This window comes from Ascidiella aspersa, chromosome 6 (genome assembly GCF_963924565.1).
Source record: "Ascidiella aspersa chromosome 6, kaAscAspe10.2, whole genome shotgun sequence".
NCBI classification, from domain to species: Eukaryota; Metazoa; Chordata; class Ascidiacea; order Phlebobranchia; family Ascidiidae; genus Ascidiella; species Ascidiella aspersa.
This window is the reverse complement of record NC_139452.1, coordinates 14088884-14150986: the sequence shown is the minus strand read 5'-3', so window position 1 is coordinate 14150986 and position 62103 is coordinate 14088884. Positions and strand designations below refer to the sequence as shown.

The 62103-nt window shown below is 36.8% G+C and overlaps 7 protein-coding genes across 7 annotated transcripts in view; 4 read left to right on the top strand and 3 right to left on the bottom strand.

Moving 5' to 3' along the window:
* LOC146140027 (uncharacterized) overlaps positions 1-2821 on the top strand; it is a 3511-nt gene extending 690 nt beyond the window's left edge. Inside the window, exons 3-5 of the mRNA XM_083391646.1 lie at positions 197-219; positions 936-1128; positions 1905-2821. Coding sequence (XP_083247772.1) covers positions 197-219; positions 936-1128; positions 1905-2029 — 341 coding nt within the window. The 3' untranslated portion in view covers positions 2030-2821. The remainder of the gene's footprint in view (positions 1-196; positions 220-935; positions 1129-1904) is intronic.
* Positions 2822-6761: 3940 nt separating this feature from the next.
* On the top strand, positions 6762-9410 carry LOC146140026 (uncharacterized). The gene is made up of 5 exons (XM_083391636.1): positions 6762-6873; positions 7123-7299; positions 7796-7818; positions 8031-8229; positions 8866-9410. The coding sequence occupies exons 1-5, from the start codon at positions 6813-6815 to the stop codon at positions 8943-8945; spliced, it is 540 nt and encodes a 179-aa protein (XP_083247762.1). The 5' UTR covers positions 6762-6812; the 3' UTR covers positions 8946-9410.
* A 1033-nt stretch (positions 9411-10443) lies between these two features.
* LOC146140025 (beta-1,4-galactosyltransferase 4-like) lies at positions 10444-16118 on the bottom strand. The gene is made up of 6 exons (XM_083392592.1): positions 15791-16118; positions 13861-14001; positions 12717-12955; positions 11886-12073; positions 11075-11302; positions 10444-10806 (listed from the first exon to the last, which is right to left on the bottom strand). Exons 1-6 carry the CDS (start codon positions 16116-16118, stop codon positions 10551-10553), a joined length of 1380 nt encoding a protein of 459 aa, XP_083248718.1. The 3' UTR covers positions 10444-10550.
* A 4751-nt stretch (positions 16119-20869) lies between these two features.
* On the bottom strand, positions 20870-29038 carry LOC146140024 (beta-1,4-galactosyltransferase 4-like). The gene is made up of 7 exons (XM_083392591.1): positions 29034-29038; positions 27951-28186; positions 26569-26712; positions 25849-26087; positions 24590-24777; positions 22291-22518; positions 20870-21128 (listed from the first exon to the last, which is right to left on the bottom strand). The coding sequence occupies exons 1-7, from the start codon at positions 29036-29038 to the stop codon at positions 20870-20872; spliced, it is 1299 nt and encodes a 432-aa protein (XP_083248717.1).
* Positions 29039-33755: 4717 nt separating this feature from the next.
* Positions 33756-34883, top strand: LOC146140023 (choline/ethanolamine transporter FLVCR1-like). The gene has a single exon (XM_083392590.1). The coding sequence runs from the start codon at positions 33756-33758 to the stop codon at positions 34881-34883; it is 1128 nt and encodes a 375-aa protein (XP_083248716.1).
* Positions 34884-42209: 7326 nt separating this feature from the next.
* LOC146140022 (soluble guanylate cyclase 88E-like) lies at positions 42210-51906 on the top strand. The gene is made up of 14 exons (XM_083392290.1): positions 42210-42329; positions 43321-43442; positions 44601-44711; positions 45031-45219; positions 45411-45551; positions 46727-46847; positions 47421-47496; positions 47917-48022; positions 48348-48483; positions 49839-49979; positions 50153-50254; positions 51065-51266; positions 51524-51633; positions 51775-51906. The coding sequence occupies exons 1-14, from the start codon at positions 42210-42212 to the stop codon at positions 51904-51906; spliced, it is 1809 nt and encodes a 602-aa protein (XP_083248416.1).
* Positions 51907-55924: 4018 nt separating this feature from the next.
* On the bottom strand, positions 55925-59021 carry LOC146140021 (uncharacterized). The gene is made up of 3 exons (XM_083393027.1): positions 58921-59021; positions 56710-56869; positions 55925-56322 (listed from the first exon to the last, which is right to left on the bottom strand). Exons 2-3 carry the CDS (start codon positions 56856-56858, stop codon positions 55998-56000), a joined length of 474 nt encoding a protein of 157 aa, XP_083249153.1. The 5' UTR covers positions 56859-56869; positions 58921-59021; the 3' UTR covers positions 55925-55997.
* Positions 59022-62103: the final 3082 nt, after the last annotated feature.

The following is a 62103-nucleotide window of genomic DNA, read 5'->3' as shown; positions in this document are numbered from 1 at the left end:
AGCAGGGTAATTGTTGCTTAGAAACGACGTGTTACACCAGTTTAAAGGCAAAAAAATTAGCACACAGCAACACCCACAGAGATAGACTTTTCAGGTTAAATTTTACATGCACATCTATCTTTTTGAGGTTATTAAATTATTTTAAGCTTTAGCTTAAAATTTATATAATAAAACATAACGTGTTTTTTGTGTTTAGCTAACCTCACAAAGTGCGTCAAAGTAAGTCATTTTATTTTTTAACATTATATTTAAGACTTATTTTATTTTTATACCCGAGTCATTTGTTCCACAATATTATTAAAGGTCTGGGTGCGTTTATTAATAGAAACGTAGACGAAATTGCTCATTTACCGTTTAGTACAAAAATAGGCTTACAATCGACACCGTTAAACATATTTAAGTTAATATGAAAAAAACTTGTCTTTAATACGATTTTTTGGTTTTTCGTTCCATATATTGTTTGGTAAGAACTTGTAAATTGAAACACACAAAAAGTCGAACAAGGAAAAAGTGTTTCATACTTTATTAAATATTCAACTCAGGGCAACGGAAAGGCCCACGAAATTTTAGACCAATCTGAAATAAGTTGACCATCTCTTTGATTTTGCAAATGTAAAACTAATGTAATAAAAAAATACCAAAATGAAATACCGGCACCCTTTTGTCATTTGCGCTTTTCCAGGTGCGTATTACTTTTCTGTTCTCTCTTGGGCTCACTGTGGCTTCGCAAACCAAAGCCTATGCTGTTTGAGATATTTATATTTGGAATAAATTCATTCTGTTTTCAATAATAATATCATTTATTGTTACTAAAGTATAGCCAACACTTGTGTTTTCTTAAACATAGCCAACACGGTTGCAGGTTACAAATATGCCAACAATATTACAAGTTTTTCTCTAAAATAAATTATTCCTTTTACCCTAAAATTAATTAGATGAAGAACGTCAAGTGTCCAAAGATGGATCACGACGAATTTGCTGTGGGGCAGGAATTACGCAATCGAATATCAGAAAGTGAGCTCGAAATACTCAGAGAGGTCGAAGATATGCTTACGTGGATGAAGGCCACTCGCAGCAAACAAAAGTGTTTTCAGCAGATGTGTGCTGTTAAATGCGAGGCACTTAGATGTGAGTACATATATTCATTGACATATACAATTAAGGCGGTGCACACGGTATGGGGTACCTGGAAACAGTATTTTTTCGGCGAAGTTGTTCAACACTATGCCGACATTTGTGGCATGTCTATCGTAACAGTTGTTGCGAAATTATAAGTGGCAACTCAAAAACATGGGTCTCTAAGGTTAGGTTGTGCAATAGGGTGGCTCAAATCTGCTAAAATATCATGTTGTTTTTAGAAAGGGTGTCAATCTCAAATTGTCCTGGGGGCCAAGTAACAAAACATCCAAATTAAAGGTTAAAGCGTATCGTTGAAATTTACTATGAACCTAAAAGTATAGAAACACGTGAGACACACAAAACTAAAGGTAGGTATATATGAAAATATTTGCACGGGTCTCGTGCTTGTGACCCTGGGATTATGTGAATTAAAAGTTATGTAAACACGCATACGTATTAAACAGAAAGCGTAGCTTCGCTTGGAAGAATAATTTTTTTTTTAAAAAGATGAATAAACGGTAGCGAGAACAAGTATAGACTTTTCGCTTTTCCCACATTTTCCCATTTATGTATTTCAACAACAGTCGTTAAAAATGAACTATCTTGTTGTTGATCACATGAGAATAAATATGGCAATTTTAATTATAACAAAATTGTAACTTTATTTTATAAGTTTAGGTTCCAATAGATGAAAAACACAAAATGCCTAAAAGATTATACAAAATAACTGTATTGTAAAAATTGGTATATTTCTTTTATTTCAACTGATTATAATATTTCTTCAGCTTTAAGGTTTTGTAGAGCTTGCAAAAGGTGTGTCAGAGAGGGACTAAAGAAGCATCCCAAAGGATATCCTCCAAGAGATTACGTCAGATGCCAAAATGGAGGTACTCTATTTGGTCGGAAGTAGAGGCGTATTTTGTTCAAGCGACATCGAAATTTGACTCAGTTTTGGTATATTTGTATACAAAAAAGGAACGCTTTTTTCTCAGTTTGTCAAATCGTGTAGTTGCGTTTTTCGCTGTAATTCGTATATATTTAAATAAACCGGTATACCGAACAAACTACGGAGATCCACAACTCTAAATTGGTCGTCCATGGTGTTTCTTTGTTTTGTATTTCTCAAAAACCACAATTTTAAAGGCTTAAGTTTCTTTAAAAACGATTAGTGAAAATAGGAGCGAGCGCCGAAACTTTAAATTTTACTGAACAGCAATTTGCGAATCAAACGGAAAACGAAACTTACGCACATGTTATGAGAAAAGAAAGATTTGGGTGGCGTATTTAAAATAGAACCAACAATGAGATGTGTATATAATAGAAAACCGGTCAACGAAATGTGTGTAGATGACTGTGTAAAAGAAAATAGCTGATGACGTTAAAAAAGCGTAATCAAACAAACACGCATTAAAATTATTCGAAACTGTTGTATTTACTTCTGTTAATTATGATTACTGTTATAACAAATAAAAAATATGAAATAAAAAATGAAACGCTATTTTTTTATTATTTTCAGAATAATTAAACGTTTACAAAAAACGTTTTGACACATAAAGTTTTACCAGCTGCTGGTGTTTGTAGCTGATTTCGCCTTTTTGTATTTTATTTTTCTATGTTTTATCAAGCAAAGCTTTGTTGTGAACCTTATACATAGCGCATCAAAAATTCAATGGTTTTGTATAAACTTTGCCCATAATACTGAGTAAGTTTTTGTTTTAAAAGTTGCAACTCAACAGAGTGTCTAATAAGTAATTATCCATTACATTTTGTACAAAGTTCCGGTTGTTTGTTAAAACTGAAACAATTTAGGCCAAATATTTTGTTAATTAGGAATGTTACAAGAAGAACATATTTGTATAAACTTTTTTTAAATGAACAACGTTCAGGACGCAAACGATAGCCAAAACGAAGGCCAATAAATGATTCAGCTGAGGAATTCCCAAAGGGAGGGGGGAAGGTTCTGAAGCTTCACGAGATCTATGAAACATATAACATAAATTGATCTATGTGACAGATTGTCTATAGTAAGTCACGTGTATAACGACTGGTCTAAATGTAAAAGTAAAATTTGCAAACCAATAGTTTAAATTTATTTTCTTTATAACAAAAAAAATAATTTAGTTATGAAGTCATATCGCTGGATGCATAAATAACACAGTGAGAATGGCTACACTAAATATGGAAGTGTTATTACGAAACGGTTATGAACTAATATCGAGATTGTATGATTTGTTCAGTGTGTTCCGGCTCGTAACACTCAATTATTCTGGCTGAAAAAAACCAAACTGTCATTAAGTTTGTGATTCACTCATGACCAAGTTTGATAACCAATTCCATAACGAGCACTTAACGAATTATTTGCAGACATTACTATTCACGTACTGACAACTTGAACTTTTGTCCAAAGGTTATACACTGTCGGTGATTAAAGCGTTTCACATATGACGTACGATTGTTCGTCATGGTCGAACGCTCTACACAAGGCTTATAACTCATGGCGAATTTTCCAATATACTTGCTCAACTTCGTTACATAATAGAGCCAAGAATTTGTCATCATAAAGATTAAAATGGTCGAACAGGGGTTAAAGCTGTTAGATGCAGAATTATTTTAATCGAAGCCTAGGGATGAAAATTGTCACCCTAAGAGTGGTCCACTCGAACATGGAAAATCCCATCCTACCATGGTAATAAGCAATCCTAAGAATGTGAACTCCAGGCATGCAATTTGCCATTCTATAGGTTTTCCATGTTAAGCAGTGGGTTTGACTACCCTCTTTTTTGATAATTGCCATGCATGGAATTTTCCATCATACAAACTTTCTTATTTTTAACAATGGGTTTCGGCCATCATCTTTGTTTGATACTATACCACGCGTATAAAGCCTCTGTTGTGTTTATTAAAAGAAGAAGCAATTTAAAAAAGTACAAAAAACTAACAACAATTTCAGTTGACAATAAATAGGTAGTAATCATAGGTTAAAATAAATGGATACATACTTCCAAAAATTAATATGTTTTATACTGCCAATTGTTTTTTTCAAATATATTAAGTAAGTTACTTAACTGCGACAAAGGAAACTGATAGCGAACAACAAATAGGTATTATTCAAACAAAGTATATAGCATCATAACTATGGTTGTGTAGTGTGCAGAGCCAACATCTTTGCTCGTAAAATATACTGGGTGTAGACACAAGGACAACCTTGATGCAGCTAATCCGATTAGCAAGTTACCAAGTCTAGGCGGCTGCCTATTACTTGTACGGTCACATTGCAGCGTAGACTTGGTTTCGTACAAACAAGTGTCGAGAATTTCCGTTGTCGAAACGTCTGATTGGTGCGAATGTCTGCGAAGCAAGTGTTGGTAGCCAAGTCAGCCGCTATTTATGGTGCGTATATAGGAGAATTTCGCCGTCATAAGCTCGCGATATTGTCACGATGATTGCTGTGTTTACCGAAAGTTTCGTGTCACTTTGGCCGACCTTCCGAAAACGGTAGCAACTGGAGTTAAATGAACAAATCACACGTCGCATGAAGTACGTGAGCACGCAGGTAATATATAGATTGTGACACGCTCCGCTATATTTGCCCAGCACGCATTGTTTTCATACAAAGTGTTTTGTTTGTTAACTGGTGGCAGCAGTTTATTTACTTCATTTGTTGCTTGTCGATGCAACGCCGAACACAAGTTTTTTTTCTTTCTTGTGTTTACTGTACAACGCAGCGAAAGAAGCCCGTTACCTGCCTTTCCGATACGAAAACTCAGGATATAATCGCTTTTGGAAATAGGATAAATAGCTATACAGAACCTTATTCGGTGCTTCGCTGGAGAAGACTCGTGTTGAAACGCCCCATTTGCATCTTGTGAAAACACGTTTGTACCTTGTAAAATAACTTCACTTACTACATAATATAACGTAAAAATCTTCCGTTTTCTAAATTTCTAAAAGCAGTAATGTCTTTATTAAGGTGTTGTTTTACACCTGACAAATACGGAAGTTTTTGTCGAGTCATCCGTATTGCATTGTTCGTAAGACAACAAAATTTTAACAAAGAGCCCAAAATCGTAGTATACCCGACCTCCGTTGATCATTGCTATCGCTTCGAATTAGTTAAAGACAACAGTAACATCCAAAGTAAATGATAAAATACAGGTTACAAAAAGTTGCGTTATCTGTTATAGTTAGGTGTAACACTTTATTACTAACAATCTAAATATAATTTGTGCAGAGTGCAATCACCTTACCCAAATCCAAACAAGGTTTTCGAGCATACAAAACAATTTAAAACATGGTTTTCAAGGGCCGGCTCATATGTTCTACATGCTTGTGGCGCACCTACTTTTGGTCAGGCCTCATAATAAGGTTGTGAATCAATAAGACACACACCTGCCCTGATAGTTACATACCATAGGAGAGTTTTGTTACCTTTAAAGGGAAAATGGTTTAGTTGTGTTTTTACTTCAAACATTTGGTGAATTTGTGGAAAACTATTTAACATCTAAGAGAGAAGTACCCTACATGTCATTTCTATGGGTCAACTTTTTGTTTGTTAGCATGCTGGAGTGTTTATGTTTAAAAGTGTTTAAATAAACGATTGTTACCATCATGAAAAACGATAACAAAGAAACAAATGCAAAAATATTTTAACGGCTACATTTAAAAAAAATCTGTAGACCTATAGTGTTGATCTGATGCCCTATATATTCTAAAATTGGATAGTTTTGAAAAGGGCTAAAAAAAACATTAAAAACTTAGCATTACCCATCTTAATGTTGAAGAATAGCTGCTTAAACTTTTTATTTCGTTGAACTTTAATAAGTTAGTAATGGCATATACAATCTGCCTTTGAATTAAACAGAAATTTGGATGTCAAATATTTAGTGTCAAAGCAAACAAAACTATTAATACTAACTAAACTAGTTTTTCGACACCTTTTTAAAACAACAGGTTTATACAATTTGCAATTTTTTACACAAATAGAACTAAGAGATTTCTTAGCATAAACCTGAAATGCAGTTTTAGATACGTGACTTAGGCTACATGTCGTAGAACAAATTGATCTGTTTCACTACATACAGAAACACAGTTTTTTAGAGTTAATAACTTTTTTCAATCGATGGGAATCTGTACTCCTGTAGTTATAATGTGATTAACGACATATATAAAAAACAAGCATAGTTATGGAAAAATATGCAAGGAGAAAATGTAGCCTGAATAATCTATGCAAAAATGTGACAGTGACAGCCAAACACGACTAATCAGTCATACCAAAAATTTCAGCGCACGGCACAACGGAATCCTCGTCAGACGATTACGTGGGAATTTCGAAGTTTCGACGGAAATCGGTCTATCGGTTGATTGAGCCTGCGGTGTCGCGGATTTGATACATCATCACGGTCGGGCGTCGGCGGTTTTATGACTGTAGCCGCCGCTCTGTGGAATGCCGTGCGCAACCGTTACACGAAGCGAAGACCGGCCTTGCAGTAAACAGCATATAAACCGCAACACGACAAGCCCGTTCTCCCTTTTCGGCTAGTGATGTGTGCTGAGGCAGTAGTGATGGTGAGTAAGGGATGTGCCTTTTTTTATCTCCTGTAACCATACAGAGTATAAAGGTTAGGACGGTGGCCTTGTCTATATCGAACTCTTGATTACTGGTCAACACGAAGAATAAAGACAATAAAAAAAGAATGTATTACGGATTTTGTTTCGTGGCGGCATTTCTACTATTTGCTTGTGCGGAAATTTCAGGTGAGAAAATAAGGAGCCTAGTTCGAATTCAAATTTCCATCGTTACTTTTTATTTTGGGTAAACCCTTTGAATAAGTAAATGCGGTTACTAATGCTGACGAACAAGCTTTGGCCAATTTTTGCATTTATTTCGCCTAACAATCCTTGAAAAAAGTAGGACTACTGTAATATATCACGCAGAACCTTTGTATTTTATACTTAGTCACCACAGTATACGGATCCACATAAACTTTTCATATCAATTTTCAGCTGAATGTCGGATTCCAACGGCACCTCGTTTCGGGAGGGTGCACTGTTCCACGAGGAGTTCTAACAAAATGACGTGTACCGTTAGATGTAAGACGTGGTCGATTCATATTGGTGCGAGGGAGATTACGTGTGACAACAAAACCGGGCAATTTGATTCAGTCCTTCCGATTTGTTACCGTAAGTTTTTATCTGTCCTAAACTTTCAAGTGAACCTAGACAATGTCGTTATATGTCTACCACTAAATATTCCGAAATTCTGCGTACATTTTAATTGATGGGCAGGATTTGTACGTCGTTCTATTTTATTGGGGTATTTTTGTATTCCCTTAAATCAGGGGTCTGCAAATTAATTTTCTCTGGGGGACAAATTAAACCATTTATATCAACACGCTGGCCACCATTACTAAATCAGTGTGGTCCAATATTGACATTACCTTGAGTCACAATATTGTTTGCGTATTTTCGTTGTTTATTTGTTAATTCATAACGTGACGTACTAAAACAAGTAAATGTTTTCACGGGCAGCATGCGGCACGCAGCCGCATGTTTTGAAACCTTGACATTCAACCGTTAGGGTCGAGGTATATATGGTATTTCTCAATAGTGCAAATAAAATTTTGTTGCTCATGCACTTTATGCAAACGCCTAATATAAGCTTATTTTCTCTTTACAGCGGATTACGCACGATGCTCAAAAGTAAGTAACTGATGTTATTTTACTTTGCAATAAAACGTTTCAACATGTAATTTTATTGTTTTTTTGCAACACTGTATGTTTTGGAGAACTTTGACTTCATGTAATTACTTTTTATTATAAGTTCTGTAAAATGTCATTTGCTTTTTATAGGCGTAAATCGGATTTATGTGATATTTGAATAAAAACCTAAACGTTAAATCATAAAATTATAGAGATACCCGGAGCGTTGCCCAAAACTCACGAAAGAAGACTTAGTTCGCTATCAAGAACAAAATCTGGAAATGAGTTCAGATGAAAAGGAGGCTATAGAGTTAATCGTCAACGAACATTTAAGTAGAAAAATGACAAGAAATTCCACTAAAGGACCCTGCACGAAGTCAATGTGCAAGCTGAAATGTGTTTCAATACCAAGTAAGTGATCTGATTCAGCTTAAAAAATAACATACCTTTTGATTCCTTTCGTTTTGAATTTGTTACCAACGACCTAAATTTTTGTTTTGAAACAAGTTCGCATTTCAGAAGAGGATTTTGACAGTGAATATATTGACCTTTTTATTAGTTTTCTAAATGTCCAATAATAATACATAGGGCTAGAACTACTTTTTTCAACTTTAACAATCGCCTGCAGTTTTGCGTTATGCGCTTTTCTGTGATAACTATTCAAAGAATAGGCTTTTATATTTGTGAATTGCAAAGGGGTCAAATAGCATTTTATCTGTTTTGAAACAATGTATAACACAAAGTTTATGTTTTAAAATTAAATATTTAATAAGAAAGCGTGGTATAATTAACGACATCACCGTACAGAAATTGCTCTAAAGTAAGGATAACTAAATGCAAAAATAGATGTTTAGGAAACAATAAAACAACAGCCGCCTAAAACTGCTTATAGCGCAAGTTTATAAAGAATAATGAATTATATAGCGTTGTTGAAAATTGCCATATTTGTACGTTTCTGTCGTTGTTTAATTCTCTTTGAATTGAACACGTTTCTGCTCAGCGTTAAACCTACATTTTCTGACATTTGCATTTCGGGACATTTTACAGTTGTGAAAGTGGCGAACATCTGTCGTCATTGCAGAAAGAAGAAACTGATAAGGTGTCCCCGTGGGGGATCATTGTTTTAACTTCGTGATCTTGAACGTATATTATTGCTTCTTTTGGACTTTTATGTGTTTTTTCTATACTGCCAATCAACTTATTGAATAGAACGATTTGTAAACTGTTCCTTTTATTAGTATTTTTTTTATATCGAAGTTTATTTATTTCATGTCGCGTTTTCGTTCTTGTTACGCCTTTGTCTACTACAGTGATCTGCTTTAAAATGATCACGTTTATTTATTAAAAAGACAAATACACTAACAAAAGTTGGTACCTGAATTATACGCAACTTTTTATTACTAATATGCATACATAATTGTTTTTACTGGAAAATTGTTTTCACCAATAATCAACCTAAACAAGCTTCGAATGAACCTTAATGTAATATTTAACAAAAAGCAGCATATTACGCAAATATTAATTCTACTTTTTTATACTGCAACAGTTTACACTGCTTTCTTAACCCAATAACATAATTTGGTTACTTTTGAGTTTGTATTTCTTTATTTCGCCAAATATATGAACAGTCATGTCTAGAACAAACGAGTGCAAGTTGTCTTGCACCTTATTAAGTGAATTAGGAAATGTGTTTTCCATAAAAACACGGCTTGGTTTAGGTTTATACCCATACAACACACGTATACGAAGACGTGATTATGACCTTAGGAGATATCATTCAAACGAAAATAAGCAGTGTTTTAAAACCGCTAAGGGTAATACCGAAATCATATTGGTTAATAAGGATTTGATTCCGAACAAGGACTTCAGAACAACACAGTTCAGTGAAATTTGTTACAACCGAAACATTTAGCGGCACGAACATTTAGCGGCCGTTGCTGTACGAATAGGGGAAAGCGATTGAGCCGCCGTTGGCCCGAAATAAATACCACGGTCGGTATAAAATACGAAGTGAGATGAGGCAAAAATTTATACTCAAACACACGTTGCCTGTAAATTAAATTAACTTTTCAAACTAGCATAAAAAACATAATAATTTGACTAGCATAAGAACACTAATAAAATACATTTTATAGGTATTTATTTATCAACTTGACACTGAAACAAAAATACTTTAGAAAGCAGGGTTAAACTGCTTCAAAAAAATATGAATTAGGCTTGTTTCGGTATTTAATGGATTTCCTAAAATTATAATGAGATTCATGCCTCGTCGATATGCAATTGCTTTTTACTAAATGTGGGATATTTGTTAGGTGATACCGCTTGGCTAAGGAACGAACTCTTGTTAACTTTTAGGATACAGTATATCCAATAATAATTTAGGTTGTAAAACGGAAAAGGTAAATATATTAACTCGAACAAAACTAGTCCAATATATATCATGTTTATAACCAATAATTGACGAAGGGCTACTGTAATAGAAATTCAAAAGTTAAAGCGCATACCATTTGGAGTGATACAAAATATAAGTACCGAAGGTGAAAGAAGAAGTAAAAAAAACTATTTGGCGACACAATCATAATAAGCATTTTTATCATGAAAAAAGGTACGAGATACAGTGAAATAAATTGGTGCGGTGTCGCATGTTTTATGCGTATCAATACAATAAAACAATTGATTTACTACGTCGAATCACATTATAGTACCGTATAGTCTTGCGCGTCGGCGTTGCGTCACAAAACAAGTGTACCCTCATCGGTGGAAAGCATTTCGATCATGGAACAAAATAGTCCGAGGTATCGGCATACCCACGTAATAAAAACACATCTCCAGCCAAAGGCAGAAGGTGCGCACTGCAGTACAGCGGTCCCGACATTCGCAGTGATGTTTGTGTACAGTGGACCTTGAGCGATATGGACTACCGAGTAGATCACGTTTTCGAGGCCATCGTTACGGTTCTTCTTGGTACGATTGGACAGCAAGAGCATTCTGATTAACATGGAATGTATGGCAGATAATTATTCACAGCAAAAACTTTCTAAAAGTAAGCGGAGTAGCCTGCTGTAAAACGCGACGCAAGATCAGACGGGAATAAATTTATCCATATACAAAAGCTAGTGGATGAATTTCTTGTACACTAGTTCACAAATAGGCAATGAAAATTATAGAATGTTGAATAACAACGAAGCACATGTAAAATATGACAAATCAGCGAGTCCCTTTTTGTCACAACAAATAGGGGTGAAAGGCAGTTTACCTCAGGGGATTATCGTCGTTCAGCTTGTCCCTCTGGTGGAAGATCATTCTGTATCTGCCCAGGTTCATTGGCGGCCGTTGTATGATGAAACCGTTCTCAACCAGACGGTAGTAGATGTCGTCGTCTTCCCCGCCCCAACCCCAGTACTTGTTCGAAAATCCGTGGACGTCACGAAACTGCCTGGGTGTCACCATGGTTACGCCGCCGAAGATTTTCTTGTATGGCAGTCTGCGAAGTTGAATTAGGTATAGCAAGTTTATTGCGACACAACTAAGAACTTCTGCAAAGCGAAACACAAACCCTAACAAAGATAAACAGTAAACAATCCCTTCTGAAGTAATACTGGCCAACGATATGGATACACTTTGTATATAATGCATAATGCGTATAGGTTCGATGACCATTAAATGATATTGTTTTCTTTGAACAAGATATATTGTTTTATTCATGATAGCTATAGGTAGTAGTTCAACGAAGAATAAATATCAAATCCAAAACAGAAGAAGATGGCATATTTTACACATGCTATAAACTATAAAGTATAAACTGTATATGGGCTTTGATATTCAATCTATATTCTGACTGCCTTATAGCGACTGCTACAGAATTCTACTGAACAAAGTCTTAAACTTTGCGTTATTGGGTATGTGATAATCATGGACCATGGCCACGATATGACGTAGGTATGTCACGTCTCGTTATGACGTAACTTTGTGACGTCATGTCTGAAAAAAATGTCATGCGCTCTACAAACTTTAACAATATCATACAAATTTTAAGCAAGGTAATCTGAAGTTAATAAGAAACTTACTTGTAGTTATACTTGTCGATGGCGACCGACATGTGCTTGGGCGTTGCAGTGCAAGTGTACAGAAGCTTGTCGTTCTCGGGCAGCAAGTCGACGTCATGGAAGACAACGCAATCGAAATCCGCCTCGCGAGTGGCCTCCAGAAACCCGAGGTTCATCAGTTTCGCCTTGTTGAACGCCTGGTCGCCAGCCTTTGGGATTACAGAGTTGCATTGTTAAGAGTACGTGCCAAAGCTTGTGTAGATATTTGCTTGACATTCCTATCAAACCCCCTTAGCTAAGTGTTGGTTCAAACTATATAAAAATCCTACAGTAAAAAAGTAAACTATTGTATAGGTATAACCGAGTGTTGCTCATCCAACAGTATTATATAATTAGCAACACACGGTTATATTTTATGCCTGGCAGCAACAGCTTGTTGTATAAGTATATCAGTTATTAAACGTAAATTAATTCATCTCTAAAAAGGAGTATTATTTTTCTATTGCAGTACTATTTTTCTATTGCATTTCAAATAAAATGCCATTTTTTTCCTATTTGTTTCATTATTTTTTTTTAATGTTTTATTGAAGTAAGCCTGAATAAGACGGAAAAAAGATGGGAGTAACCCTGCATTGAAGTGTGGCACACAAATTTTTTATTGCCTGAATTTCTACTTGCTTTTCTGTAAAGGTTCAGTAATGTGCTCCGAAGCCTAATATTAGACTGTACATAGGCGCCAACAAATGGAGGCTAACGTGTTAAACTGCGCATGGTCAAATGCGATATTTACAAAGGTGACACACACAAAAAGTTAAACATCAAAATCAAAAATAAATTTTAACAAATACTCACCTGGTGAACGACGTAGATCTTGTAGCGCAGTTGCTGACGCTGTAATACGGGAATAAGGTGCCACAGGAGGGCGCGCAAGTGTGGTTCCCTGCCTCGGTGAGGAATTATGACGGCCACGCGGTGGCGTGCTGTGCACTCTTGTGGCTCGTAGAAGCCTTGCATCAGTTTCGAAGGATTGTTCGCTGCAACTTCTTCGAGCGTTGGAAGATTGTCGAGCGAACGAAATGCCAGCTCTCCAACTGAATACAACGAACAGTTAAACGTAGGCTGTCTCTTTGTAGGAATATGGCATCGTTAGCAAACGCTAGATATTGCGAGCAAACGCTAAGACTATATCAATGAGATAACTCTGGCTTTTTTGAACTTTTAAGTCTATTCAAACCTTTGTAATTAACTAAAACAGCGGTTCCCAAACTGCATGGGGTTCGCGGACCAAATATGGTCCGCACGCAGTTTCAGAGGGTCCGCAAGGAGAATATAGTATTTTAGGTTTATCAACATTAGGCTTTAGCGAATGTTTTAAAACATTAGTCTATGTATTAAACATTATCTGTCAGCAATTTTTAGTTATGCTTTATTATTTGATCATATAGCGTGTTTCATCATGTCTCGTGACATCATAAAGCATCTATTATGCTGTACTACCTGCTATCAGCGAATCGTTCGCATTAATTACAAAGCTGTTACATTAGAATGAATCATGACTATACTAGTATACTACAAGAAACATGACACTTTTCTCGTAGAATAAATATCAAAGCCCATATAGAAGTTAGTAGCATATTTTGAACTTTCGAATAATTCCTAAGGCAATTTTAACATTACCATGTTTGTATCTACACGCATTTGTTAAAACAATGTGCAACTCTAATATTTCGTTGGCTACAGTTTAACATTTATATTTCAAAAGTCAATAAAAGTATACAAAACGCAGAGGAATAAACTAAATAAAAGTATACAAAACGCAGAGGAATTAACTAAATAAAAGTATACCAAAACGCAGAGAAATAAACTATACCAAAACGCAGAGGAATAAACTAAATAAAAGTATACCAAAACGCAGAGAAATAAACTATACCAAAACGCAGAGGAATAAACTAAATAAAAGTATACCAAAACGCAGAGAAATAAACTAAATTCCTACCGAGGTTTGGAGATTCAAGAGGACAGAGAGCTTTTGTCAAAATAACGTTTTTGTCGTTTTCTTTGCCAGAGGATTTTTGGGGGTAAGGGAAAGTTGGCCAAATTGAAAGGTTCGCAACTCCATCCTTTACGTAACGCTCACCTGAAAAGTAGATTAAACAAGTGGTCTCACGTAAAAAACTAAAAAAGCTCGACAAAGGAGATATTAGTTTAAAATTATCGTATATATATATTTAGATTTTTGCTTCAAGATTATACACGAAGTTGGATTTGTAGCACGCGACTCAAAGACTATAGTCTAAAAATACAAAAACAAGTGTTTCTCAACGGTTTTATGCCGTTTGGCGTCTATATACAAGCAAAAAAAGTTGCAGCCCACTGTAACACATTGTAAAAAAGTAATTAGACTCGCGCGTAGCCAGAATTTTTTTTGAATTTACTCAGTTGAAATAGGAAAACACTTAGATGAAACATTGAAGAAAAAACCAAAAAAAAAGTTCTTCTGCCCGCGTATTTCTTTTAGGACACTTTTTTCGTTTAATATATAATTTGGGCACTTTGCGCAAACTTTTTGGTACCTGGATGCGTACGTGGTAAAAAAATTGAGAGAACAGTGATACACTGTAACCATGAACACACTTTTCAGCAAAATTAAAAAAATATTAAATCTTATTAAATTTTAATTTCGCTTAAATGATTTTGTTAACGGTGATGAAAACAAAAGATAATAGACAACTATAGGCCTAGTAGAAATTAATCAAGAAGTATTTTTTACCTTTAAACAAACACGCCTTGGTCACAACATAGATCTTATTACAAAATGAAAAAAATGACGAGACATTAAATTTTACTTTTTCAGTAATGCGTCGATAAGCACAAAAGTGAAATTGCGAAATAGGCCAAATCTGAGAAACACTAGTTGATCATTTTTTCTCCCAGAAGTTTAAAATGAGGATACTATAATGATCTTTTTTAATTGAAAATTCTTTTTGAATGAAAACATCCCAATTGGTACATGTTATGTTTATTAACGGTGAGCAAAACATAATCAGCGGGATAATTAAATGTTTTTATATTATAAACTAGCTTTTCTTTAAAACTGATGTTTTTATCAATTTATACGCACTATACGTTATGTCAGCGCATCTCAACCGGTGCGCCATGTAAGGTTGACAGGTGCGCCGCGAGCAAAAGAAAAAAAATAAAACATATAAAAAACATGTTTTTTTACTTTCCTAATAACCTTAGCTCATTAATTCCACAATACTTTCAAGTTGGAAACACAATAAGACCTACAAAGCAACAATATCTAAATCAGATAATCTATAACACCATAGTAATAAAACCACCGACATAATGACGCCAAATTTGCAGGAATAACCACGCCAGAATAAGGTCTAAAATAGTCCAGATAAGACCTAAACAAGTCGAAAAAAGTCAGGAAAAGGTTATAGGATGATTTGGGGCCACCTGTCTGACATTGGCCGTTTGCTACCGACATTCGGACGCCGCTAATTGGCCACGGAGTTTTTGCACCTGTTTTGACTTATGGGTGACGTGAGCAATTGGGTTAGGGTTGAAAATATTAGGAGAGTTAGTGATAGTTATGGGTTGGATTTGGGATTAGACAAAAGGTTGTATAGGCCCTATTTGGGCCACTTAGGTCTGAGTCCGATTTCGTCATTATTACGATTTTCCAATTTTGGTCTCAAGGCTGGAGTCCCTTTAAAGATTTGCAACTAAAAAGTCTATATTATGAAAAATTGCAAGCAATTTAAAACAAATACCGGTACACCTAAAAAATTTCGCACTCGCTTCGCTCGCAAGGTGCGCCGCCAAGTTTTCATATGTCTCTAGGTGCGCCCCCAAGTAAAAAGGTTAAGAAACACTGCGTTATGTGAAGACGATTTTAAACGTATTAGCAACCTTACCTTCTACATTAACTTTGCGTCCGAGTTTAGCTCCATAGACTACTTGATTGGACGCCAATGAACGTTGGGTGGTGAGTTTTTTGCTTTCGTAGTATCGTATTGACGTGTTGTTTTCTTTAAACGGGGATGAGTTTTGTCTTGCCGCCTTGCGCCTAACAAAGCTCTGGAACTCGATGCTTTGCCACTGACCTCTGCTGCGTTCAAGGTCGCGAAAAACTAGCAAAGCACCAATAGAAACGAAGAACGACAAGCCAATAATAAGGTAGATATTCCTGGCGTTCAGCAGCTTTCCGTGCAACAATGGTTTCAACGCCTTTCTGGTGATCATTTTTAAGATTGTCCAATACTTGACATTTCATTCCGATACTCATACCCGATATTTTGTACACAAAGTTTCGCGAACCCTTCCGATACCAAATGACGCCATTACTATGCCTAAAACAAACAAAATATAGACAAAATTGAAACGTTGAAAAGCCTTTTTTTTTCATTTCTAGCCGAAAACCTGTATGTCCAGTTTTAAGAACCACAAGTCATGACTAAATATACCTCCCTATAGTATCGGACGACCGATACTTCCACTTGCCACCGATGTCATCGGACATCCATAATTATTTTAGAAACACTAACGTACGTCTACGTTTCCGACTGTTTCATTTTTACTATTTTTAGCCACATTTACATTTCTTCGCATATAAATGTGCTGGGTGGTAAAAGCGACTTTTGTCTGTAAAGACGCCCAAAAACACGTGGAACTTACAAGAAAGACAAAAAAATCGCGTGTAACGCGTAAACAATACCCGTTTTACTTTTTTAAAACAGGCTAAAAATGCTGTTTGGCATGGTCATAGATCCGTCCGTGGAAAGAGTGTATAAATGTATGTTTCTACCTAACATGTAGAAAGTCGTACCTGGTTCATATTTTAAGAAAAATGAGCCGGGACTGATTAAATTGCTTGGCGGACCGTATTTTGCCTAGGTCTGCTATACAACAAACAACAGTTGTAAACAGACTCTGATTCTTGGTATAACAACTTGAAACAGTAGAGAGGGGCGCAACTGAAACACTTTGATAAGCCACGATGTTGCAATTACATCGTGTTCTTTTTTTCAGAGCAAATAACATAACCTAATCTCTGTCAATCAAGACCCTTTTTATTTACCTTTAACCTATCAAAGTCAGCATAATTAAGGTTGATTGACTTATTGACTTGAAAATATTTTTGGTGAAACCACAAGCAATAGATTTTAGTTTACTATAAAACAAAAAAACATTTTAAGAATATCAAAGCCCATACAGAAGTAGGTATCATTTTGAACGTTTCGAATGACTCTGAATGAATAAAGAGTTTTTCGAAACGTTCAAAATGATACCTACTTCTGTATGAGCTTTGATATTCTTATTACGTCTTACTACAACCTCCAATCATTATGCTCCAAAAAAATTTTGTTGAACAATTCGGATTATAACTCTGTCCTCACTTTCAGTTCTTGTTTTCCAGACATTACGGTTTTGATACGTTGAAATCTAATCTAACAAACATACACTACATCTTTATTAGTCCAGGCACTGAAAAAACGAATGAACAGAGAACTACATTGTGCAGTAACAATACACTAAACGTTTGATTGTTTTGTTTATTATTTCAGCTACCATAGAACGGAAGATTCCGTATTACTACGTTTATTATTTAGAATTTATTGTTTTACTTTTCACCGGACAACACTAAATGTTTGCCGTGGAGCTTGTGATCAGCGGGCCGAAGGGCTGTGAATTTAGGCTCGCCATATGTCTGCGTATCAGTAATTGTGTTTTGCAGAGTTATACAATAACCACATGGTGTAAAAAATTAGCAAAAAAATCAGCCTGTTGAACGTTTAAAACTCGAAATTAACCCGATGAAGACTGCGCTGTGTAATTTTTAGGTTAGCCGGCCAGAATTAAATCCTAATCGATTTTAAGAGTCTATATAAAAACAAACCAAACAAAATAATAATTTAAGAAACTTAAAAAATAATTTAGTCATTTTTAATACGATGTTTGTAGAATGAGATTTTCTAAATAACCGTTTTGCAAACCTTAAAATGGACAAAGACTACAAACAGCAGCCCTATACAAAGAAACTTCCTTTGTCATGCTAAATATCTTTCTTTTTCTTTGTTTTGATTATATAAATCACGGGTCACGAACCTATTTGACCCTCAGAGCTGATTTATGGAAACAGAGTACTACGAAGGACATTAGTTTGGTGCAATCTTCTGAATTAACAAATTTACGATTCATGTTTCATGGTTGCTCTTTTGAAGCTCACTAATGGTGAGTTTGCTATTAATAACTTGCCTTCGGGCGCCTAGTAGCCTACTGTATTTGTATGGCTGACAAGGTGCCCGCAGACACTGCGTTGATCACCCCCGTTTTAAATGTACAGGACACAGGCTCACTCGGTTTTGTTAATCTCCATCTTGAATATTTCGAGTCACAATAAGATTCTTGACCTCGAAGTAACGTAAAAATTCCTCGCGTAATGCGTAAAGCATTGTATTTAATAAAGTACCAAATTATGTGTTTTCAATTGAGGGGCGCAATTTTTCCACTATTGCGATGGAATTAGGCTGCCATCTGGTAGGATAAAGTTTTTCTTTTCTCCGTTTTTATGTTAAACAATATTTACATATATTCGAGTCATTTTTAATCCAAGAAGTCAAGTTACTACAGCACTGAAGTAAAAAAACATCTTGATCTTGCAATCAAGATACAGGAATTTAAGGCTTGCCACATTTCACTTTTGAACGAGCTCAGTACAAAAACACTAACAAACACTGTGGGTTGAAACAATTTCGAGCGCATCTATAGCTAGCTAACAGGCAGAGCATTTCCTGGCGACAGCATTATTCTAAGCTATGTGGATCACCCCGCTTGACGTTTTTTTACTAAGGAAACAGAATATAACACCAAACAGATGTTTGGCTTCTGTATATAGCCATAACTGTTTATACTGCCATAACTGCAAAGCAAAATTAACTTATTTGCTATCCTAAACTCAAAGTGTGTAGACGAAAAAACGACCACGACTACACCAGCGTTCGCATGCAGTTTGTGGCCATATTCTACAGCGTAAGTTTCTTTATGTATAAATGTTTATGTAAAGCAAAACGGCGAATTCTATTTTGCAAATAATGCTACAATCAGATTTGAGCAAACCACGGCAATAATAAAATCAACGCCCGTACACGATTTGCATTAAACCTACTTATAGTTTTAAACATGTGCGTTCCACATCTTTTTGCGTCCTATGATTGCCTGTTTTAACTATTTGGGCAAATAGATATATGTGGCATGAAGTCTCAATTTAATTAGCTTCTGTGCTGACTGAATCAATATGCATGTCACAACTGGCACCCATTTTCCAAACCAAACAATCAGCATGTACACTACAGTTCGGCGTACTATAGCTCTATACTCAGTCAATATACGTCGCTAAAACGGAAGTGACCTGAATCGCATTACTAGCAGTTTGGACTTGAATCAATTATGTATCAGACATTTGTGGCTATTTTTTATCTAAATCATTAATGCGAGTAAAATCGCGTTCATGTCGAAATAGACAAGTTTGTGTCGATATTCCACTTGCTCTTTACATACGAGCGTCTGTTAGAAGTGCAGATCTGAAAACAAGAATGCAAAATAGGCGGTTAGGGCGAACACACATCGCACGCGCCTCTTACAAGCTGCAGGACCACGCTATGCTTATAGATATTAAACCCGGACAACGTGGCCAAAAATAGCTCTTGGTCCCTTACTACAGCTTTCGCTATAAATCATTTCAAGGGCATTTGGTAATATAAGAAAATATACAAACGTTGAAAGTGCAATGTCACCACATATAACTATACGAGAGAAGTTAGAAATCCCCACTTTATATTAAGTAAGGCAATCATTTTTATCTAACAGAAAAGCAAAATGCGTTGAATAACGACAACAGCATAACTTCATAAACCAAGTTATACACAGACAAGCGCTTTATTAGAGTCAAATTTTTACCTAATATAGGCGAGAAAAAGCTCTATACTTACATCAGCCATACGGATTTCATTTCAATAACAATGCGCCCCAGTAGCTTTATCAAATTAAAGCCAATGTATTTATGTGATAAATGAATGAAGTAACTTAAACTTGGCCCCATGAACTGCCAGGATTTAATACGAAACGTTTATTCACTAATTAAGTGTATGGGTAAGTAAGCTTTTTCTGATAAAATAGGTAAAACAACGCTGATTCAACGAATAAAGAAACAAAAAATGCATTCACGAAAAAAGAAAAATAGAGATGAACCTAATAACAGGTAAACTACTTATTAACAAATATTTTTAGTTTGCTTAGTTACATAAAAATTGTGTTAGGAGAAAAAAGGTCATGCTACTTTTGAACGGAACCAATTAACTTTTAAAGGTTTCGTAAATGACAGACAATTGAAAACTCGTACGATATTGTACAACCAACCATTTCGGCTCAATGTCTGATTAATTTAGTAAATTTTGGTCGTTTTCACGACACAGTCTATTGTGTACGTCAGACGCGCACGTCGGAAATCATCATCATCAGCTGCCAGACATATATGGCACGCTTTCTACGACATTACACGAGGATAAATCTAAATTATTCAATAAAAAAATCTGTTAGTAAAAAAATTTAGGAGTGTACAATTAAACTATATGGTTTGGGTCTGATCAATAACTCGCGCACTTGTATTTTTTGTTCGCAAAATTTTGAAGTAAGTTACATTCCTTCAGGCACGACTGCGTTGACGTGATTTTCGAAGAAAGGTTTCATCAAGTTTAAACCCTGTCCTTATGCGGGCAAACTAAGACAAAAACCGCACGTAACGGGTAAAAAGGATGAGGTAAAAAGGCATTGAGTTGACCTGCGCAAAAAATATCGCTTTCCACCCAGCGTTTGGTATAAGGCCATAGGGCGAAGTGAACCTTACAAACATACACCGTGATGCCCATAGACCATAGAGTATAGGCTGGAACAAGTAAGACGGCGACCACGTGCCATGGCGCCAAGAAACTGTGACGTCACAGCGCCAGCGTGCCGTCTTCGGTCGACAGTAGCTGGAGCCGGGAGCAGAAGTAGTTGTAGCGGTAGCAGAGCCACTTGATCCAGTCGCAGCGCCAGGCAGAGGCGCGGGCGCCGCTGCAGCGCAACACGGCCGAGCCTACTTGCGCTGTGATGTTGGCGTACAGCGGGCCCTGCGTGACATTTAGCACTGAGTAGACGATGTTGTCGAGGCCGTCGTTCCTGATGCGCTTCTCCGAAGTCGAGAGCAGCGCGAACCTGGCAGGTCGCAAAATAAATCAGATTTAGCAAAGTGTGTATGGTTTCAGTCGCGCGCGGAGCGTTGTACGCCTTTATTATTGAAATCCGACAACAGTCGAAACCTTGCGACATGGTGTCACCCGTATAAATGAAATGTTGTGAATGCATGAAGGTTCATGTACTTATTTCTTGTGAGGCACAGCAATTTTTGAACGCCACACATGTTAAGTGTCCTCATTAAAATCTGACAATTCGAAACCTCGCGACATGGTTTCCTCTTATACCTTCCTTGCAAAAGATATAGCCTGTTTTACAAGGGTTTCCCGGATATCTATTAAACCCTTTTGGGAACCATTAAAACAAAAACTTTAAAGTTGTTTGAACGACAAGTATTATGCCCGCTTCTATAATCAAAAGAATACAATCTGAAGCCTCGGTACGATGTAACTCCTTAATGTTTTAAACAAATAATAAACCCCATTTAAAATACAACTTTTTATTTCACTTAACGTAAAAAACATCACCATGAAATTACATTGAAAGAGCAAGTTTGACGATAAATGGGCTGGTGAAAGCGATTGACTGTAAGCCATAGCCATAATGTGCCTTAAAATACAATGAATGGTAGGTTTTAATCAAATTATATGTTTTTTTGCATTTCAGAAGAAAACGATAAAGGGTACGCAATTTTAGCAAAACGTAATTTTTGAACGCAACACATGTTAAGTGTTACATTAAAAGTCACCTATGTAGAATGTACATTTTCCGTTTAATTTGCGCATAAAGAGTTTTAAATAGGCATAAAGCAGTATGACATACCAGCTAAAATACCGCACAAAAATTTTGCGCCAAACGTACAGCGTAAACAAAAAAACGTACAGCGCAAACATATAACTATAATTTGGAACACAATACATGTTTTTTTAAGTAATTTCATTAAAATAATAAAGCCATAATATTCGATATATTGTCATTTCGCAATTTACAGACGTTTCAGCAATACCTCATGCCACCATCAGTGTAAAAATCCAAGCGAAGATAAAAGTCTGTAAACTGCGAAAAACACGATTTTATCGAATATTATGGCTTTAATATACCTCTGCTAAAATCACATTTATCAAATTAAATGTAGATTAATGCAGCGAACGTCCTAGTATTATTCAGCAATCACTTGACATACCTTAAAAGGTTATCGGCGTTTCCCTTGTCCCGCTCGTGAAATATCATCCTATACCTAGCCAACGAAATGGGCGGACGGTTAATGACGTAATTACTCGCCACAAGTCGGTCGTGCATGTCGTCATCCTCTCCACCCCAGCCCCAGTACTTGTTCGAGTAACCGTTGACATCACGAAACTGCTTGGGCGTCACCATAGTAACGCCGCCGAATATACTTTCGTACGGTAATCTGCGTGCGAAGAAACCAGTGTTGTAATGACTTAAGTCATTGACTTGACTTAAGTGCACTTGAGTAACTGTTTTTAAATGACTTGACTTGACTTAAGTCCTTTGACCAAAATCATTGTCTTGACTTAAGTATTTTGGACAAATGACTTGACTTTGATTTAAGTCATTTTGTCAAATAACTTAGAATTAAATTAAATGTTTTTGATTAAGTTTTGCACACTTTTATTGCTGTATATTGCGTTTGTGGTATTTTTTTAGTTGTTTGTTGCTTATAATCGGAATAATTTAACAGTTTACTTTTATGTCAATGGCATGACTTGAAATTGACTAGCTCCCATAATGACTTGACTTGTTTACTTGGGCAACCGATGACTTGGACTGGGACTTGACTTGTTATTTTTGCGAAAGCCTTGACTTGGACTTTAAGTCATTTCAAACTGACTTGTTCACAACACTGGGAGACACGTTTCATGTGTTTGAAACGTATAGGTTCTGAGAGCGGTTATCAAATAATACTTATAAAGGCTAGTATATCAATCTAAGATAGGCCAAGACGGGGTTTAACAAGGATTGTAACAATAAAAAAGATCACTGCGTATTGTGCAGTAAATCTAAAGTCAAAGCATTAACGGCACACAGCACACAGGGTGCTGTCGTACAGGCTATAGCCGGAATTAGTTGTAATTACAGAGATTTCAATGGAAGTAAGGCAAGAATGAAATCTGGCGTTAAGGTTTGATCCAGATTCCAGATCCTACAAAGTGGGGCCCAATTTACCGAGTGAACGGAACAGGCCGAATGTCAAACACAGTGTACAAAACCGGTTAGCGATTTGTTCCTAAATTAATAATTTTTTTTTAAAGAAAATCTAACCAGGGTCCATAACATTAACACATTTATCAAACATGCTGTCCTATGTAAAGGCGCGTTAAACAAAAATGATCATGTTTGCCAAAAATTAAGGTCTCTCACACACAAAATTTGCTTTTTCTCATGTTACGTCATAAATGTATGTGCCCGATTTGACTAAAACCTAATTTTAATTAATAAATGTATATTTTGATCTATTTTCGAGAAAGCTTAAAACGGAGTCAGAGAATAAAGGAAGTTAAATCAAGCTTACCGCAATAAATTTCATTCTATCAACTCTTCAATCAAACGCACACAGGCCTGAAAGCGTCAAACAGAGTTTCGTACGCCTCACCCAAGACCAGTGATAAAAGTATTTCAACAAAAAGGTCCTGGGTGTAACCAATGACGAAATTATTTAACAGTTCGATTAAAAGATGTATTGCGCGTAAGCCTAACGCACGTTTGCACCAAGCGCCGTGGCGAATCCGCTCAAAGTAGAGTCACGAATAAAAGCGCAAAGTGCGTCAACCGGCATATTGACTGATGGCGACTGGTTGCCTGACAACTTTTGCAAAACTGTACAACGCCGAAACGACCGGTCAGCCCTCACAAAAGTGCAAAATGCCGGTCGCTTCAACGAAACCCGACATCGTTAACTTCCCTTCACCCTGGTCATAGCTACGCTGTTGCGAGCTAATTAGTCAAGGATGTTACACGGAAAGAATATAACTTTGTTGGTGCTGTACACCACGTGTGACCTGTGTGTTGTCGAGGAGTAGGGGCACAACAGGCAAGTTGCGGTTAAATTAACATAATAGCGTAAAACATGGGTTGTGGCAATGTGTGATTTAGGGCTAGTGGAAATTTATCAGTTCAATATTATGTGGTTCTTCTGTTGAGGAACCTAATCAAAAAATATGGTTTCAGCCCCAAAATTCCCAACATATAAACACGAAAGGAACCACGAAAACAAAGTTTTAAGGTAGATTTCTAGCTCTAAAGCATATTTTAGCATCATAACGTGCAACGCAATAATTTTGTACTTTAATTTTATCGTGACTAATGACGTCTAAAATCGGGTTAGACGGCCAAATAAGTATTATTCCACAATGTCTAATTTTACCTTTAAAACGCGGGATAAAAGTTCAAAACGAACGAGAGATTGCATATTACTCAATGAAAATACTTTTGACCGATTCGCCCAAGGTTTGTTCACTTACTTGTAGTCGTACTTGTCGATGGCGACCGACATGTGCTTGGGCGTGTCAGTGCAAGTGTACAGAAGCTTGTCGTTCTCGGGCAGCAAGTCGACGTCATGGAAGACAACGCAATCGAAATCCGCCTCGCGCGTCGCCTCCAGAAACCCGAGGTTCATCAGTTTCGCCTTGTTGAACGCCTGGTCGCCAGCCTTTGGGATTACAGAGTTGCGTTGTTAACAGGACGTGCCAAAGTATAGTTTTCGCCGACGCGCAGGTTGCCGTAAAACCTTAAGTTAAATATTTCAACACTAAGCTTAACTATATGAAAATTAAAACCGAAGCGATCTAAATTCTAAAATATGCGCAGTGCCACTGCGGAGTATATAGTTTGCTTTACAGGACGGAGAAAATATTGCATAAACCGTAATAAAGCCTCTCACCACCCCTGTTTCTGTTAATAAATGCGACGCACATTCTGCTTAAACTGCGTTTTACGAACTAAAGTACATCGATATGGCCATATTTGGAAATTTGAGGATTTGTTTGTTGGGACATTTTTTATTTACTAAAAAAATTTACTACAAAAATGTGTTTTTCGTATTACCTTTCTGATAGTGTTGAAAAGCCATAATAATAATGAAATGCTTATATTTATTTACTCATTTGCTTGGTATATAATTATGCAATAAAATCATTTTTTTTTAAAACAAATAAAAATCAAACTATAACACATAAGAAATAGGGATCACTAAACCACATTTCCGAGTTGTCAAACGAAATGTGGTTAAAAAACAATAATAATAAAAAATTTAGGCTGTTTCTTCTAAATTTATATATTTATAGGTACTCTAATAATTATTTTAAAATTATTACAAAATCTAGTCCCATGATAAAGTTTATTATATTTATCAAAAAGCAAACGACTTATGCTGTAAATGACGCTTGTCAATTTCTTATTTCCTTTAACCTTTTTCGGAGTAAACTATATAAAAAAAACGAATTAGTGTCTTCTGTAGCTATTTTTAAAGTTACTGTTACTACGGGGGTATGGTATTCTAAATGTTACTGGACATCACGCCCAGGGTTTTTTCAAGGTTTCGTTTGGGTGACCGCTAAGTAGTTTTAAGAGACCGCAAGTGTTTCATTTAAATACCAAAAAGTTGCAAGTCCAAAATTTGGGAAACCGCTGGAGAAATTTGGGGGACGGTTTCGGTCCCCCCAAACGCCTAAAAAAACACTGATCACGCCTGTCAGGATTAAAGCGTTATTACAATACCCACTTGGTGAACGACGTAGATCTTGTAGCGCAGTTGCTGACGCTGTAATATGGGGATAAGGTGCCACAGGAGGGCGCGCAAGTGTGGTTCCCTGCCTCGGTGAGGAATTATGAAGGCCACGCGGTGGCGTGCTGTGCACTCTGTCGATTCGAAGAAGCCATGATCCAAAACCGCCGGGTTTTGCTCGGCAACTTCGTCCAGCGTTGGAAGGTCATCTAGAGACCTAAACTTCAGTTCGCCACCTGAACGGCAAAACAAATTATAAGTAATTGGCGTAAAATTTTCACTATAGCACGGATTGATCTATTGGTACGGAGGTCAACGGCAAACGATAGTGGCTCAAAAATCCTGATAACCATTTAGCTCAACCTCCGAATCTTAGTCGTTATAGTTGTAATCTCGCCATGGGCTAATGCTGGTTTTAAACAACTGTGACCATAAAGTCAATAAAAAAACTCAACAAATAATAAGGTCGATCATTGTCAAATTATTTTCATCGAAAGTCAAAGCCTGCCCAAACTGGACTGAGCAAACGCAATAGCGTATTAAAGCAACTATATGATTTGTGACTAAATCGTCACAAACCCATCGTCAATAATTCACTGATTAGAAATTTTTCCGGGCAAACCGTTAACTAATATTATTTAACACCAAAGTCAATTATTTGGCTAAATTTTTAACAACAAATTTTCGGCGTGCAAAACGGATTTTAATCCTGCTCACCAAGGTCCGGCGGTTCCAGAGAACAAAGCGCTTTTTCGAGAGACGACGGTTTGTCGCCGACCGTTGATACCGCAGACAGAAAAGGGGGTGGGAGAATAGTTGGCGAACTGATTTTTGTTCCATACGATCGCCTCACGAAGCTGCCTGCAAACGAACTTTAAGATAACGAAATACAGGGATGCGTTTTGACATAATTTTGCATAGGGTATAGTTAATTTCCCTCGAAGTTATTTTTGTTTAAGGCACTCACATATGCCGACGTGCCAATTTTTATCTTTTTTCTGTGCTAAAGTTTAGAAACTTAGCATTTTTGACAATTGGCTGTATTTTGGTGGGCTTGCGTGCCATTTTTTATTAGGTCGCCTGCCACATTTGGCACGCGTGCATCATGTTGGACACATCTGGTTAAGGGTATAGTTAATAGACCTGGGGGTTTCTTTTTGTTTTACATTGTTGTCCTAATACGTTGCTGAAAATATCGCAATAGTGCGTTCGTGCAATATGTTCTATTGAATTTAGTGGTTGCTGTAACGTCAATTTTGTCAGCAAGCCGAGCAATATAAATAGTTAGCAAGGCGATTTAAACGAAAAGCGCCGTTATTTTGGCGACAAACCCAAATATATAGGTTCGGCAGAATTTTAAGAGTTGATGTTCTTTATAGAAATAGCGTCGCGTTAGAGCGCGTTGCGCTTGTACGCACGTATCGTCTAAAATCACAAACATTCGGAAAGTTATTGTTGTCGAAGCTTCGAACCGACAGCAAGGCGCGATGTGCCCTTTAACACACGCTAAGAATTTAACAGATGTTTCAAACGAAATGCGATGTATCTTTCAAAGCACTTTTAATTCAACGGACTTCCTATTTCATATTTCACTGCTATTGCAGCTTTTATGAAACTAAAAGTAGAAGAGGGGCCTAAATACTTGATATTTAGTTGTAATAAGACGCGTTTAGTAGTATTATGTAAACAATTTAAGGATTTTTGTTGATTTGCAAAAAATCGCCATATTTGCTGATTCTATAGCATTAGGGTTGCAATAATGTTTTATTGTGCCATACCGTTTGTTTTTTTGTGGTACAATAATATGGACAACCAAAATAAATTTAGTCTCTGGGTCTGTAGGTTGTGATGAATAATGTGCTATTAACAAAGTAAGCCTATTTTTTTTTTTGTCATTTTTATCAAAGCCTTTGTGTTAAAAATGCGTCGACAGTTTTAAGTGTATACATTATTATCGTTTTAATAGGTGGACCACTGGAAATGCTTATAAATAATAAAACTAAGATTTATACGTAATGCTAATACAAGCAGTACAAAGCACGCAACCCTATTGTCGGATATGCCCAAATCATTTTTCATATCAGAAATATACGGCTTACCATGACTCTCAATAGTTTTCGCTGTTTTCTTTTCGTGCAAAATCGCCCTGTTAACAGCTTTTCGTTTTTTTGAATCATGTCCAACATCCAGTGAGGAGATTTTGCGTTCCGGGTAACCACGGTAACTGTTCTCTTTTACCTTTTCTTTTAGTCTTAGTTTAAGGTTTCTCGACGAATGTCCAGAGTAACTTTTTGAGTTACTGCTTTTGTTCAGTAACAATGAAACTTGAAGTAAACTAAATAAAACAATGATGCAAATGTAGAAAAATCTGGCCTTTGGTACTTTTCTCCGAAAAAAACGCAGAACAGACTTTCCATCCAGCGTTGCATTTCCAATAAAAGTTCTACTGACGTCAACCTCCAGAGAGTCGTTTCGTTTATTTTTGCAATTAAAAGAGGCAAAAATTGATGGAGTTCGGTAGAGACCATTATTCTTCTGTGGCATTTCTTTGTCATGTATCCATATGACAAAAAAATTAGCATTCAAAGTCAGGAATATTAGAATAAATTAACTGGGAAATACCCAATATGTATATTGTCAGCAAAGTTTTTCACATATTGATCACTGTCCACTAAAAAAAACTGACAAAGGTTAACAGACCACCTGCAAAGAAAATCCTTGCAAAAATTAAAATATACTTATCCTAACTCGAAGAAGACAAAAAACATGTAGACAAAAACAAGGCACTAAAAAAATTGTTCAGTCGTTTAAAGAGAATTACTGAACATTTGGTAAAAAACAGGCTTCAACTTTTTTACAGGGTATCCACATTCCAAAGTCTATACTATACTTTTCTCTAGACAGTATAACATTACAGTTCAGGGACAAGGTTAAAAATCTTGTTCCATGCTGTTTAATATCCCAACTAAAAAGCTGGCAAGCACTAATAGCTAATACAAAACAAACAACATTGCAATTACTATGAAGGTAACAGCTTTTAGAAAAACAATACGTAGTAGTCTGACGTAACAAACAGACAAAACTGGACTTATTTATTTATTTTGTTAACCTCTTGACGAAATAACAAAACAAGGTATCCATATCGTAGGCAAAATTCTCACCATAAATCTAAAGGCATTTACCTCATATTCAACTAAAATCGAATGGCGGCCGTTGAACATCTGCATTTAAAGGGTATATATCAGGACCGACCAGCTGTCGTTATAATATTTCTGCCTTGATTACACATTTTTTTTGTTCAAATAATAGTTGCTTCATTATAGCAAAATAAGTTTGCTTCATTATAGAGTTAACTTTATTTTGTTCCCAACTTTAACTGCGTAAATCAAAATATGTTAGCCCGTTTGGAAATTCGAAGTGATTAATGATTCATATTTGTTTTGCATGTTAAAATGAAGAAACAACCCAAATAACGTTTGTTTGAAAGTAAGACAGTGGGAAATCGAACGGTTATTTGGCCAAGCGTGGTGATTACATTGAAAGAAAACAAGCCGCTTAGCAGAATTTTTTAACAAAATAAAACCAACTATATAAGCAATGTGGGAAAAAAGTCGATCAGCTGCCAATAAAACAAGACCTCCAGAAAAATTGTTGAAAAATGAAAGCCTGTTTGCTGTGGCTAGCAGGTCAATGGGAGACAATAAAATGCCAAAAAACGTTCATTTTCAAAGAAAAATTAATATCTTTATTTCCAAATGACTTATTTGGCATTGTTTTAAATAACATTCTTGTATTCTCAGTCAACTGGTTTCAACAAATTGCAATCGACTTTTAAATGAAAAACTATAATATGTTAAACAGTTGAAATTAGTAAACTCATTCGACTACGTTTAATATTTCACACAGAACAGAATTGCCAAAAATCACTACTAAACAACAAATTCTTCTTCACCTGCTGATTTTCGAAACACTAGCTGCTGAAGAGTCAAACAGGACACATTACTCAGCGATTCTGATCAAAACACCATTTCTAGCTGTGTAATTTGGCTTATGTTATCCCTTTATACGCAGCTAGAATATTTTAGGGTGAAAACAACGTTGGGTTAATATACGCAATAGTTGCACCACAGCAAACATCGTGATTGTTTCCTGTCATAGAGTAAAATTAGCGACTAAATCACTGGCACACAACTACACGCGAAAGCGATCGACAATAAACATATGACGAGAAATATAGACCGACAATAACCGATGATGGTAGCGGTAGGCATACATGTTTATAATTTGCCGCCGCCGCCGCAATTTACTGATGGACGCGGAGGCTACAACTGCTCACACGTTAACGTGTTTTTCAAAAGTCCTTTATTTATAGTTTCCAGTCGTATTTGCGGTGCAATTGCACATATTTGGGAGCCATGCCTTTGACAGATGATTAGGACTTCAACACATAGTTTTGCAGTGAATAGGCTTCAATGAAAGGTTATCACTAAGAGAAAGTAAGGTGGTAGCAAAGTTTATTTTTAAAACTAATCATAAGTACTAATATTAATGTGATTAAATGATAGATTTCTAAGCAACCCAAACAGTAGGCAGGGACACAAGCGTAATACCGTAATATAAAATAAATATTTTCAAAAAACTAAAAAGAATAAAGAGGCAAAATTGATAATATTTAAAAGCAACGTTCTTCAACAGTATGTTGAACGTAAAACTAATACGACCGGCCGTCCTGTGACGGTGAGTGCCAAAGCCGGTAAACTACTATAAACCGGCAATGTGAAACTATAAGGTAAAGTGAGTCTAAATTGCGTTCCAACCTGCTTGATTCAATAATGTATGGTGTAAACTGCGTTTCTTCAGCACACTATGATTTGAAAAATGACTGTTTCCCATTTAGCAACGCACCGACCCAACAGTGAAAGAACAACAACTGTGGAGTAAATGAAGCTGCTTTGGAGTGAACTCATGGCGCATCTAGTGGTTTCTAAAAATGCCCCTTACTGGCTGCAACAGTGTATAGGGTTAGTGGTGCGGGTAGACGTCATATAGGGCAGGGTTTCCCAAACTTTTTTGGACCACGGACTACTATTTGTAAGTCTGTTTTTTCGCGGACCGCAATACAAAGCAAAAATAAATAAAACCAAATTTTATTTATTTACAAAACTGACAACATCAATGGGACGGATGGGATTGCTTCACTCTGCTTACATCATCAATTCATCATAAATTCCAAGCGCAACAAGTAAGATATACGACACTGGACAGCAAAAGCTTTCGAAATCAATAAGTTGTGAATAACTGCGGCATTTTAATTATCTTTGAAAGGGTACACATACTGTACAACAGGTGTCGGTAACATTTTTCTAGTCGCGGGCTAAAACCAAACTCAGAAAGGTCTCTGCGGGCCGCACAAAATGTTAAGTAAGAATTATGTTATTAAAAATTAGAACAACTGTAAATTAGACGGGTTTCGTATATGTTTTTGCACTTAAAAACGCGTTTAGTTACTTATAAGGAGGCAGTAGAGTAAAGTGTGTTGACGCTTAGCGGGGCAAAAAACATTTGTTTGGTTTAAAATTTGAGTCCGCACGTCGTTATTCATATTGAAAAGCGATTTTTTTTTTGGTATACCGGCATTTCTTTCAAATTTTTATTACAGTTCAAAATAAAAATTACAAATGTATTTCAAATATTTTTGAATATGTTTTCCGTTTGTACGCGAAGCACTTTGGCACTTGGCAGTTAGTCAGTCTTCCACAGCGGAAGAAGCGCTTATCTAGCTCAAATGACAGCATCATAACGTAAACAAACCTGACGTATAAAGATCGTCAACGCAAAGCGCGAACATTTTTCGCACTTACGTAGTTAAAATAGTCAAAAAGTATGAGAAATGGACTCGTGTCTAGTTTGTTAAAGAGGCTGCGGGATGGATAAATAACATTCGTGGACCGTAGGTTGTGGACCCCTGCTGCACAATGTATATGTGTAACTTTTTAATTTCTTGTCATATCGCCACGGACCACCTGTGCAGTCGTCGCGGACCACAGTTTGGGAAACCCTGATATATGAAATGCAAAATATCTGAAGATTTTTTTTCAATATTCGTTTATGTACTATAGTCAACAAATGGCATTTATCCTGACGCATGTTATGGTAACCAGGCTATATTCTTGGCACTTTGGTGTGTGGAAAATTAAACAGATTTACCAAATCAAGTTCAAGCCGAGGCTTTAGCAGAGGCTTTGGAGATTATGTGCATACTTTAGTTAAATAGTTAGCTTAATAATTACAAACTTACGGCGTCAAAACAAGCTTATTTCTGTAAACCTTAAAAGTATGGTGAAAGTGTACTGTATAATTGTTACGTGAACAGCTGCAAGTTTTTAGAATTTCATGCAGAGCCATATCTAACAACTTTGTCTGCTTTTCGTAAATTTAGCACATCCTATAAACAATAATATAAACTCTTAAAAGTTGTAACCGGGGTTATACAACTGATATACTGATTCTATTTGAAAAAAATGATATTGGTATTTTTGATTTTGCTCTAAAGCAGCGTGGTTCAACTAAAGTCCCTCAGACCAAATGTCACAATGATGCAAGTGCCCGCCAAACTTTATTTTTCGCCTTCTTCAAATATATGTAAACGCAAATTTTGTTTTGTATTTTGGCATTGCAATGTATAAAGGAGCCCTGGTATATTTTCTCTTTTTCTATGAGTCAACTGCCAAGCGCTATATGTTTTCTACATTTTTGCCGAATTGTTAGTGCAATTTTTTTACAGCTTGGCAATATATTCAATTTATATTGTAAGTAAAACCTATAGTCAATTCTTCAAACAAAATAAACGCAATATAGGCTTTCTGCGATTTGTCCGAACTTTTTACGTGATTTTGGTTCATTCATTTAGGTGTAGAGATAAAAAGAGCTAAGCTTTTATGTGCTTATTGCGTCAAGCAAACATCTAAAGTTAAAGTTTAGCCAACTGAAACTAAATAAACGCGTTTTTTCAGCTTCGCATAATAAACGTATAGCTGGGTTGCTTAATTGCACAGCAGGTGTTTGGAGGATAGGTCGTTGCCTAGAACTTCTTGAAATATGACGTAATTTGCTTGTTTAAGTCTCTATTTAATGACTTCAATAACTAATTTCATTGACAATTTTGATTAAATGTAAATATCAAGAGTTTTTTTGTGTAATTATAGTTGCAAGCTTAATTGCTTTGCAAACCTAAACCGGGGCGAAACTAACGCGGAAGTGTAATTAATCAACTTGAAAACTGCATTTAAAAAATGACTGCGTAAACGAGCAACTATAATGAAGTTAATTTTTTAGATTCCTGCTATACTATCAAAAAAAGTTAGTTTTATATTAGGTTTTTATTTAGCCTAGTTTTTTTGCATCAATGTTATATTTCGACGTTAAATGCAGCCTACCAATTTTCTGTGTTGTGCTGAATATTTCCAGCTAAAAGCTCCGGAAAACACGATAATTCAAATGCCTGCATCAGCTTTGCAAGACCCGTGCTATTTGGAATTAAAATTCGTTTTACAGATCAAAAAAGGATTAGCTTACGTAAAAAGTGAATTAAATGTTATACAAAAGATCTTTTTAAAATGTCAGTTCAAACAAATGTGTTGAGTTCGATCGACGAAGCACAGTTATACAACAGACGTTGGATCTTTCTTGCTCTTCTAGTACTAATTCAGTGTTTATCTGGATTTTCTTACACGTTTTTCGGACAGATAAGCAATGTTTTCGTCAGATATTTTCATGTTACCTACGAGGAAGTGATTTGGACTACAATAGCTAACGACGTGGCGCCAGTTTTTATTACATTGCCTTTGGCTTGGTTTGCTCATAAACGATTATTAGGCTTTAGATACATTATTGTAATTTGCGTGATGACGTTTATTGTCGGCTACGGGTGTTTTGCAATTTCTACAAGCAGTGACAACCTGTTCGCTTTCATAATTGTTGGTCAGATACTCAACGGCGTTGCCACGCAAATCTTGTTGACAATTCCATCAATATTTTCAGTTCTATGGTTCCCCGAAAACCAGATCGGGACTGCTATTGCAGTGAACCTAACAGGAATGTGTTTGGGCAATGTAGTTGCACTTTTACTACCAGCAAACATACTGTCCGTTAAATTTACTGTCGATGAGGCAACCAACAGATTGGCACTTAACAAAGACAGATCAATATTACTCTGGATGTATCTGACGTGCATGAGCGTCGCTTTTGTTGTTGCGGTGATTTTGCTTATGTTCGTTACCGACAAGCCGCCAAAGCCACCCACCTATGCACAATGCTTAAAGCGCCCGGAAAATTTAGCAAACAAACAGGTTGCATTTTGGCACAACACAAAAGCTATTTTCACCAACAAGAATTGCATTCTTGCTGGCATTATAATGGCCATTATAATTTACGCGCCAACTGTCGAATACACCACACTGCCGAGAGTTGTACAGTCATTTACCGGTCTCGCTCAACCATATGATGTCATGAGTGCGTACGTTGTGACCGCATTTGCGTCGCTTTCAGCTGCAGGTCTCCTTTTGGGTGGAAAATTGGTGGACGTTTACAAAAACTACAAGGTACTGGCTTGTGTCGGCGCTGCTTTAGTTTTTCTCTCGTCGTTTGGGGCGTTCGTTGCCGTCTTGTATACCAACTACGTTGCCCTTTTGGTGACCGTTGGTGCAATGGGCTTGGGTACGAAGATGACAGTAGTCACTTTGTACGAAATCGCCATGCAGCAAACCTACCCCATCGACGAGGTTTTTGTAAGCATCTGGTTTGTCGGTTGCCAAAAGCCCTTTGGCATAGTGTACGCAAACGTCGGCGACGTCATATTTAACTCGTGGGGCGGTGCAGCCCTGATGGCATTCCAATCGGCCAACATGTTTGTAGCCCTCATACTTTGCTGCTTTCTGACTACCAACAATCCCCGGCTCAATATCGATTCGAGTTTACGGACTAAACCGGACGAAACCGTGCCACTGATTAAAGTATCCAGCAAAGTTCAGTGATTGTTTTGTTTTATTTATTTTTTCTTGTTTTATTTTTTTAGCATCGCTGTTTTGAGTATCTTTACCCATTAGGAAATTTACTTCAGCAAGTGTTCGAAGAAGATCTTTAACATCTTTTGATGTATAATTACAAACTTATTACTAAATAATAGGCCCCGCAACATTGCAAATAAACTTTAAAAAAATAGCAAAATCATAAAAAAAAAGTTTTTTGCACTTTTATAAGTATATCTTACGTTGTTTTGAAGTATACTTCTATTGTGTAACGTTGAATATAAGAATGACTTTACATATTTGTTGATGCGCAATGTAATTCGACTATCCATTATATATACATTTTATAGTGCCATTTATACGTATTTATTACTCAAAAGTCAAAACCTATCTTATACGGGTCTATTAATTTACTATCATTTTCTATCGACGATGCGTTTGACTCTTGTTCTCCTCAGGCGGACTAGTAAAAAATTTTGAAAATTATATTCTCTCGTTTTGGCTTTTATTTCGATATTCAATATAATTTTACAACTTTAGTCTTCACGCTTTCACGACTGCTCACTTGACAAACAACTATGTAATTACAGTGTGAACGTTGCGAACGAACTTAAAAACTAAATGCTTTTGCAAAGTTTGAATTACTATGTCACTAACCCTGATGATCAGGGATGCGGAGTCGGTTACAAATAACCCAAGTTCTACTCCCGAGCTGGCACTACAGCCGATATTCCGCCAATTTATATTACTAAAATAACGTGGATATTCAGCAATCCACTTATGGGGGTGTCATATAACTCATTCACTCACCGTACATGGTTGACAAACATCCACCATATGCTATTCCGCCTTTACAATTTACAGTTGGCGGCAATATCAGGGCATGTCGGACTCGGGACTCGGGTAGTTTCACGTGGTCTTACTCGAGTACCGAGTCTGACTCCGACTTCGCAGCCCTGCTGATGATGGCCTAAATTGAATTCAATTATTAACCTGGTATACAAATAATCGTGTGTAGTAGGACTACTTAGATGAAATGAACTGAGACACTTTGTTGCCTGTTGAGCCATTAATACAAATGTTACGTATATGCACAAATATTACGAATACACACAATGAATTACTTGGTTCAACTATATACGAGATTATTTCCGTTGTTCTTGTGAGATTTTGAATTCATCATACAATTTTATGTTTTGTGCATGATGATTTTAAACTCACATAAGCGTACAATTTACCCCATAGTTGACTATAGACAGTGACGAATTACCGTGAGCAGACATGAATTCTCTTTGTCGTGTTTTTTTTTCGAAAAAGCGTCACGTACCATCGTTAGCAACTGTCTATGTGTAATGCGTGCCGTTCCGTGTATAGTTGAGTGCAGTGAAATCGCGATATTCATGACCAAAACATGAATGAATGCCTTTGTCCCATACCAAAGATGGCACTCACATGTGTACAAATTCGATTGCCCTGCATGCCAGCATATACGATTATACGTCAACGAAATAAAATAGATTGCTGACTGCCCTCACTGCTAATTGGTGCCTTTCATATGTCTTGATGTAAAGGCTCGGAAAGCTTAATGGTATCTTTAAATTACAATTGTCTACCGTTGGTTATTTTCCTGAATCAAGTGGCGGAAAAAAGAGTTTTGTTTAATTGAGAGGCATAAAACGTTTTCTCTTGTTTTATTCTATTGGTTGGCAAACAATGCAATTTGAATAGGGCCGTTTCACTTTCGATAAAAAAGTTATTGTAAAACACGAAAACATAAAATTTGTGCGCGGAGCTCTGAAGCAAAAAATATATCTTAAAACAGGGTAAAACGTTATGAAAATATATAAAAATGTGAGATAAGCGCTTTTAAAAAAAATAGAATTTGAAATTTGAAGTTAGCTAAATATATTGATACGTTCTTACTGTGGCCAATTATTTAAAAACCTTTTACTTAAGCTTAATTAACAATATATCAACAACAGATCCGCCACTGTTGCAAGATTGTTCTGACTTTCAATAGCGCAAATTGGTCGTAAAGATATAAAATGCTAAACAGAATTAAACGATACACAAAAAATTCGAAAACTGGTATAAATCGTACAATAGCCCGTTAACACAAAATAATGCACCATTTGTTTTCAGCGACTTAAATCATGTTGCAAAACAAAGCAGGCTTAACAGCAAGCGGGCAGTTTTTTACCAAAAATTAGTCATTTCCAATTAAAATAATATGTTATTTCCAACACATTTTTATAAAAATAGTCATTTCCATTTTAATTGACATGCCTTTTTATTAGAGGATTTTTCGGAAAGATCGAGCCACATGTAATGGTGTTTATGTAATACAAAATACCAACGATAATTGTATCACAATAAATCAGTGGACAAGCAAAAACGTTGCGTTTAACGTAATAATTATTAATTTAATTTAATTTTTTGGAAAATACATTTATGGAAAAACATTTACAAAAGTGCAAAACAAGAAACGGATTAATGTAAATTTGGTGCGCGTCTGCAATATATAAATATTTCTTTATTGCTACAAGAATATATTTGAGTTATGACATAACAAAAACAATAGAATAGTTAATTTATGTAGCACTATAGCACGTACACTACTCCTATATACACTCCAATTTAAAAATGAATCGCCACAGCAATAATTTTCTGGATAATTTGATTATTTCGTTTAGCGCTGAGGCAGCATAAAGTTAAGCAGAGATATAGTATAAAAATTTTTTTACGTGTATTCATCTCTTTGATTTGCATTTAGTAAGAGACTCGCTCTCGCTTGCTTCGTCAATAGACTTATTTGAGGTTTTGCTAATCGACAGACGTTTGTTTTCGTGCGTTATAAAAAAGCACATGACAAAAGCCAGTAGCATGTTTGCCGCTTGGTAGATCATAACGGCTTCTCCGCTGACAGATTTATATATCGCCCGGCTGGTTAAACCGTAGAAAATACCCAGCGGCGACTGGGCGCCGACAAACCAAACGCTGACAAAGGTCTCGTCGGCTGGGTACGTCTGTTGGGTGGCGATTTCGTAGGTGGCCATCATTGCAACCTGAACCCCGAATCCCATGAAAACGTTTCCGGCAGAAATGGCAGCGAAACTGCTGCAATACACTCCAATAGCCGCTACGGCTGCGGCCAGACACGCGACAGCGCAGCCGACACAGGCCGTTCGCTTGTAGTTTTTGTAGACGTCCATAATTTTCCCGGTTACCACCGAGAACTTGCCGACCGCGTAAAAGGTCATGATGTACGCTGCCATGGCGTTGGCACTCTGCGTAGAGCGCGCAAACTCCTTCGTGATCTGAGACATCACGATATACTCTCCGGTCGTCGCCTGAAAAACGATAGCGAAAACAAAAAAAGCTACGATAAAGCTTCGGTTCGTCATGATCGCCTTGGTGTCAGCGCAAAACTGGTGTGGCCGAGCCTTCAGTTCGTTCTTGAGCTACTGTGCTACCGTTGGCGCTTGTGGCGGAGCATCGGACACGAAGGCGGCGAGAAAGACGCACACCACTAGAGCGGTGGCTGTTCCACCAATGTCGATATACCTTACCGTCAAGTTGTTCGCGATAAGCGCATCATGGACGCTTTCTGTTGCGTTTTGATCCGTGAAATTCATAACGAATGCCGGCAAAAGAAACCCAATTGCGTTTCCCGCGAACAATGCCGCCGCGTTCAGGGCAATCTCTCTTCCGACTTGATTTTCCGGAAACCAAAGAACTGCGAAAATAGACGGAGTCGCCAAAAGGACCTGGGCCCCGATTCCTACCATGAGCTATCCGAAAACTGCCAATGCAAAGAGGTCCCCAAACCAAATGAAATTGTCACAGCAGATACGAGCGCCAATATGCGGAATCCTACCAGTCTTTTGTAGGTCAGCCAGGCAAATCAGAACCAACGCGCTTATGTCATAGGCTAAAGTCAGCCAATCCATTAGCTGGAGGCTGAGTCGAAAAAACTTGACGTAAAAGTTGCTGATAATTCCGAACATACCAAATGATAATCCGGATAGCATCTGCAGTATAGTTAAGGTCAGAAAAAACGCCCAGCGTCTCTTGTACAAACGGAATCCCGCATCGAAGTTTCTAATTGCTGCTTCTCCTTCCACCATCTTTCACAAACTTGTTTTCTGTTTTTTAGCATGTGTTGTGAGGCAGCCGCCTGACAATCATGTTTTAGTTGCGTTTTATGTGCGAAAACATAGTAATTACGTCACATTTTTGCTAGGTCTTCATATTCTTGTTTAAGCAAAGTAATTTTCTTTTAATAGGTTTCACTAGTAAGCTTTACGTATAGTTTGAAGAGTAGGCTATATTGTATCTTAATGGTAAGTGACTGGCAGTGTCGTCGCGTGTTTTTATGGTGCTTTAAACAGTGAACAAGCAATTACTCAGGAGGAAAGTGTATCCTGTTAAATACCCTTCTATCAATTGTGTGCTTTGATGCAGATAAACGGATGTAAGCACCATAAATAACGTCTGAAAACATTGCCTATGTGTTAGTGGACTGCCCAGTGGTTACTAAAGTTTTTTTTTTAATTTGTTTAACTATATTCTGGAAAAGGACACAGCACAAATTACTTTATGTTAAATTAGTTTTGTCCCGATGAGTTTTGTATAAAATACTAATGTCAATTGGCAACGCTGCTCACTTTAAGATGTGGCAAATACGACTCCAGACCAATGCACATCGGCATCAGTGGTGTTAAAACATTTACGTCACCACCCAAAAAATAAACTTTGCGAGACTTCATAACAGTTTTAAGACTGTAACGATTAATTATTTGAAAGCGTATAAATGGATCAATCTTATATTTTGTTCTCGTAAATTGCAATTCAATTTGAAGGTACGCCACTAGAGTTGGACGGCCCTCGATTTAATCGGCAGAAATTAAAAGAACGTTATTCCCACAAACAAACTTAATTTGGCGGTCAAGAGACGGACTCCTATAAAATCTCAGTTGACATTTACACTGGTCAATCGAAAACCAACACAATTAGAAACACTATTTTATGGTTCGACTAACCCAGTGTTTGCCAACCTTTTTTACACTATAGTGCCCCCTTAGGCTCAATATTATTTCACATCGCCCCCCTCATCTTGCTTTACAGTAACGTATCATATTAATGGTTGTCTAACATCATATTGACTTCACATTCGTTTCGATAAGCTGTCAGTCTTATTTTAGGTTGTCTAACATACATTCACTATGCTAGGAATTTATAGATACATTAATTCACCAGGTTATGTCATTACCCAAAATTCAAATTTCTGCACCAATACTTTAAATCAGGGGTCGGCAACCTTTTCTTGTCACGGGCACTAATCAAACTCATAAAGGTCTCTTTGGGCCGCACAAAATGTTAACTAAGAATTGCGTTATTGGAATGTTAGAACAACTGTGAATCAGGCGGACCTCCGATGTTTTTCATCCACCACTACTAATGAAAAGTGTAATAAAGCTACTTTAACACGATAACCTTAATAGAAAGTGTAATTCAGTGTTTGTTAAGCTGTTTAAGTCCTGGTGCACCTGGCGAGCGAAGCGAGTGCGATTTTTTTGGGGGTATACTAACATTTATTTTAAATTTCGTGCTAGTATTCATTACATTGCTAAAAAAAATAAAAAAATGTTAAAACATATGTCTAATATTTTTGAATACGTTTTCCGTTGTCTGCACCGGTAAAAAAGCGCTAATCTATTCCAAAGACAGCATGAAAACGTAAACAAACTGGACGCAGAAAGAACATTCGCGCGAAGCGCGAAAAATTTTGCCCGTACTAAGTTAAAATAGTCAAAAAGTATTTAAAATGTACTCGTGTCTAGTTTTTAAAGAGGTGGCGGGCCGTAAGTTGGCGGCCCCTGCTTCAAAATATACAAACATTTTGCCGCGTATAAAACTGTGAAACGCAACAACAACCAACAACTTTACATTTTTATGACTTTACATTTTTATGTGAACTTTTCAATTAATTTTGCCATAAGTACTTTCATGTAACGCCCCCTTATATGCATTCGGCGCCCCCCAAATTAGAAACAGACCCAAAACGCCCCCTTGTAAATCGCCAACGCCCACAAGGGGGCGGTCCAGTCCACGTTGGGAACCTCTGGACTAACCGATTTAATTAGTAAAACACCAATGGACTGCTCATGGTAATATGGTAATGAAGACATTCTCGAAAAACAGCTAACCATGAATATAGTCATTATAAATACAAAACAATAAAGTAACGAAAAATATAGAATACCTAATCGAATTTAAATAATAAGGAATTTTTAGGGTAAATAAATGCAAAAAACGCTTGTATTGCATTTTGGAATGAGTTAATATTCACACAAAATATTAAAATAAAGATTTAAAGCTTTCGTCCGAAGAGAGTGGTTCGTAACACAAAAGGTAGGCAAAAATTCAAAGTCTTACGAAAAATATTAAAAAATTTAAACCAGTTTAGTGAGATAGCGACTGGCGTAAGTAATATTCCATTTTTGGAATATTTAAGCAAAAAAAAAAGAAAAAACTGACAATTAGCTTTATGGAGGAAAAATAGTGTTTTTAATTGATTTTTCGCTGTTGCAGACATAAGAGTTTGAACAAAGTATTTAGAAATCACGCAGTGGCAGTAAAAGGCCAGTTAGATTGCACGTGGCCAGTAAGACAAAGGAACCAAGTCTCAATGAATAAAAGAAAAATACTCTAATCTTCGGACGTTCATTGAGAAACTTGCCGCTGTGTTATTGAGGCGCAGATTCAACACCAGCTGTCTCGTTGTCATCGACAGAAAACAAATCGGATTTCTCACGTCAAACGCACAACCGATTCGTAAATCGATTTAACCCAAAAAAAATTAATATTTTGACGCAATTGCAGTCAACAATTAAGCACAGCCAAAGGTGGTGGCAAATTGTGTTTAGGGAATAGAAACCCTGTTGTGTTTATATTTAAGTAATTTATATCAGAACTTATGGAATAGATCGTATTATCTTAACAAAATTATAACATAATGAGGAAATTTCTGTCGATTATGTTATAATTTTGTGAGCGTTAATTTTAGATAGTTTCATGTTTTTGCTGACCGAAGTTTTTAATGTTTAGAAAAGCAGTGTTTTAAAGGTGCATTTTTGTAGATTCTAATTATTAGTTACGGACACATTGTTTTTGCACAAAATAAAGTTAGCTGTATTCCAAAATTGATTTCCAAATTAAAACCTACTAAGCTTTACTATTGTATTGGTAAAATCATGATATCAGGTTTACTTCCTTCAACTTACAGATCAAATATTGCATTTTGTTCGTAAACATCCTTGACCAAACAAGATGTACGGTATAATCTTGGACAGTATGATGGACTGCATAAAGCAGGTTTATGGAGAAAAAATCTGGCAAAACATAGTCGGATCTCGAGACCTGACAGCGACAGTTTTCACTACACACAGGGTAAGTCTACTTTGAGGTCAATCGGTAAGCAGTTAAAACATAAATAAATTTAACACGATTTGGGTGTTCTCCAGACTTATAGGCAATGATCAGTTCTCTTCAACCTTATTTTTGTGACACATACTAAAAACCTAATAATAGCTTCTTATACCTTACGAATAGTATAATGCACTAAAACAAAAACAAAATGTGATTATACTGGTAATATATCTTGCCTCAAAACGCAGAGGTCTTATTCATAGCATTAATAAAAAAAAAATTCTCATGTACGTCGTATATATCCTTTTTAAGTTACACACACTAGATTTTATTCGGTATACACTTTGGCTTTGGTGTACAGTTAACCTGGTTGAGGAGCACTGGCGCCAAATAGTATATTTATTTAGAACTATTGGTCTGATAAGATTGGTCTTACAACGCAGCTTATTGGTCTGATTCAAGTGCAACTTTCGCATTCTGTAAAGCGTTTATTTATTTACTGTTCTGACCACATTGTATACATCAATCATCTTACATTTACCAATTTGATTGTTTTTGCCAGTAATGCTCACCATTCAAATGGCAGTATTTATGAAGTGTTAAACTAGCAGCCAGCGGGCGGCATGTAGACCCTAATACCATTAGGTGCTGATGCCCGCGAGAACATAAAAACTTTTTTTCAGCAAGTGCTAAAATGCCTTTGCATGTTCTGATCAAATAAAGCTGTCTCAGTTATAGATTTATACAACAAAGTCCCGTGTTTGTTAGTTTGAAATTTATAATTTCGATCTAAATCTATACCCGTCGTCTAACCTGTGGCCTACGGGTCACGCGTCGCCCTCCAAAGACATACAGATGACGCGCGTAATATTTCTAATGTTACATTTCAAATGTTTTCCTAATTAGTGGAATTCTCGCTGAATGTTTAGCGTAGATATAACCAAAGTTGGCAAAAATGCTGTTTGACCTGGCGCCTGCCTTTAGTATACGTTTGTTTTTGTTCGCTTTGCAGATTTATGACGAGCAGTTGGTGGCGACTATTTCAAAACTGGCCAGCGAGCTGACGGGCGTCTCCGTCGACGCGATAATGGAAGCGGCTGGCGAACACTTTATTGTTTACATCAACGAGATTCGGTACACAAAACAGTAATGCACGACTAATGTCTGGTCTTGGCATCGGTAAATTAAGTCGATAAAATTGACAGTTACTTCAAATAAGCCAGTCCGACAACCATTAATTGAAATCATTTTAGCCTAAAAAGGGGTAGATTTATGTAAAATTTTCTATCAGACCACGAGCCAAACATCGTTTTCATCGAGCAGATGGAGTATAAATAAAGTATTGCATTTCTAGTCCATTCTTCAGGTCAGTGTTATTTTCGTCTATTTCACCTGTAAACCTCCGAAAACTGACGGCGCACTTAGCTCGAAATTTTGGGGGTATACCGTTTTTTTCTCTTGAATTTCTTGCGAGCTTTTTGTGACCAGGCATCATAGTTGCATATTCTTTAACGTAATGTTTGCGCAGTAGACGGAAAAGCAAAAATATGGTAAAAAATAATTAGAAAAAAGAAAAATGATAATCAAACAAGCCGCACCTGACCTTCTATATGGGGCACGGTGTAAAAAAGGTGCTTCAGGTGCTGTTACATCATTACTGACCAATAAGGGAATTTCGGGCAACATTTAAAATAAATCCTCACACACGCATGCTAAACCAATGGAACACATCACATTTATTTTAAATAGGCCAATCAAACTACGTGTCAGGGTTAGCACGTTGCAGGCCAGGGTTGCACAGGTTGCACCTGTATTATAATGCTGAATTTCACACAGTGTCGAACTCTTACGCTAAATGATTGGTTTTTCGTATTAGAACAAACGGAACAGTAAGGACGACCAAGCGTTTTACAGATGACATTTGTTGTGGTTCAAGTAAAAATTTACGAAAATATATCCACTTGCCATATGCCAAATTTTAGCTATTTATAAACTTAAGATAAGCCATGCAATTTTATGTCAGGTTGCAGTATTATTATGTTCTCCAATATACTATTAGACAAATTTAGCAACACATCGTTTAAATTTATATTCTTACCGGGTCGAATTTAAAAAAAAATGTGTTTGTTTCAATTTTTAGGTCTGAGTAACGCGAGGAGAATTGCAATACGTAAAAAATTAGACATAGGTTAAAATCAACGTGATTATTTTACTTGAGATCATTCGCTTTGCTTTGCAAATGTTTGAAAGTGATTTTGTTCAAATTTATGATGATTTTAATTTACTTTTCAGCAATGACAGCATCACGAAAGTGTTGGGTCGTACATTTAAGGATTTCCTTAACGGGCTCAACTGTATGCATGAGTACTATCGGTTCAGCTTTACCGAGATGCAGCCGCCAAGGTGGGAATAATAGCTTTAGTGGAATTGATATAGTATAGTCGAGTTTCGTTTAACAACTATATCAAATAACTTCACGGTTCCGCTTAATAATTTAAGTTTTATCGTTTAGTAATAATTCATTTTTTCATGTTGATCAAGACAATAATTACTGTTCGACAGACGTCGTTTGGATATTTTCAGGGCTTAATTTTACCAATAAACCGTTAAATTGTCTAGTCTGTCCATCTAATCAATTCTGTCTCAAATCAACTAACCATTCTCCGCACGACGGGCTTAGACGCAAAGAAATGTCATTCTATGCTTGGCGCTTGCTTTTCAGTTTCCTTGTTTCCAAAGAAGACGACGAGGGAATCGAACTCCAGTACCGCAGCAGACGAACTTTCTCGGGCCTAATATACTACGTCAAGGGTCTCCTCACCAAAATCGCGCTCAAGTTCTACTCAATCAACCTCGACGTCGAGATCCGGCAGCACGGCTTCGCAAGTGACGTCATGCTGGCTATTTACAGGTGTGACGTCACCATTTAACAAATCAACGCTCGGTTCGACTTGAACCTTTTATACCAATTAGAGGGATTGTATATGTTCTATGTAAAAGAGAGTTAACTCTGTATAACCCTGGTTGCGACTTACTGTTTGCACGTGTGGTGGCTAATCGCATAAATTCAAGTGATATGAATTCCTCGAATTTCTCATTTAGACTTAACTATCCCAACAACGAGTATCGCATTTTCCGTGAGCTTTTGAGCAAGAAGCGCGACTTTCACATCAACAACAACCTCACGCTGGATTCGAACGACCTCTTTGACTTGTTTCCATTCCACCTCGCCTTTGACAACAAGTAAGTACGGTTACTTGCCTGAATCAAACTGGAATGTTTTTTCTGGGAACACACAATAAGACCTAAAAAGCAACAATACCTAAAGCAGAAAAATCTATAAAACATAGTATTAAGACCAACGACAGCCAAATAAACAGTAATATCCAGTATAGCATAAGATCAAAATCGTCTAAAAATGACCCAAGTTTGTCAGAATAAGGCCTAAATTTATCGGAATAAGGCCTAAATTCATCAGAAGTAGTCCTAATTCATCGGAAATAAGGCCTTAATTCATCGGAATAATGGCCTAAATTGATCAGAATTAGTTCCAAACTTATCAAAATAAGGCCTAAATTCATCGGAATAAGGCCTCAATTGATCAGAATTAGTTTTATATTCATCGAAATAAGGCCCAGATTCATCGGAATAAGGCCTAAATTGCCAAAATAACGCCCGAACATGTGGGTAAAGGGAATGGGACGATCGGGGGCCATCCTCCTGGCATCGGACGTTTTGGTGACTACGTTTGGACGCCCTAGTCTGACCGGCGCCGTCAGGGCGCCGCTGTTTGGGCACTGAATTTTTGGTCCTGTTTGGGGTCATTGGTGGGTAATGGGTGGGGTTAGAAAATGGGTTAGTGTTGAAATTATTAGGAAATTTAGTGATGTACTTAGTGGTGGGGTTTGGTGTTAGGTAAAGTGTTATTTAGGCCTGATTCTGAACTTTTACGTCTTATTCCGACGGATTTAGGACTTATTCCGATTTGGACGGTACTCATACCATTAGGTATTAGTCCTATTTTGGCCTTATTTCGAATTGTGTTTTATTCTGACGTTGGTGTTGTTCTTATCTTGGTCTTATGGCTGGAGCCCGTTTTTTCATTGCCCATTTTTCAGCTTTAATACGAAAAAACTACTTCCCGACCCCGACTCCGAACTTTTTTTTTTTGAACAAATGTGCTAAGAAATAGCAATAAATTCCGCTAAACCGGATTATTTGTAGTTGATCGACAAAAAAATTCCCCCTTAAATACTTTTTATGAAAGAAAGAAATCGGTCTGGTCTAACGAGGTCTCTCCGAATATACTTCAAGTGGCAGGAATTTTTAAAGGAGTTTCGACAGTAAAGTTTATTAAGGGCAAATTTCAAATAACAGCTTTAATAAATTTAAGCTTATAAACTTAAATTGTATTTTAGATTAGAAATTTTGAGCACCGGCCTTGGCCTTGAAGCAATTCAAAATGGTTTGGAAGGAAGAAGATTGAACGAGACTTTTTTCATGACACGTCCGCTAGGTTACGAACTTACCTGGAATAACGTGAGTTAATGAAAAAAAATTGTACTTTACTGCTTTTTGATATATGTCTTTATTTTATTTTTGGACGTAGCAAAACGCTGTTTATCCAAGTAATTTTGTTTTTATTTGTTTGGAAATCAGATGGCAGTCTGTAACAACCAACTGTATTCAAATCGTGACAAAATTTTGCACAACCGTGCTTTAACAGTACAAAATATAGCTATAAGAAATCAAAACACACATAGTAGACGCACAAGCGCGAGTACACGCTCGCAAAAACGTGGCACTGACGCAAAAAACAAATGTAAATAGAGGTCTACGCTTTACAGTACGTTTGGTGCATAAAAGTGTGCTATAGGGAGTAGTTTACCATCCAACTTTTTTTTCTGATTCTCTGTTTGAATGAGAGCCTCGCTTGGGTGACGTTTTTGATTACGAAAACCTAGTATTTTGTACTGTGCAAAACGTTTATTGAAATGTTGGCCGACATGTTTGTGTGTTTGTCGTTACAGAGTTGCACCTGATTTACATATTTAAAATTAGACAAATACGGTTAAATTTCCGAAGATTAATTTATGGTGTATCTCATTTTAGATACTGATCAACCGAAACAACGTTTTTGAATTGACCTCCGCCAAATCGTCTGTGCGTCACATGAAACGGAACGATAGTAAGATTTTATATTATGATTTGTATTAGCAAGAGAAACCTAAATTAAAAATAAAATATTTTAAATTTGTCGTTAAACTCATTTTGTAACATTTTTGTTGAATAAAGTGAAATTGACCGTCGTTTAAAAACAGGATTTATAACGTATTGTTTGTTGGTTATTGAATACTAAAAACACCTGCTTTAAATATTTATAAATTTATTTTAATATTTATAACAATAAGCTTTTCATGTAACTGCTCTTTACAATCCTTTAAAGGTTATTACACCATGGTAATTTTATTATAGTTGTCTACGTTTTTGCATGGAGCGCTATAGAAACCTAACAAATTACTGTGAATTAACATAACTGCCAGCAATGGTGGTAAATAAATAACAGTGTCCGATTTGTCTCACTTTTGTATGCGCTTAATTGATTTAGCCTCCAGGTTTCGGGACCAAATGACTGCCACTCACTTTATCAAGTTGAGAGGGCGGATGCTTTTCGTCGAGGAAGGAGATTATGTTTTATTTGTTGCCACTCTCATGTTAGTAAAATTTGACTAAACTGTTTTAATAAGTTGATAAGAAAACTGAATAATTATTTTTCAAAAATAAGTGCTCTTTATACTCTTACAACTACATGAAATTCAAAATATAACCTAAAATTATTCAGCGCGATCAAACATTGTTTATACAAAAGAGATTCCAACAAAAATGACTAAACACAAAGCACTTGAGGTATTAAAAAAATTAAATCGCAAAATCTTGTTGTTCGAAAATTCTAAAGACTTTAAATAATATAAAACATTGAAGAAATAATATAATAGCTCATGCATGTGTCATAAAAATTGTTTATTCATTCGTTTGCAGGATAGATGACCTTAACAACATGTACGACATGGGGATATTTGTTAATGATTTGCCTCTTCATGACTTAAGTCGTGATATGGCTCTACGCGGTCCACAGAACACAACCGAATACAAACTTGCACTCAATTTGGAACAGGTATAGCAAACTGTGCAACGTTCAATCTATAAATATTTTTACATAATATTTGGTAAAATTCGATCAGTTAATTAGGTACATTATGAACGGATCTGTAATATAGCCTTTTAATGAATCCCTTTCAGTTATCGTGCCTAATTTGATCTTATTTTTGATAGTTTTGATAAAATACTACGTTTAAACAAACTTGAAACGTAACCAAACGGGAACACTCAATTCAACCTATAAAGCAACAATATATAAAATGGAAAAAAAATCGATATTTCTGTACTATTAGGAACAGTGGCATAATAAATCCCAATGCTAAATATTAAGTACGGCGGAAACATTTAAAATCCTGACATAAGTCCTAAACCCATCGGTACAGGTCCTAAATTGCCGAAATAACATACAATAACACGGATAGGATAATATGGAAAGATTTTGGCGCCGCCATTTTTCCACCGACCGTTTGGGGGCGCTGTTTGGGATAGTGATGCGGATTCGATTTGAAATGACTTGAGTCCGACTGTGCCCAACAAATTAAAGTAGAATCCAGTATAAGCCAATTAACCGACTCGTCGACGCCCGAGTCTGGATACGACTTCACAGCACTGATTTTGGCAAAGGACTTACCTGACGGAGGTCTTTCACCGGATCACTGTGGGGTTTGTGTCTTGGCCTTATTTTCCTGGGTAACACCGGGGTGTTTTGGCGAGTAAAATACTAAATTTATTACTTACTACTGACACTATATTATTAGCTACATCACAATCAGAAAGGTGTAAATGTTGACCTTCTGCCGATGCGCAGTTATAACTCGAGCCCTACCGCCAGGGCTTGAACCAATTACTGACACTTCAGGCATTCCCGGCCTTCTGTTGGGCCAATGTGATGAAGAAGCCATTACCCCTTTACCCTTTACTTTACTTTTACTTTCTTTTAGTTAGTAAAAGAAAAAAAATTGGCAAAGGAATGTTTTCCAAAATTTAGTTTGAAGGGTGCGTAGTGTGTGGTTTATAGGTTGGATGGAGTTAGTGGGTACAGTTAGTGATGTTATGACCTTTAAAAGGGGGAGAAGCTGGCATGTTTTCAAAAACAAAACAGGCAGTTTATTGCATTTGGTTGTGTTCAAACGTTGAGGCTATTCTAATATGGGTCTTATTATGTCAGCCTAAACAAAGTTTTAATATGGCTTATAACATAAATAAGGTCTAATACGAATATAGGTAAAAATGTTGTGAATTTTTCAAACAACATTTATCTATTGCTATTATGCTCTGTAACCTTCGTAAGTATTCGGCAGCGCTACAAATTATCAGATGTCAGGTCTAACTTAGCAGCCCAAATCTGACCACGTTAGAGTTTCTTCTTAGGGCAAAGCGGCTCGACTCGAAGAAATGGTGCAGAATTTGAGTTTTGAACAACGAAAGAGCGACGACCTGCGTTACTGTATGATCCCGAGGGAGATAGCAAATGACCTTCGTCAAGGAGTTTCTGGGGAAAAGTTATGCAAGGCAAGTAATTTTTAAACACAATATTAAAATAAAATATAAATCACGATACTTATTTTGCTTTACAATAATGTATTTTAAAGATTCAATATTAAAGACTGTTGTATCAGAATTGGATTAACCAATTAAAAATGTTGTTTTTTTGCACACGTTTGTTCTTTATCGCGTTACGTCAGGTCTACGAAGACGTGACGGTTTTGTTCAGTGACGTGGTGAACTTCGATAACATCTGCCAGCACATCGCACCCCACGAAGTCATGATCATACTCAACATGATGGTAAATTATGTAGGCAACATACCTAGAGACTGTTATTGTTTTTTAAAGCAATTACTCAAAAGAAAAAACCTAGAGAAGATATCGAAAGCATATATTGTTAGGGTTAAGAAAACAGAATACCTAGCCACTATGACTTATGTACTAGCCCCGGGGATGTGCTAAAATTAGCGACAAGTAAAGCAATAGGAAAAATTAAACTATAGACTTTTTTAAGCATTTAACGACTTAATAGCTATAAACGCTACTAGAGGCACAGTAGATATCCACCTGTTAAGTACAACATTTAAAACTACCGTTGTTCATATCCGAGGACAATTGCGACATCTAATATTCTGTCGAAATATTGTCTTATTCCGTTTATACGCCACAAAAACTTGCTACGGCATTAATTGTTTAAAAAATTGATAAATTGACCACACAATCCGAAGCCAAGTGGTCACTGTATGTATTGCCGAAACTAAATAAAAATTCTAAAATGTAAGTTTTTAACTATACGAACTAGACCTAAAAACATATGCGAAAATTCGACCTGAAAGGGTAAACCTTTGCGAATTTGACTTGAAAGGGTGATCTTTGAGAAAATAGTAATCCACCAAATAAAATTAAAGAAACTTATTAACATCAAAACAAGTTCTGACATAATCCTCTAAAATATATTCAAAAAGTTATTGTGCTTATTTGACCTTAGTAGTGACTCCATTTGGAAAACATAGTGTTTCGTTATCGGTCGAAATAAAATACGAAGTATCGGACGTTCCTTATTCCCGCCACTTTGAATTAAACTTTTTCTGCATTTTCTGGCTTTGACAGGTGAACGTGTTCGACATTCTGTGCGACCAATTCACCACCTACAAGGTGGAGACGGTGGCGGACGGCTTCATGTGTGTGTCGGGCGCGCCCAACTACAACCGTCGTCACGCCCACAACATGGCTGACATGGCGATCGAGATGCTGCGTGGCATCCTCTCGGTGCGAGATCCTAACACCAGGAAGCCGATTCAGATCAGAATAGGTGAGAAGGGCGCCGGAATATAGAGACGCTCCCGTGACCGTTTTTGGTCTTGTATACAAACGCTCTGACAAAAGTTTTCTTGCTGCCCACGAGCAAGTGATCCTGGAAACCGTTCACTAAAATTTCAGTTTAGTTTTCTATTACTATGAGACTAAGGCAAGGATATATTTTATGCTTTAAATTAATGTAACTCGGCATCTCTTGAGTGCATTTCTTTTATAATAAATTAAACCGCTTTAAAACATTCACTATTTCAGGCCTGCATTGCGGCAGTGTGGTAACTGGACTAATTGGACACAAAGTGCCACAATTCTGTCTATTTGGAGACACAGTCAATATCGCATCCAAAATGGAGGCCACAGGATTCGTAAGTTTTTGGGGGACGTCGACCCAATAGAAAGCACTGTATAATTCTTTGCGACTACGGCGTTTCCAAATCATGACTTATGTTGTTGCAGTGCAGTAGGGCAAATTTTTCATTTTACCTTTATTTATCGCCTTTTGTCAGGAGCAACGGATTCAAATCAGTCAGACCTGTTGCGACAAACTCATGGAATCAGACGAGTATTATATCGAAGAGAAGGGAATTGTCAACATCAAGGGAAACCACAAAATTATGACTTACTGGCTGAACGGTTAGTTGGCACTTGATTTTAAACGAAGAATGAGATATATTAGAATGAATATACTGTTGCTGCCAGGCATTATATTAATATAAAGAGGGTTATTCTGTACCGACGTTTCGATAACCTATTCAGGTAATCTTCATCAGGGCATATAAACTTGTAACCTTGCAGAGGTATATATACAGTGAAGAAAAACGACGAAAAATCAAGTTGGCAAAACGAGGCGAAAAAAGGAAACAAGGCGCGAATAACGTGAAAACGTGAAAACCGGCTGCAGCCTTCTAATGGCCGCTACTGCACAAAAATTGATAAGAAGGTGCAAGAAATGTGTCTTGCTTAACGTTCATGGTGTTAGAATGAGTGTGTATCGCCCAGGATTCTAAAAAGACACGGCGGTGGTAATCTCCTTCTCTAGTTACAATCGAAGCACATCCAAAGTCGATGTCATGACGTTGCTTTGTCGCGTGACTGGACAAAGCAGATTTCGACGCATCGTGTTGCCGGACATCTCGTTGGTGTTCGTTCTTCTCGTATTGAATGCTCGTCCCGTTTCCCCAATATACACTGCGGAACATTCTGCACAGGGAATACAATAAACACTCATTCTAACACCATGAACGTTAAGCAAGACACATTTATTGCACCTTCTTATCAATTTTTGTGGAATGGCGGCCATTAGAAGGCTGCAGCCTCATTTTGCCACCTTGTTTTTTCGTCGTTTTTCTTCACTGTATATATACCTCTGCTAGGTTACAAGTTTATATGCCCTGATGAAGATGACCTGAATAGGTCATCGAAACGTCGGTACAGAATAAATAATTGTCGGAAGAACCCTTTTTATATTGATATATTAGAATGAAATCATTTTATGTCTTTTTTTAAAGTAACTAGTTTTTTTAATGTTGTCGTTGAGCTTCCGGCAATATTATTCACTATCACTATGCTTTAAAGTCTTAAAATTCATTGTTTAGGTAAAAAGAAGAACTCAGACGATGATCTTTCTCCAAACAATCTCAAGTGAGTCTCTATATTTTTTCTTTAATAATAATTGGTACTGTAGACCAGTGGTTCTTAACCGAGAACGTCCTCAAACATAAATGCTGTCATTTCAAGCTAAATTCGAATCTCTTTTATGTGCCAAGGTGTCATGCAACGTTATAAATTGAAAGTTTAATCAATTTAACCTATATAAATGCAAGTTTATAATTTGAAAATGCCCAGTTTCAGCTGCTATGAGGAAGAAACGAATACTGAGCGATAATTTGGGGTTCGACGAACGCTTGTAGAATAACACAAGACTGATAACTTTTTGGTTAATTGTTTTTTTATTTGAAAATATCGCTTTTTGTAACTAGTTTTTCATCTAAAATTATTTGCTTTAGGTCGTCTGTAACTGAAAAGAAAAGTGACGAGGACGTGAAAACAACAGGTACTTAATAAACGTAGTTAACAACGAACCAAGATTATACGTCGGGTTTACAGCAAACGTAATTTTTCGCTTTATAAAACATTGTGAGAAAACATTTTAGGGAAAGATGTGTCATACTTTTATACATAAACTCAAAAGTGTATCTACCAATTTCACAATTTCTGCTCTTTAGTTTTACCGGATACAAAATCGCTGAAAAACGTTTTCGTGTATTTTTGCCTAAGTCAGAGAACGTAATATTTCGCTTTATAAAACATTTTGACAAAACATTTTAGTGCAAATGCGCCATATAGTTTTATATGTAAACTCAAAACTGTCTCTAGCAATTTACCAATTCCTACTCTTTAATATTACCGGGATACAATATCGTTGAGAAATGTTTTGAGAGTAATAAAAGTAAAAAAAAATGTTTTCGTAGGCGATGCCTCGAAAGACGACTGTGAAGATGAGGAATTTGATAAAATTAGCGAATCCAGCGTTGTTGTGGAATCTTTCAAAAATGATGAAGAACTTTACGGATTGGAAAGCGAGGGTTCAACGGTAAGTTTTTTAAAGGAAACCTATACTTCAGTAAGCATTCGCGCAACTTCTTTCAAATTGCTAGATTTCCCTACTTCAGTTAATTTATTACTAATTAAGTTAATTTTCTTATTTCCTCCTTCTTTAGCAATTCAGGTTAAATTGTGCATTATAAATGGTAAAAACTTAATGCAAGATTACTGTTAATGGGTGAAAGAGTTGGGTCCAGGAAAACTTTATTGACTAGCAAATATTGTATTTGTTTGTTGTTATTTTTTCGAGAAGATTGGAGAAATGTTTTATTTCACTTTGGCCATCATTCAATGCGCAACTTATCAATCTTCTATCAAACTATAAGTTCTTCTAAATTAGTCTTACCATGCATTGATGTTTATGCAATCATCAAGCCAAACTCTTAAATTCGCTGGTGGGTATGGGCGACCAAACTTGGTACTTTAAAAGAATTTGCCCATCCGTCACAAAGACAAACCGCAATTAAGAGGCAAATTATTCCATGTGATTAACAATTTCGTTTTTCGCGCGGTTACGAGGTGTCATAACTCTAGTGTTCTCCGTAGTTATAATTTTTTTGTTAATTCCTCGCAACATGCGAGCTGTTATGTATATATTGCTTTCACGTGAAAATGCTAAACAATGTTTCCCTTTCAGGAGTAAAGAAAGATAATTTCGACAACGGCGATAAATACATTTCAACTCTTCAAATAGTGTACAAATTTAATTTTCTACATGAATGTTGTATTTTTGTAGCAGTAATTGTCTAATCGTTGTTGTACAGATCCATAGAAATTACACTTCAAATTGATTCTGCCAAGCAAACGTTGCGTTTTATTTCAGTTCTAAGTAAGGATTAAAATAGCATAAAAAACTTTTTTATTCAAAAGATTATTTGCCAAAGTGGGACTACATGTTTTTCGAAATGTTAGATATGTCAAAGTTTCTCCGTGTTTATATTTTGCAGCAATAAATTACTAATTGTTCGCCGAGGTCAGCTATAGACATTAAGAAAAAATAATTGCGAATAATTTTATTCTAGTTCTTACACCGCAACATAGGCCTATAGATGTGTTAAAACAACGAAGCATTCTAGAATTCGAAGACAAACTGTGATATAATAGTCTTTCATTGGCGGTTATAATTGAAAAAAACACGCAGAACGCTATACTATGCTATACAAACATCCTAAATCTATGGTGCTGTTTATACCTTTCAAAAAACAAATTATATTAAAACTAAACGTTACGCTAAAATAACAGATGAGGCAATCTATGTGCCTGAGATTAAACGCCACATTGGGCGTCAGCAATGAGCAATTGGAACAGAATCTGCGTCAAAAAACACAAATTTCAACTAAAGCCGCTCAATGAGATCAGCATGAACGTATGATGTTATATGTTTAAAATAAATTGGCTAAAACCATATAATTTCCAATGTCATCAATAATGGATTTAAGCCAACGTTATCAATGATTTTACGAAAGGTTAAGGAATTTTAAAATTTGGTATTTTACTAGATATTTGTGGAAAAATCACACCTATCGTATCGGAGATACCAATTGCGCGATAACTCCGGTTAAATCTTTAAAAATGATAAAATGTTAATTTAGATACAATATAGTTTATATCAAAGTGAGCTGAAAAACGTTGTGATCGACAGCAAAGAATGTCTGAAAAATGCCTGAAAATATAATTTGGTATCGGATAACAGCTAAACGAACTGGTCTCATTATACGCTTCGTTTGAAACTTTTGTACACCTGTAGGTTGGTGCTGTTACTCTATAGTTATTTGATATTATCTTAAAATAGAATCTAAATGCCTGTTCCAACACACACATTTGCGACCTTATTTCTTGTATAAAAAGATGAAAAAATGAACGCTAACTTAAGCAAAATGAAAGGTAAGCTTCAGGGCCTCGTAATAACAGAACTATTATTCAATCTTTTTAATGAGTTTCTTATTCAAACCAAACATGTCGAGTTTGGCTTGAAAGGACCCGAGAAACCTTTGAACACTAAGATCTATTCTAAATCTTAATATGGTCAACGCAAAGTGGACAAAGGTGCATTGTCGGCAATGTCTCGTCATGTTTTAAAGTTTACGTTTGGCGCTTCCAATGGGGTTGCGTGTCAGTGCCGCATTTAAAGCTGTAAATCAATTTCCCAGCCTCCTGCCATGCTCTCCATGTCAGTGAAGCTCAATCGGTCGCCGGTCCTCAGGTAGAGGTAGCGGCCAGTCGCCACGTGCCTCAGCAGAGCCCTTCCTGACAATCCCGGCACGGCCTGGAAAACTCTCGCGTCGTCAAGGGCCGTAACGTTGGTTGGCTCTTGACCTTGAGTAAGCACGACCGCCTCTTTGTTCTGTCCGCGGGATTTCCGCCTCTGCAGCGCTAAGTAGAAGGTGGCAGCTGTCGCGTCGGTTGTGGGCTCATCGCTTTTGTTTGCTGGCCTGAAGCCGAATATGTACCTGTGAAAGCGAAAAGCACTTAGGGTACCCGAGCACCGTGTATAACCTGTCAACTGGACGGGGATTGTCGGAAAACAACCAAAGACGATGAGCTTTGAAAAGGATCTTGAGTTCGAGTCGAATAGAATTATAACTGCGGAATTTCCTCTTCTCGACACTTACCATCGCCATCGACTTGTCATGGCGGAAGCACATTAAATTATACGGTAGCTCATTGAATTATTTTATTTTTTTCAATTTAAAGAAAATAAAACACAATTTTCATTTATTCTCCCTGTTCAAGGTTTAAAAAGTTTAACACACATCGGATTTAAAAACATCTCATGCCAACTTTGTTGTGCTGGGTATTTGAACATAACTTTAGAGCAAGCTTTTTTTTATAATGACCTGTCTGTGGACTTCCAAATGTGCCAGGCCATGGTCTTGCTAGTGCGAACCACGCCCACTTTTCGCGGCACTTTGATCGGCCAGACTTTGGAAAGTGTAGATTCGTGGATGATCTGGGCGCACGCTTCTTCCCAATGGTTCGACGACATTTTCGCGCAACCTGTTAAAGGTATGTCAAAATAATTTGCGTTAATGTTTGTGAAGAGGTCGAGGATAACAATTGCAAACTTCAACTTGACATTAATCTACACATGGAAACACACAATAAGACCTAAAAAGCAATAAGACCTAAAGCGGAAAAAAGCAATAAGACCTAAAGCGGTCTATATAAAACCACAGTATTAAATCCAACGACATAATAAAGCCATATAAGCCGTAATATCCACGACAGAATTAGAACTTAATCGTATGAAAAAAATACTTTTTCGTCTGAAAAAGACATATACCTGTCGGAATAAATTCTAAATTTATCGGAATAAGCCTAATAGACCAAAATAAAGCCAAAAACTGTAGGGAGAGGGCATAGGAAGATCGGGGGCCATGGGTCTGGCATCGGTCGTTATGGTGTCGACGTTTTGGCACCAGAATTTTTGGACTGTTTGGGGTTATTGGAGGGTAATGGTGGGGTTACAAAATGGGTTGGGTTGAAATTATTAGGGGAGTTAGTAATGTAGTTAGGGGTGGGGTTTGGGACTAGATAAAATGTTGTACAGGCCTGATTCTCGCCATTTCTTTGTTATTCCGACTGGTTTAGGTTTCAGTCCGATTTTTTTCGTATTACGACTGTTAGCTATTAGTCCTATTTTGATTTTATTCCCAACTGTTTTTTATTCCGACGTTGATGTTGTTCTTATTTTGGTCTTATGGGTGGAATTCCCACACACAAGTGTATGTAAGTGCAACCAACTTCAAAAATCGAACTGGCAAACGGTTACGGCTCCGTATCATTAGAACAGTAGGCTACCATAGTGTTTTTTTCGACTTTCCCTCTCTCACCCTACGTCGATCAGTCACGGGACGAAACGTAAATGGTCGATGTCTTAAATAAGAATCTCACCACCGCCTCGCTTTTCTAGCGGTCAATACCATACTTCCAACAGATTCTACGCTAATTTGGTTTGTAACGCTAGCTTGGCGAAACGTCATTGCAAATCCTGATTTATGTTTTTTTTCCATTTTTATAACCGACGCGTATTATAGGGTTCACGAAATTATACAAATAACAAAACATCGTTCAAATGCATTAATTGCAATATATCGTGACATTTTTTGTCTTTAAAATGTGGACATAGCATTTAACGATATAGTTTACTTTCCTTTCCAAAATGGTTTCTAAATAAATTTCTCGCTTCAAGTGTCGTTTGTGGCTTTGCTGCACGTAACCTAGGTGAATAAATTATAGGCCTATGTGAAAAAAATACTTTTATATAACGTCCCGTTTGACGGAACTTTATGACGTTTTCCCCTAAACAACAATTCTGGGTCCACCCCTGTTGGACACTTATCAGTTACAATTGAACAAAAAAGTTTCTCTACAGTCTTCAAAAGTGAAATTCCAAGTACGTATTCGGCATCGGCCGTTAACCCTAATTTCTAGTTGGCACAACATTGGCGATTGTCGGTCTACTCCACACCCTCTGGGCAAATATTTGAACGACTGTAACATTCCCGCGGTTGTGCTGTGGCACAACAATGCGTTGTGCCAGTCGATTCACATATTTAACAAAAGCCAGCATGACCGATGCCGAGGTCGATTTAAAACCTCCCGCCGAATCAAAGCGGTGAGGTGACATGCTGCTTTTCGAAATGACGTCGTTTTTTGTTTTTTTTTCGAAATGACGCCTTCAGTTTTTGTTAAAATGTATTGCAAGCGCCCAGTATTTTGAAATCCCGACCGTTAACAGTTTTCAGGGTATTAGTAACCTATACATGTATTAAATAACATTGTCGAACCTAACTGACCACAATTCTTTAACTAAAAGTAACCCCGAGTAGTAAAAGCGTTACCGCGGTTTACATTCGAGTTAAAACAATTCATATAACATTTTATTTTTAAACAAAATTTGTTGATCGATCTCATGAACTAAAAAAAATATTTTAAGTGACTCATTCCTAAATTTATTTATGATTGAAAAACAAAAAGGGGACTTGTCTTTCATTTTTTGTTCTTCCTAAACACATGAACATAGCCATCGATAAAATTGCGCTTACCAAGTTGAGAAGTTCCGATGACTCGGTGGGCTTCCAGCGAAAACAGAAGGCGATAGAAGCTGCCGACCACATATATAGTCCTACGCCGGGCCAGCGGTCTGCTGTGTGATGGCGAGTTTCCCCACTTGTAATATGCCATTTCAAAGAAGAGCAGAAAAACAAGGGCCTCAACTTGTTGTCTAGGCCATTACAGGAAATTTCGCGTTCCTGTGACAGCCTAGATGTCGCGGGTAGTTGGACAATTACGCAGTCGGGCAAGACGTACGAGGAACTCGATTGGAAGTGATTAAGTTGAGTGACAATTCTTTGAAAAAATATCTGAACACGAGACTTCAACCTTGGGTTTATTAGTACTATCGACAGCGTATTCTCATCACCAAAATTCTGAAAGTCTCCTTAATTCTGGCAAATTCACCATCTTATGTGCCGCGTGAAACGTTTACTTCCTGTTTGAAATTAATCTAAATCAAGGAGGTGTTGTTGTAGATTATAGTGGCTCACGTTACCGTATGTGTAAAGCGAGTTTTTCAATAGATTTGCTTTATTCAGCCGAACAGTCTCGTGTCAAAGCGTGTGAATTATTTATTAATTAAAATCGTGTCTTTAAACCAGTGCTTCGTAACCGGTGTGCCGCGAAGCTATGACAGGTGTGCCGCGACGTTCTCGGTTGTAACTGTTAAGGCTACTTTTTGAATAATCAGTAGAAATAACGCAAAAATAGTAAATAGTACATCAAGGAAGGCATTTTAATTTATTTTCCTCTGGACAGTCTTGGATATTTGCTTATGTTTTCTATTGTCGATCTCCATGTATTTCGTAGGTTTTCCGCCTAATTGATTTAGCTTTCTAATAAGTGTGCCGAAAGTGAAAGAAGTTGCGGAGCACTGCTTTAAACACAGTGGGCAAAGCTTTTGAACAATTTGCAAAATTTACAACACACATTGTGTTCACCAAGCTTATTTTAGAAACAGGTTTAGTTTAGAAAGGACCACACCTCATCAACATGCTATAGGTGTTGGTGTTGATCAAAGATCTCGGCGGTGAACTAAGGCTAGGTGGCGCCAAACTATGGTTGTGGGCCAGATGCAGCTTTCGTGATTAATTATACCTACCTGCAGCCTATTGCCTTGGTGAAGATAAAATACAGATAAAATGCTATCGGCTGCAATTCCAAACTAAATTTTGATAATGTTTCAACTTAAACGATAGGTAACATACAATAAGACCTAAAAGGCAATAAGACCTAAAGCAGAAAATTCTATAAAACCACAGTATTAAAACGAACGACATTACAAAGCCAAATACGCCGTAATATCTGCAACAGAATAACTGCTTAATCGCCTGAATAAGTCATAAACCTGCCGGAATAAGTTTTAAATTTATCGGAATATGGGCTAATAGGCCAAAATAACGCCTACAACTGGAAGGAGCTGGTATGGGACGATCGGGGGCTATTAGTCAGGCATCGGCTGTTATGATGTTGACGTTTGGGCGCTCTAGTTTGAATGGCGCCGTTAGGGGGCCGCTGTTTTGGGTAATAAGTGGGGTCAGAAAATGGGTTGGGGTGAAATTATTAGGGGAGTTAGTGATGTACTTCGGGTGAGGTTTGGGGCTAACTAGAATGTTGTATATATACCTAATTCTGGCCATTTAGGTGTTATTATATGGGCCGAATATTTATTTTCGGGACATATCTTGTTTTTGCTTTTGTTTCTTTTTTGGTTTCATATGGTTTGCTATGGTTTGCTATGGTTTGCTATGGTTTGCTATGGTTTGCTATGGTTTGCTATGGTTTGTTATAGTTTGCTATGGCATGTTTCAGGCCGATTTTTGTCCAGAGCATTATAGAAAAAGTGAACATCGTAGAACTTTCAAATTTTCAGAATGTTTTCATTCACTTGCTTTATTCAGCTCGCGTCGCGACGAGGCGGCTGCTGGCATCCCTGCTGTGCCTCATTGTCCTGCGCGTGCAACGTTTTTGTTCGAAGTGGCTTGCCTAGTAAAACTAGGCGCATGCGACTTGCCTTTCATAAAGAGTCCTCTCTAAGTAAAAAACCTATTGCTCTTACAACACAAAATATTTTACCACCGCAAATTTAAATGCGAATCCTTGGGGCAGTGGACACATCTCTGTTAAGACCTGTTGTAATTGTTGCACCATTCAAACATATCAACACCAGGCCTAAACAAATATAATTATACAACGGCCGCAACAACAAAAAGCTTAAGTTTAACGCATTCTTAACGACGACGTTACAAAACTACGTCATAACATGGCGTCATAAATAGATAAATCTTGCGTTTATTGGATTTAAATTGGCAAAACTTTCAATATAAAACGTGGCTTATTAGGCACATAAACGTGTTTGCATATTGCTCAAAACTACAGATTTAAAGTCTGTTTCAACAGTGATTGCTCAGACCAAGGCATGGTAAAAATTTACCCAGTAAAAGTTGGAAAAAGTATAGCAAACCATAGACGTCAAATCATTTAGAGAGAATGAAAATATTGGCTTTTTAAACATGCTAGCTGACCAAAATGTAATAACATGGCCGCAAGCATTATCTACGTAAATTTTTATTGATCAAATATATGTTTCGATCATTTCCCAAAATCTACGCCATATTTGAACCCCTTTCGCTTCAAAGCCATAAGTTATTATATTAGTATACACAACTTATAATAGTGTGTTGATATGTTGGATTGGAGTAACATACAGAACAGGTGCAAATAGCAAATATTCTCCAAATACGATTTTTCCAATATTCTCCAAATCGTATTTCATCGTATTGTCGCGGTAATACACAAAGAGGTAAGGCCGTGAATAAAGTTTCACCCACCGTACAATTAACGGAGGGAAACATTGCGAGTAGAGATGTTCAAAGCAGAATATCGGCGACTCATTTATAATGCTTGCTTTCAATGCGGCGTTAGCTTTTTTTCGGGCGACCAATTACTTCGCGATAAGCTTCGCCTAATAATAAAGTGTCAATAGGGTGTATTTACCGCCGCAAGTTTAAATGCGAAATCTTGAGGCAGTCTACGCCTCTCTGTTAGCACCTGTCGTGCATCTTGCTCCAACCAGCATACCAACATCAGGCCTAAACATCTAGCAAAACTTTCGATTTAATAGTTTGCGTATTGAGAACATAATAGTGTTTTTCATATTGTTTGAAACTACA

Excerpts from the sequence above, each read along its gene's own strand:
- LOC146140026 (XM_083391636.1), top strand. The coding sequence starts at position 6,813 with ATGTATTACGGATTTTGTTTCGTGGCGGCATTTCTACTATTTGCTTGT. Across the intron at positions 7,300-7,795 it reads AGTCCTTCCGATTTGTTACC|CGGATTACGCACGATGCTCA; the intron begins GTAAGTTTTTAT and ends TTCTCTTTACAG. Across the intron at positions 7,819-8,030 it reads ATTACGCACGATGCTCAAAA|AGATACCCGGAGCGTTGCCC; the intron begins GTAAGTAACTGA and ends ATAAAATTATAG.
- LOC146140025 (XM_083392592.1), bottom strand. The coding sequence starts at position 16,118 with ATGATCACCAGAAAGGCGTTGAAACCATTGTTGCACGGAAAGCTGCTG. Across the intron at positions 12,074-12,716 it reads AGATCTACGTCGTTCACCAG|GCTGGCGACCAGGCGTTCAA; the intron begins GTGAGTATTTGT and ends GTAATCCCAAAG. Across the intron at positions 10,807-11,074 it reads AACGACGATAATCCCCTGAG|AATGCTCTTGCTGTCCAATC; the intron begins GTAAACTGCCTT and ends CATGTTAATCAG.
- LOC146140024 (XM_083392591.1), bottom strand. Across the intron at positions 24,778-25,848 it reads AGATCTACGTCGTTCACCAA|GCTGGCGACCAGGCGTTCAA; the intron begins GTGGGTATTGTA and ends GTAATCCCAAAG. Across the intron at positions 22,519-24,589 it reads ATCGACAAGTACGACTACAA|ATTACCGTACGAAAGTATAT; the intron begins GTAAGTGAACAA and ends CTTCGCACGCAG.
- LOC146140023 (XM_083392590.1), top strand. The coding sequence starts at position 33,756 with ATGACGTTTATTGTCGGCTACGGGTGTTTTGCAATTTCTACAAGCAGT.
- LOC146140022 (XM_083392290.1), top strand. The coding sequence starts at position 42,210 with ATGTACGGTATAATCTTGGACAGTATGATGGACTGCATAAAGCAGGTT. Across the intron at positions 45,220-45,410 it reads GTCATGCTGGCTATTTACAG|ACTTAACTATCCCAACAACG; the intron begins GTGTGACGTCAC and ends TTTCTCATTTAG. Across the intron at positions 46,848-47,420 it reads ACGAACTTACCTGGAATAAC|ATACTGATCAACCGAAACAA; the intron begins GTGAGTTAATGA and ends ATCTCATTTTAG.
- LOC146140021 (XM_083393027.1), bottom strand. The coding sequence starts at position 56,858 with ATGTCGTCGAACCATTGGGAAGAAGCGTGCGCCCAGATCATCCACGAA. Across the intron at positions 56,323-56,709 it reads ATTTGGAAGTCCACAGACAG|GTACATATTCGGCTTCAGGC; the intron begins GTCATTATAAAA and ends TCGCTTTCACAG.